Here is a 72089-nt window from a genome sequence, read left to right on the forward strand (position 1 = left end):
ATTATGGATGTCAGAAAAAGTTCTAGAAAATAGGACTAACGTGAGAGTAGACAGTAGCAGATGGTAGAACTACTGGTCCACTTCTGAAGAAAGCTGCTTCTATATGGTGATACAGCCAGTTCTCCAAGATATTCCGCTGGACGATACTCAATGAATTGGCCCCACAACACTTTTCATTGGAGGAGCTAGTCTATATACAGTTCCGTGCAATGAATGCCAGTATGCCTTGGCTAATAATTTTGAAATGCCATCCCAAAAACGAAATTATGCCTCCCTGAATTGTGATTATTTTTCTCTCAACTCTCCCTACAATTACGGTCACTTCCGACACTCCATAGTCATAATTCCCTCCGCTACTTCCTTATATATGAACGTTGGTCCCACCGTCCTGTCCTTAATAGGTGGCAATAAAGCTCTTGTTCTTTTTTATTCCTTTCTTCCTTTCTATTATATGGCATGCTCTGTAGCTATGAAAGCATTTCGCAAACAAATGTGCTACCATAAACCCCTTAAAATTTTTTTTTGTTTCGAATCAACCCCACCATTCTCGCAGGCCACACACCATATATCCGGAGGAAAAATTGCATTTTCGTGAGATGCTTGCATGTATTGTTGCCACTATAGCTGTTACTTTATTATAGTTTAGCGGGATTTATTAAAAGTATTCTATATTTTTCTAGCCCGTATTACGGCTGAGAGTATTGCGGTAGTTGGGATGGCGTTTCGTTGTTGCACAGCACAAAGCAAGATGACGTGTCAGTTTTCGTTGAGTATCCTAGACAATGCTGTTTCACTGCAAGGATAGTATGTGCACTTTGGGATGCGAGTGTGGGTCATACGGTGGATGAATGGGAACAGTTTCATACCGAACAATGGGATATTGCTAATAAAAAGGTGGTAAAAGCTATTAGAGGGATAAACGACAGTGTGAATAGCATTCAGGACAGCTTGAATGTGCATACGGAGATCGGGAGAAGTATTATCTCCAGGTCAAGGAATGGGATAAAAGATTCTCGGGAAGAAAGCAGGGATTGACACAGTTTCATTCTTAGCTGTAACTGCCGTTGGCAAACTAGGACCGAGTTGAGACGACAGAATATGTATTAAAAATTGGGTATGACACAAAACTCTATCCAAAATTATGTTGATCCAAAACCTTATCGTGCCAGATGACCTTGGCTTTTGTAAAACGATTTCTCATTAGTATCACTGGTAGATATTCTCCATCGTGTCCTCGAGAAACTCAACCGGGCACACAGAAACATCCGGTTCACCATGGAGAACATGGAGAACATGGAGATCGAAAAGGAAGGAGAGATATCGTTCCTAGACTTAAAAATAATACGGAAAAGTGGGGATTTTAAATTCGATATCTACAGGAAACCGATCCAGACAAAACGAACCATCCCATACAGCTCAAACCACAATTTCCACCATAAGATGTCGGCATACAACTTTATGATTCACAGGATGGTCACAACACCGCTCAATGAGGAGAGAAGAAATAAAAAAATGAAATACATCCTCGAAACAGCCACGAAAAACGGATATAACAGGAACCTCATCGAAAATCGGATCAAAAAGAAACTACGTCAGGCTTCAAGACAGCACTCTTCCATTAGGTGAACACAGAACCTAGGCAATGGATGACATTAATCTACTCGAGTCGGACGAAGAACATCGAAAGGCCATGGTCATCTCGACCAGTAGGCGATATCTACTTAGGACCCGGTTACAATCAGTCATGGACAAAAGAGAGTGTATGGGAAAAAAGCATTATAAGATTTCCTATCCAGACTGCACCAAGATTTACGTAGGGTAAACCCACACATAAGGTCCACGGGTGCCAGACATATAATAGAGCAGAAATACCATCTGTGATTAGACAACGCCAATATTTTGAAGGAAGTGAACGACGTTAGCAGACTAGATTCCTAGAAGAGTCCCAACATCTCGAGAGTCTATCCTGAAACTGCTAGGTATATTTGATACAAACCCAACAAAGTTTGTTTCGGATGCAATGTCGCTCCCAAAGGGGCGAATTGTTTTCAATCTAAGCTATTGGTCTGAAATATTCGGCCCCGTCGTCAGACCTACTATCTACGAAATACTACAAATAGTCTCCTAGGATGAAATGCTGAAATGATCTCTTGAAATCTTGGGCAGCCGTTTTTCCTAATTGACAAATATAAGTCTAATGAAGCAGCCTGTCCGACGGGGAAGTAACCAATTTACCCGCCCTTTTACTCTGGAACTACTACTCTTGTCTTCCAAAGGTTGCATCATGATAGTCTCAATGGACTAACCAAACTGTCTCTGGTCTCTTTACCTCACAAATATCATGTTTTCCTGGCACCCCAGGCTGGCTCCGCTTTTCGCTATTTTTTTGTGACAAACTTCCGATGAGCCCACGCCATGGAGCAGGCTTATGTAGAAAATCTTTGTCACCCTAAGAATTTGGCTAACGCCACTAACGTTCAAAATGCTCTTCAATACTTTGTGGTCCGTGAGAGCCTCTCTCGTTGTTATGTCAATACTCAAAGCTCTCATTCGGTAGAGTGGCTTTTCATTGCTAGGTTCACCATCCGACTCGCTCACTCCACTGAACGCCTCTTTTGCTCCAGAAAAGCACCCAGAGCTAAACTTGTTACCAAAATACAATTACGTTGATCAAATCTGCTTACACTTCCATAGAGTGAGAGCCTTAAGCTAATGGCTCTGGAATTTGAGAAGAAGCCAAATAGAGTCAAATCAAAGATGAATACAAACAATACAAAACCAAATCTGTCAATTGAATGGGTCAGCAGATTCTTCCTATTGACATGGGCGGAATATGGAGAGTGACAAATAGCTGATCGCGGATCTAGATAAACCTTTGCTGCCATACGGCCAACACCCTTCTACCTTAAATTTCGCGAAGAATGCTGTCACTCATAGCTCCCACGTTCCTACCAAATTTGGAGTCAATTGGTGTAACCGTTTCTGAGAAAATTTGTGTGACAGATAAACAGGCAGACCTGCGAAGAATTGCCACATTCTCTCCCACCCCACGGAATGTTCCGCAGATGCGTATGAATATGCACATGTACACATTCGGAAGTGCGCTTGCATGTGCATGTTTGGGTGGATGGGAGAAAAACGCCCACCCGTCGTCAAATAGGGCTATGGGAAGATCACCCAGAATAATAAACCAAAATGGACGAAGAGAATGTGTGTAAACCTTAAACCTCGGTAACCGGGAAAATAGTGCCTAGAACACTCGCGCCGCACGGGAGCCGATATCTGATCAAAGGGTGAAAGCTGACCCCGATCTCATAGGCTTGAGAGAAATGTAAGCAGGATCCAGAGGAATCAAAAGGGAGATTTCTTGCTGGAACTGAAAAGTTCGAAGAGAAGAGCGAAGGTTTCCGCAGCAAGGATCTATATGAAGTAACTTCTAAAACAGAAATTTGCGCTGCTTTGGCGGAGCAGTTCAGCTGTACGAATTGCAGGAGAGCTTAGCAAAGCGTACACAGACGGCAACCATCTCGATACCAGCAGAAACAACGCGCAGCAGATGCCTCAAGTATCTTTTGTATGGACCTCTGGAACAGCTTGTACAAGTGCGGTTGATTGGTCTGGCCAATGCAGACGTTGTGGGGTACCGAGTCACATTTCTCGAGAACGTAACAAGGATCCCAAGTGCATGTTGTGGGATCAAAAGGAAGGGCATATTTCCGATATTGACAAGTGTCCCGAGGTCAAAAAGGCGCTAAATGCAGTCATGCAATGATTCAAATTAATTAATCACTGTAGGGTCGCGCAAGACCTGCTCTCGCAGACCAATCAGGAAATAGAGGTGCAAGAGGCTTTAATAAGCCAACCCGATAGAAACCCTTTGAATAATGTGTGGGCAGCCGATCTTACAGGTGGAGCAGCTTTGCAAGCATACTGGATCCGAGCCATTCAAGAATGTAGAAGGCAGTCCCTAAGCGGCTGCGTTTGGGCAAAAAACGATATACACGTTCATAGTCGCTATGTTCACCATACCTGACGATGGCTGAATTCGAGGACATGTTGGACAGATCGATCTTCAACGCTAAAGGGTGGATACCAAAAGTCATCGCCGGTGACGTCAATGCATGGGCCGCAAAATGGGGAAGTTCATTGACAAATGCAAGAGGACGTTGTCTCTTTGAAACTTTCTCCTAGTTAGATATCATATTGGCTTCGGCGGATGATTTAACTTTCCTTAGTCCTTCACTACCTTGCGATATATCCTGGAAAATCAGTGATTCTACACCCACAGTTATCACCAGGCAATAGCCTTTGACCTGGAGGGCAATTCAAGCGATTGGATACATGTTGTCCAAGAATGAGGTGAGCGTCAGGTTGGTCTGCCAAATCAATTGACGAGTCATCATTTATAGATTCTTGGTTGAATGAGGACACTATATTAGCCCACCCTCGGACAGAACCCTCCATATCACGAAGTGTATCGCGATGACATGTGACTCATCCATGTCGAGACGTTATATTTTCCCCAGTAGAGTGCCCATCTGCTGGTGGAATAGTGTTTTGTCTGATCTTCCATGGGCGGGTCATCGGGTCAGTGGTCACTGGGTAGGGTCAAAATCTGTAGCTAGCTATACAGCAAGAGGGATCGCTTCAAACGAATCTGCGCAGAGGTGGATATATACCGCTGGGCAAGCGTCTACGGGCTTGTAATGGGAAGATTTAAAGGTCAAGCAACTCCGCAAATTACATATCTCGATTTCCAATGAAAATTGTTCAGGGTTTGTTTCCTCAGGAGACCATGAGCAGTTATAGTCCGCAGACACCTTTAAATGTGGCTGTAATACCCCCGGTAACGTCGAAAGAGGTGCTGGAGGTTACCGGTAGGCTAGGAGACAATAAAGTGCTGGCCCTTAAGCTGGCTGTTTAGTCAAAACAGACATATTGTATTTTTATAGTTGTTTATTGCATGCTTGGTGGATGGTAGCACCCGAAAGTGAAAATTCTGATATAATATATTGCGCATAATGTCACACAGGACATCCAACGTTCAGCGCCCAGAGAAGTGTGTACTCTATGCGGTTGCCTGACGTAGTACGATCTGAGACTCAATCTATTTTTGACAACCGACACTATCGAAATAAACTCTGACATTCAAAATCTGCCGCACTGTCGTTCGCGCAAATGCTCGGTATGATTCTGTGTGCTGGCCGACTTGGCATCGGTAATGGAGTCAAAGATCCAGCGTCGAACAGTACGAACTCATTAACTAAGACTGGCCTAGTCTCGAAGTATATGAGAAAAAACTGATTAATTGAACGATAGCTTGATACGCTAGAAAATTATTAGAGAGCATTTCTACTCCACCCAGATCAGGTCTATATATGGTTGCCCTTCACCCGTTGGTGAATACAATCCATCAACCAGACCTAAGCGCCATCGTTTGCGGTTACCTGAAACACGCTTAAGCACCCTGACGACATTGTGGCGGTTTTGCGCTGAGGTCCACCAATTCGATATCCCTAAAAGCGTTTTTCTAAGATACATATGGTTTTATAAACTTTTCGGGGTGAATTATCCACATCCACATGGATTAGGTAACCTGCCCACCGCAACCTGTTGAGCCGGATTCTATCCACAATCGGACGGTCATGGTATCGCTCATAGATTTCGTCGTCATGTAGGCCATCGTCCATCTTCATGTAGGCGACCAAAAATTCTTCGGAGGATTGTATTATCGAACGTGGTCAAGAGTTCGCAATTTTTCTTGCTAAGAACCCAGGTCTCTGAGATCTGGATGAAGGGAGACTGTCATCTCGGGTTTTCTTCCCATAATGTCAATATCGTCAGCGTAGGCGAGTAGTTGGGTGAAATTCAAGAGTATGAGGCCTCTTGCATCAACATCTGCATCATGGATCGCTTTTTCTTGGGCCGGGTTAAAAAGGACGCATTATAAGGCATCCTTTTGTCTTAGGTCGTTGTTGATATTGAATGATCTCAGGAGTGATCCTGCTGCTTTAATTTAACCTCGCAGATCAGCCTGGATGATAAGACTAGTTTCCTTGGGATACCGAATTCTCTCATGACCCTGTACTAAAGTCGATGAAAATTGATGCAACTGATGGTCATTATGTAAACTATGGGAATCAACACATCGCCTAAATATGGGGTCCATCCCTACTTGCTAAAATCTCCAAGTATGATTTTTATATCATACTTGGACTAGTCTTCGAGGATCCGCTCAATTCGTTGAAGGTGTCCTTCTCCGACTCCGTAGTCCCCTTTGTAGTGGCGCGAACGCTAATAAGACTTATATTTCTAAATTTGCCTCCCAAACACACAGCGCATAAGCTTTCGATTATATTTTCAAAGCCGAAAACAGCAGGATTAATTTCTTGCCTGACTAGGAAACTGGTCCCTATCTAACGCATCTCTGGCAACGCTGTTACATCAGCCTTATATTGGGATAGGGTATCGGCTAGCGGCTGAGCAGTATTCGGTCTATACAGAGAGCGCATGGAGAGAATGTGTAAATGGTTATTCCGTTGACGCGTCGAATTGTCAGCCCTACCCAACCCCCAACCTGGAGGATTAGTTGGTACAATTTGTCCCACTTTTAGGCTCGGGAGACCTGCCGTCATCCTTTTCCGTCTGCAGGTTTTCATTAAGAAAGAGCTCGTAGCGATCACTACATGAAGATGGAAATAGCGTTTGGTAGTATAACTGTTAGTCTACGGCTCTACCACGATCAGGAGAGTAAAGTTCAAAGTATTTACCGAAGAAACGCTCTCTTGCCACTATTCCACTCCACTTACGATGGATGCTATCACATGGGACTTCCGGGGTACCTCACAGAGCCGTGCGTAATCTGTACGGATAGGTGACGAAGTATGGCATGTGATTAAATTTGAACAAAGCAGAGTTTTAACCGGCATTATTGCGAGAATTGAGCAATTTAAAAATCAGGATAAGATGTTTCAGATTGACACATCAATAAACGTTTGACCTTTCGTTAGCGCTGTTGTCCTGTATGGTTCTGAGTGCTGGCCAAACCCTATCTCAAAGACAACGAACCGTGCCCCTTAACAATGAAGGCAATGACCTACCGTCCACTGACGAGACCTCTTTAGTTAAGTGCATATGAGAAACTACCAAAAGACTGATCGAAACTGGCCTGACATGCTAGATGGTGATTAGAAGGCCCCTCGACTCCACTCAGGCAATCCATGTGGCTGAGAAAAACGTCTAAAGGAAAAGAAGGAAAGGAAGAAGATTGTCGTCACGCTATGGTAGTAAGGGGAGATATATCTTTAAATAAGAAATACGTCGACTAATGCCGTGATTTTCCATGTGGAAAACCGATTAGAGATCGTAACCGTCCTAAGATCCGGTTTTAACCCCATGAACATATTTTCAACCAACTTTTACAAAGATCGAACCAGTATCGTAAGGTTTCTTCCAATCCCTAATAAATTGTCACTGGATAGTGAAAGGAAGACCAGTTCCAACTAGTTTCCTTGCTAATCCCCTGACATACGCAAAAGTCCTATGGAAAATCAAAAACTTCCTTAAAACTGAGTTGCATCCAAAGAAACCATCTTCATTCAAAAATGCTTCACAAATTTAGATCCTCCAAGTCAAACTTAAAACTTTTCACAATTTCTTCATAAATTTCCAGGCATCCTTGCGTGAATCCTTTCCGTTGAAAAATGAAATAAAAAAAAAAAGAAAATTCATGGAAATCCGAACAGAACTATCTACAATTTCATATCAAAGGGATGAAAGTATGAAAATCGAAAATCTATTTTCAAGTTTGACTTTCCAGCACCGAAAAGAACTTGAAAATCAAAAATAGAAAAGAACTTTTATCGACGATTTATGATTTTTCCAATACTTTTCCCCCGACTTTCCTTATTTGCGTCGCTTCAGTTTCAATCGAGAGGGTGTTCTGTCCGAGGAGATTATTTTTAAATGTTTGATTGATGGCTCTCCTGAACCCCTCGAAATATCATTTGTTATCCAAGTCGTTTTACTTTGACTTTGGCACCCTTACCTTTTCCTCGTTCTCGCCATATGAGTGGTGTCCATATGAGGGAACTTCAGGGTGAGAATCGCTTGGTATTCAGTAGTCCTCGGGAGTCGGAGCAGACAGAGTCGAAAGAAACTCCTTACAAGCGGGGGCGGCATGTGTGATCCATCGATTCGGGACCTGCTCGCAGGATAAATACGGCAAAGCGTTACTTTGAGTAATGGCTTGAAATGGTGATGGTTTGTAAACAGTTTGAAAAATGACAATTTTTTGGGGATTATGTTTGAATTCACTTTGACTCTATTTCAATATTGACAGTTGGAGGGCAGGACGACGTGCATAGTGTTATGTATTCGACGATTCTCTAGAAATCCCTTGGGGGTGGGTGCTCATGATTGCGGATATGTTCGTTTATTGATTATGTGGTTCCCTGAATTGATTTTTGATTTATGCGCTTATTTACGTGACCCAATTTCAGGAGCATTGTTCTAATTTATCACTCATGCGACAGAAGGATTAATTTGAGCTGGGAATGCAGAACGGTTCTACAGGCTTGTGGGATGGGTAGCTCATTAGCTCTGTATCCCCAGTACGAGCGAATATTGCAGTGTGGATGGCTCGTCATTTCATTCTATTTGGCCGCTTAATGTATTCGCTTTGATCCCATTTTCCACATCGCCTCATCCCATTTGTTCCCTAAATGGTCTATAAATTAATTGGTTTGCCTCACTGAGTGGTCCATAAGCAACTTGTGATTAGTCCGCACTCATTTTCCGATAATTGTTAATAAATAAGTTACATAGCCGATTAGCTGGTTCTGCGCTTAATCCCATTTGTTCTGGTTGATAGTCCTTAGTGATTTCCGAGAAAATTGCCAACTTATTCACTACTAGGCTTCTCCGGATCCCCGCTTCAATTCCGGATCTCTCCCTCCTTCTTTTTTTCCTCCCATTTGTCGATATTATTTTGCATTCTCTTTGCAAACACAAAGGCCGACAGCGTCATAATTCGTCGACAGAAATGTCTATCTGCTCATGAATAATCTATTGGAAAGTATTCACACATCCAGACAACTCTATAGGATATTGACGTCACTGAGAAAGCGAAAGAAAGGGTAGAAAATTGTGGGGGCGGGGGGAGGCGCACATGCATCGAACCAGCTGTGTTCAAATACCTTTAAAATTGTGTTCGGGCTTAATGAGCTGAACATCAAGTGGCAGAGGATACACAGGAACCGGGAGATACAGGGGCCAGGATGTGACTAACTTGTGGAGAAAGGACCTTTTAAAGTTTACAGCAGAAGAGCAACGTCGATAATAAGCCTTGAGTGGTTTCATCGAGGAGTGGATGTCGGAACGTATGTTTAGTGAAGTGGTAACGGATGAAAGGGGAAAACGAGAGTCGATTCCAAGAAGGGATTGAAGTGATGCGGCGGCTGGGTCGTGAAATGGGAAAATTGTTTTTAACAAGATTGGATTTTGTTTTGTCGAAAAGACCTTTTAATGTCTGTTTGCTATGGAATAGGCAATTAATTAGTAACATACACACACGCCAAGAGTGCTGGGTAATCACAAAAGAGTATTATATTCCGGAGTGTAGGCGGAGTTAATTGTTCAAAATCCAAGTTATCGTGGAGGCTTAGGTTTTTCTTAAAGAGCCAAATGCATTAGAGAGTAATTGTGTAAAATACTTGAAGTTGGTGAAAGAGCTTTAGGAGAATCTGAAGATAGGTTATGTGGGCGCATTTTGAAAAAGGACGTCTTCATCTGACACCATGTTTACGGAGAGTGGTCCATATTTTTTGGGAGAGGAAACCGAAGTCATAAAACGACGCCGTTGCACTAGGAGACAGCAATTTTCGGGATTCAAACGCATGGAAATATCCTCCACTTTCCAGGTGTCTCTGTCGCCTTTGACGTTTAGACCCGTACGTCAATGCTAGCAGTTCGCCTTGGTCGGACCCTGTGAGTTGGGGCTTAAGAATAAACTCAAAGCCTTCCCTGCATATCTGCTAAAAGGTATAAAAATTGAAGGGCTATCAACCTACTAATATTCAAGCTCCACTGCTATCGAAACATCAGCAACGCCTCGGATAGGGTCTGATCTCACGGCAACGACCTTTGCTCGCACCCATATTTAATCATACATATGATTACCAATCAAACAAGTGGATCTAGTGCTGTTAAGGCATCGCGAAACATCTGGTTAGGAGTCACTGCCTGCTGAAACCACACTTCCAAGATATACAAATTGATCGATGCTTTCGATGCTCTTCCCATTAAAACAGATAAGGAGAGTACTCAAAACCTTTCTGTTGGTGTTTATCTTAAGTCCAATTTTTTTCAACCACAGATCCATTTGGTCAACGCGCGTGATCTGGTGAGAGAGTGAACAGATGTCACAGATGTTTGAAGAAAGACGTCATCATCTGTTCAAGTCCTCCACATCCTCCGGGCGGGGCACCATGAAGAACGTCACCGATAACAAGAAGAAATAATACCGGTGATAAGATAGGATAGGAACTCTGGCGGACCTAAAAAATTTTCGAGATTTTACCTTGGTTCAGCGCGAGACATTTTGCGCAATCACATGTCGCTCTGACAATACTTATTAGTATTTTTCGGAATGCCGCTCCTACGTAGAGCACTCTTGATACAGTCTTCGTTCGCGATATCGAAAGCTTCCACGAAATCGATGAAGAGCGGGTGCAGCGATAATGATGAACTCCGCACACTGTTCCAAAATAATCCGTAGGGTGTTCATGTGGTAAACGCAGGAGCATCTGCAGCGGAAACTAGCCTATTCTCTGTAGGTAAAGCATTCGAGATGTCTAGGATTATTTGAGCTACTATTTTTACGATGGCAGAGGGCAATGCAAATATCCCTCCAATTGTCACACCCGAAACAGGTCCCTTTCTATGGGATTTTGACGATCTTCTCCTTCTTCCACTATCGGTAGAAAGCTTCGCTTTTTCACGATTTTCGTACGAACGGAAGTAGCAAACCTGCAATGACTGCAAATTCAGTGATAAATAACTCTGCGTGGAAACCGTCATGCTCAGTGGCTTCACTTCGTTTGAGTGCAATGATTTCTCTGCTGTTTGGTGGAACAGTCCATACCAGCAACATGCTGGTATGGACTAGGTTACTAGTCATTTCATTTAGAATAGGAGAAACTTCACCGGATGTGATATGGATAAGAACCGAGGCAAAATGTTCTTTCCATCTCATCAGTTCTTCATCATCGCGGATGAGAAATCGACCATTAATATCCTCCATACGACGATCGAAAGATTTGCGGCCACATGTAAGCTGATTCATGGTCGGTATACATTTCTGAAATCATTGCGATCTGCGGCATCTTTTGTTTCCTTCTCAATGAGCACAATACCCTGAACTTCTTGGGGTTGTGCTCGCTATCCGAGTTCCAGCGCGTCACGTCTGTCATCACTCGCTGCACTCAATACAGCCTTCAACCCCCGTTCATCCATCGGCTTCCATGATTCTGCAGTCAACCAAATCTTAAAACGTCCCTTCGAGATGTGGATGTGACCGACGACCAGTGTAGCACTCGAAGAAAAAGTATTTTTGATGGCAGTCTAATACTCATCAATATTTTCAGGCGGTTTACTAAGTATACCTGCTGTCCGAGCAGCAACATAGCTCACCCACTGTCGAGCGACAGCTGAATCATACAACCGGTCGATATTGTACTTGAGGGGGGGGGGGGTCGCCAATTTCCAATCGAGAAGTGGCAGACGCAACACACAAACGAGCGTAAACGACAATCAGTCGATGATACCGTCCGAGGCCGATGTCAGTGCTTCTCTGTTACGCACTTCCAGGAGGCAACTCCTGAATCTACAGCTGATCGCTTAGTGGTCGATCAGATTGTTAGTACGGTGTCGTTCAGTTGAAACCCAACCGACCTTATTGCAGGCTCTGTGTTCGAATAATGTTGGAGACGAACCTCTGACCACTACCGTTACGGTCGTCCAGACCATGCTTCCCCATCCCTTGCCTGAGTAAGGTATTGTCAGAATCCACCTTGGCATTGAGATAGCTCATCCCGATAGCAATTCTATCTTTAGAAAGCTTTCTTTCAACTTGTTTTAATTGCTCTTAGAAAGCATCTTTCTCCGCTATATCGGAAGCCTCCCTTGTTGTGTAGCATTGTACAATTATGACGCTCCATAACGTAGGTCGACAGAAACTGGCAGCCGGTTAGTAAAGAGAGCACACCTTGCGGTAGCTGCCAGAAGCAACCCGTTTTTTGCTTTCCAAGGCGCAAAAGCACATGGTTATGGCTAGAGGGAGCGGAGCACTATCCAGAGTGCCACCATTGTTTTTCATTTAGGCTCAGGATGTCCCGCTTATACCGTTTGATTTTCTGCTTAAGCATTTTGAAACCATTAGATAGCTAATCCCTATCCGGGGCGTTGTAGCTATTTCGTCTGTAACTCCATTGACTCCTGGCGGTTTATGATTTTTAAGCTGATGGATTGCACGTGATGGTTGATGGCAGCAGCATATGTCCGTCTTCCATTGACTCTTCTTGAGTTCACACACCTGTTGGTTAAGTCAGTCTTATATTTTATGCTTGTGAAGTCACTTTTCCGCTCGGCGAAGTTCGTGGTAGTATGGTGGTCAAAGGGTAGTATAAGTCCCAGGACGAAATGTGGATTGGTAGCCATGATGGAGCATAAAACGTAGGAAACGCCTGCTGAACCAACACTAACAGTTCTACTACCAAACCCTATCAACGACAACGGAATAGCGAATTGCGCGATTTCTCGTGGAATGTGCGCTCCCTGTACAGAGATGAAGCTGCCAAGAAGCTTGCTGATACCCTGTCCCAATATAGGGCTGATGTGACAGCGTTAAAGGAGATGCGTTGGACAGGGACCGGTTTCCTGGAGAGGAGTCGCTACACCATGTATTATAGTGGCCATCCAGTAAACCATGCGCTCGGAGTAAGCTTCTTAGTCAGTCAAATATAAGGATCCCTCGAATCCTGTCCCAGATATGATATCAAAATCATACTTGGGGATTTCAACAGCCAAGTAGGGACGTAGCCCGTATTCAGGCGACACGTTGGCTTCCATAGCTTACACGAAAATACAAATGATAACGGACTATGGATTATTCAATTAGCAGGGTCACACGAAATGGTTGTTGGAAGTACCTGGTTTGCGCGGAAAGCGGTCCACAAACATACGTGGGCCTTTCCGGATGGGACCACTTTCAACCAAATTGACAACGTATTGATCGAACGCCGCCACCTCTCAGCCTTGATAAATGTTAGAATATATTGGGGGACCAATATAGACTCGGATCATCGTCTCTCGTTGGCATGGTTCTCCGAGTTCGAATAACAACACCACCCAGAATCCCTCTCTGACAATCAGGTGAGAGTTAACACTGAAGCCATCCGCAGCACAGTCCTCCGCAACACCTATAAGAGGGAAATGGATGCCGCTATAACCACAGTCAACAGAGATCCTGGAGATGAAACATCAACAAATGATTGGCGCCAACCGCAAGAAAAGTCGGGACGCCTGGTTCGACAATGATTGAAAGCTGGCAATGTGACTGAAGAACGCCGCATGCCGAACAATGCTGCATGCTCGTGACGCGGTCATGCAGGGAGACTTATCACCAACTCCGTTGAACGGAAAAGCGACTTCACGGACGGAAAAAGGAAGCAAGCCTGAGAGAATAAAAATATCCGTGAACTTGAAAATTACAGGAAGCAACCGCACCAGGGGCGCAAGTTTTACCAACAAGTCAGCAGGATGAAGCCTTATGCACCTCGATGCTCATCCTGCCGAGACCAAGAGGGAAATCTGATTTACCACAGAATGGGCATATTGGGGCGATGGGTTGAGTACTTTGATGAACTACTGAACAACCAGAACAGTTGGAGGTCTCGCCAATCGAAGATGACGGACAAATACTGCCACCACCAAGTATGGAAGAAGCAGTCCGTGCAATTCATCGGCTTAAAAATCTCAAGTCGCCAGAATCGATGGAATTAAAGCCGAATCGGTTACATATGGAGGCGACCAATTACACCAAGTGATTCATCAACTTGTGTTCAAGGTGTAGGGCAGCGAATCAAAGCCTGACAACTGGTAAAGAAGCATTATCTGGCTCATACATAAAAAGGGAGACATCACACAGTGCAGCAATTAAAGAGGTAACACATTCCTGAGATCTTTAAGATATTCTCCGCTATCTTGCTAGGCCGGATAGCCCCAGATGCCCAGAACATAATTTGCCCATACGAAAGAGGCTTCACTCCAGGCAAATCAACAGCAGATCAAATTTTCTCTCTATGCCAAGCGATGGAAAAGCTGTTGGAATATGGACATCAGTTGCACCATCTGTTCATCGACTTTAAAAGCCGCCTATGATAGCATAGCCAGGGTAAAACTGTAGACGGCCATGAGAGAATTCGATATCCCGACGAAATTGATAAGACTAACTAGGCGAACCCTGGCCAATGTGCGAGGCCAGATAAAAGCAGCAGGATCACTCTCGACACCATTCAACATCAACCACAGTCTAAGACAAGGGGATGCTCTATCATGCGTCCTCTTTAACCTGGCCCTCGAGAAAGTGATTCGCGACGCAGATGTCAATGCAAGAGGTGCTACTGTCTTCAATTCTACCAAACTACTGGCCTACACTGACGATATTAACATCATGGGAAGAACAACCCGAGATGTATAGTCTACCTTCATCCAGATAGAGCGGTCGGCGCAAGATTTTGGGCTGCATATTGATGCTGCCAACTTCAGCACCAAAAATGAAATAATGGACAACATCGAATCGCACTCGTCAAACGAAAGCAATGGAGATGGGAGACTGCAGCTTTGAGACCGTTGAAAATTTCTCCAATGTAGGGTCGAAAATCACAACTGATAACAGCTACGACGATGAAATGCGAACTCTTGGCCGCGTTCGAGAGAAGAATCCTCCCAAGAATTTTTGGCCCCCTATATGAGGATGGACGTTTCCGCGGCCTACATAACTACAAAATCAATGAGCGATACCACAACCGTCTGATTGTGGATCAAATCCTGCTGAACAAGTTGCGGTGAGCGGGGCACCTAATCCGTATGGATGAGGATGATTCCACCCGGAAAGTGTATAAGGGCAATATCTATGGTAGAAAAAGAAGACGAGGCAGACCCTGCCTAAGATGGAGCAATGGCGTAGGCCAGGACGCCAGACAGCTTTAAGGGATATCGAATTGGTGGACCTCGGCGCAAAACCGTTAGTCTGGACTTCCTTATTAAGGTTCGCCTAGACCAGACACCAGCCCCGTTGATGATCATAAAAAACCGAAGAATACATAAAGACTAACAAGATCGTTGCCTTGTAAAATAAGAGCTTTGACCCTATGTGTTCTCTTTGATATGGGCCGCTGATGTTCTGGGTGTATGAGCCTAGCAAGAAGCGGAGAATATCTTATAAGTACTCAGCAACTTGATACTTTTATAATTACTGCATTGTGTGATATCCGCCATTTTATATATGGGGCAGATTCTGCCTTTTTGCAGGTCATCAGGTATTGATTCGTTGCCACCTTGACCATACCTCAATCTCTATCCTCTGAAAGTATATGAGGTTCCAACGTTCACGAGTACCACGTCTATTCCCGTGAACGTTTCCAGCAAAACACGTCCCCTTATATTATAAGAGCCCACGCATTGAAATTCTCGACGATGATTTTCGGCGAACGTCCTCTCGTGTCCAGAACCAGGACGCTGAGCATATTTTCATATGCGGCAAATGTAATGATTGGTGTTTACACATGCGGGTTCCTTTCACTTTTGCCCTGACTGGAAGGCTTGTTTTCCGCAAGCTTATAGCAATGCTTGGTCCGTTTGTTCTTTGACTCAAATGTCACCAATATCATTTCGATTTGGCTGAGTAATTGCTTCATTGATATCGTTCTCGTAGATGGTTTGCGCGAGTAGGTCCTACAGCGCTTAAAAGTGGTTAAGTTTGTTTTGAATCAACATCATCTGCGATTTGCACTGAAGGCTTTGCTTTATTCCACACCCTCAATCTCTTTCCACTGTAAGAAATTCGAGTCCGTTCCACAGTCCTTGCTGATATGACCTTCCACTAGACATCTTCTGCCGAAGTTCGACCTTTCATTCGGAGTGGTGCATGCCTCCATACTATAATCGAAGCTAAGGCAACTAAATCATTGCTTCAGTTTCACTTGTTCCCTAACTCGACAGTAACTTAGCCTATTCTATGTGTGATGCCTCCACTGGTAGACTTATGACGGCTTGTGTTCCACCATAGGCTTCTGATGAAGTCGAGTTACCATCTAAGGCACTAGCATCCTCATCTATTGCCTTGCAAACTGTATTGATCTCTAGCATGCTAACCCTTATTTCGGCCTCTTTTCTTGAAGACTTTCCACTCTGGCTTGAGCAATTGTCCGCTGTTACATCCTTAGATTTCTTAAGCTCCATTATAAGACCTCTTTTCTAGGACTGTCTAATTCGGCTAATATGGTCTTCCGAATTGCTGAGTTCGGGTTCTGCCGCCACTCTCCTAAGAATTTCAGCGTATGACGCTTTATCTCATTTGGGGATGACGCCAACTTAAAATTTCATCTTCCTCCGATCTCCACTTTTATGACGAGCAGCCTTTCTCTAGGCTGCCATCTCCTCCTTGTTAGACCTCCTCGCTTTCTCCATAATTCCGGCTTTCAATTTGTCGCTGCATCTTACATCGAATCGTGGAAATGGATCGATGGACAGAAGGGGTTGGAAGCTCTATTGATCACTATGAGTGATGGTGAGCGTGACGCGCTCGAACTTTGATACCGAGGGAGATCCCGACAAGTTCCCCATGGTCTGTACCGTGATAAGGGAGAATTTTCTACTGCACTGACCAGGGAGGATACAACAGAACACGCTGATTCCAGAAGTGTATACCGCATCACAAAAGAACTTGGATGTGGCCGCAAATTTTTCGATGGTCCTGAGAAGGATGTTAATGGTTGACATTTCATCCACGATGACAAACAACTGCAGAGGTGGAAAGACCACTTCACCATGGTTCTTAGCTGTATTACATCCGGTGAAGTTCCTCCTCTTGTAGATTAAATGACTGGTCACCGTAATATGGGCGAAATGTACTGTTCCTCCAAGCGGAAGAGAAACTATTTCGGCCATCAATGCCCTCAAGTGGAGTAAAGGCGCTGGGTTTGACAGTCTCCCCGCAGAGTTCTTCATCGCTGGACCGCTGCAGCCATTTGTGTGGAAATCTTAGGAATCACAGAGAATGAAAGAAGGCGACGATCTTCAAGATTCCAAACAAGGGAAACAGATTTGAGGCGTATCTGCTTGCTCCCTGTCACCGCGAAGATAAGAGATAAAATAATCCTGCACCGCATCAAAGAACATCTCAAAAGTTTGATCGAACGAGAGCAGGCTGGTCTACGCTCTGGGTCCTGGTGGCACAGCGGAGGCAACAACCAGCGACTGCATTGCCGACAGTGAGAACACCTCCTCCGACGTATCTGGCGGCCTGGCACGAGGTCGGCGCGTTGCACTTCTTCTTTCATCCTGTTCCAACCAGCCACGACGTCAACTAGGAGCCCGTCTCGAGCATACACAAAAGCAATCGGTATAGCCAAATTGGGGCTCGTAAGCCGGACCCCTTGTTTGCCAAATGTCACTTCGCAGTCATTGATATTGATTGCAATCCGTGCTCGTCGCGAACAGTCTCTAGCCGCAATTGACAATTGCAAATTGGAAGTGGGCCGAGGCCAATGGAGTATTTCGTTGCTGATTGAGGCGAAGGGTTTTACATTGGCGCATAAGTCCGCCTCCAAGTGCATCGCCGCTAACTTCAACTGAATTATTTCTGAAGGAGCGTCAACGTCTGCGGCAGCGATTTTACAAGCAAGGATTTTTTTTTGGCAAACGGAATTCCCCCGCTTATTTCGATGGCTACGGTAAATTAGTCGCAGCTTCGTATTATCTGTAAGTTGTCGACGTCGTGGCTTCGTTGTTGGCGACTCCGCCATCGATACCCCCGTTCCAGTCAAACCTTTGTGCGTCGAATTGTTCCAGGTGTTCCCTCCATCTGGTCGTTTCGCTATTCGTGATACAAAACAAATTATTCCTGTTGACGGTCCATCGCAAGAAATTTCCTATCCATTTATTCCGGAGTCTCCTTCAAGCTCAACGTCCGGGGCAAACCCAAATCGGTCTCTTTGCCGAAGCTGAAGACCTTCACCGAACCTGGGGACGCTCCAAAAAAAAGCGTTCGCAAAGCAGTAAGGTTCGCTCGGTAACACTATTTGCAGGGTCACGTTCTGCATCCTCACGGTTTCAGCTGAGGGCGGGGTGATATGGCGGCACAGCGGAGGCAAGAACCACCGACTACATAGCCACCGGTGAGAACACCTCCGCCAACGCGCTAGACTGCCGCCGACGCATCTGGCGGTCTGGCACGAGGCCGGCGCGTTGCACCTCCTCTTTCTTCTTGTTTCGACCGCAGAAGAGTGAGGATGTGGGCCGCAACATAAGGCGTGTTTAAATAAAATTCGACCTGTCAGAGAGATTGGCACCGTCAGAAACGAGAAGAAAAATCTGGGAAGAATGGAAAGGAAAAGCGCAGAAAACGGGAAAATTTTCTAAATGGCCGACAATAAAGTGAATGTGTTGAAACCACATCAACTCCCTAGGCATCAGTTTGGAATTCTTCATCGATTTCGGGAGGTCTACATGAAGTGCTCTATGCAGGAGGGTGATTTTGGAGAGGCTAATAGCTATCATCAGGATGACATACGATGACGTAAAGTGTCACGTGCTACTTCGAGGTAAAATCTCGGAGAATTTTGACGTTAAAGGCTGAGTTCGCCAGGGGTGCACCCTGTCATCGTTATTATTTCTTTTTCTTATCGGTGACGTTCACCATGCTGTCTTGTTCCGAGGACTTGGGCGAATTCAATGGACTATAATATCTTTCTTCAAACACCTCCACTACTCTGATGACATCTGCTTGCTTCCTCACTGGCTCATGGACCTTGGCCAAATGACTCTGGATTTGGAAAAAGAGGCAAGTAGAGTTAGGCTAAAGATAAGCGCCAACAAAATCAAGGTTCTCTGTCAGACAAGCCATCGCACGCTTCCTATATGCTTTAATGGCCACAGCATCGAAGGCATCGACCTATCTGTATATCTAGGGAGAGTTTTTTCCGCCGATGATGGCATCGAAGTAAATGTTGCCGGAAGCATTAACAGCCCTAGATCCGCTTTCGCTGCCATATCTAAAATCTGGATCAAGTTGAGACTGTTCTGGGATAGTGCTTTTTCTGTGCTGCTATATGGAATTAGCACATGGAAAGTGAACTCCAATGTTACCCAAATGCTTCAAGCCTTCGTGAACACCTGTCTGCGTCGTATCATCGGAATGCGGTGTCCTGATAATATCTGAAATGTAGAACTTGGTGGGTGTACAGGCCTGACGTACGCACTATAATCGGAGGAGCGGAAGTGGCAATGGATAAGCCACACATTAAGGAGAGAAGACAATTGAATTGTTGACTACGCCATACAGTGGAATTCACCCTTGCTGGATGGCCAATGAGTGGGTCGTCCCAAAGGGGCTTAGCGAAGAACAGAAGAGAGGGAGTGCAGAAATCTCAGGAAATCATGGAGGGAGCTGATGCGCATTTTTTTCTTATGCTTCATTTTTTCCTTCAACACTAATTTTTCGCCTTGTTGGAGTTAGGATCATAAACATTTGCTCCATCGCCAAAATAAAGCAATGAAAGTTTTCTTTCCAATTACAATTCACCAAGTAATTCAAGGAGGAATTTTCTTGAATGCAAATATAATTGAAAATTTCGGCACTAGCAGAAACCTGACTTCCAAAGAGTGGTGCTATCCAGAAAGTGAAAATGAAAATAAGATTTTATTTGGTTCAATGTGGTCGTCCGTGGAGAAAAGTTTATGCCTTTTACCAAAGGAATATGTGAAGAATGGGAAACAAGACAAAAAAGTCCCCGTCCCTTCGCACGTTAGTGTTCAAGACGTTAATTGGGTTTCGTCTAGACAGCCATAACAATTCAATTTTATATTCGGTCGTTTTCCTATTGACATGTCAAGTGCGACTCTAATGGTTTGTTGACTTCAAAAATTTATACGAAGGCTTTGATAGCCATCTTGCCATGAAATTCAAGTTTGATGACTTCAAAATTCCATCCGATTTATATGAAAATTTGATTTGGTCGTGGTAAGACGATGATTGTTTCTGAATCCCATCAAAGTTATTAGAAGCAAAACAGGCACTTCAAGTACGAATTCATTTTATTGAAAAATCATGATGGAGAGAGTGTTATGATGGAGATATTTCTATTAGAGGTAGCTTAACCCATTGGTCCAGCCGGTCCAGCTGGTCCTGCAGGACCTGGGGCTCCAGTAGGTCCGGGAAGACCTGGTCGTCCTGGAATACCGCGGGGTCCTGGAAATCCTCTCGGTCCTGGGGCTCCTGGCTGCCCGGCTGCTCCTGCATCTCCTTTCGGTCCCGGCGAGCCTGCTGCTCCGTCCCTTCCTGGTAAACCTGGCGGCCCTTGAGGACCTTGTTGACCCGCTGCACCGACAGGACCCGGAGGTCCACGTTCACCATCAGCACCTTGCCGTCCGGGATGGCCATATTTTCCTGCTGGACCAGGTTCACCTGGACGTCCCGTCTCTCCAGGCCTTCCAGATGGTCCTTCAGGTCCTGAATTGCCTGGTAGCCCTGGTGGTCCAGGTGGGCCTGGTGGTCCGGGAGGGCCAGCAAAATCACGGAAAAATTGCCGAGCCACACGCCGTAGTGCCTCAAATCTCGGATTCCCTGATTTTTCCACTTTCTCAGGAACAGAGACGCCGTGAATTGCAAGGACAAGCAATGCTATAAGTCATAATAAAGTACCAATTCATTAGAAACCTGCTTCTATTAGGTCCTTTAAGCAATCTTACCGAATACGAATACTCTTGCTAGAAGAGCCATTTTGACTGAATGCTGAAAAATGGTTCTGTCAGCCAACTTTTATACCAAAATTTGAGCTGAAACTTCTCCCAATGTCGCGAATACTTCCACCAAATCACCGTTAGATTAAATTTGCAATTTAACTGTAAACTCAATAAAATGATAAATTTTAGAATCTTCATAGGCATTTCAGTTAAATTCGCGACCCTTCAATCAAAACCCACGAGAAAATTCGCCTGTAGCTCGTACGTATCTATTTCTTTTCTCCATCTACATTCAACTATCTTCTTTAAATCTTGAGTAAAAAAAGTTGTAAAAACACCTAAATTTCAAATCAATAAATTCTTTCTCTGAGTTGTTGTGATCAAGACGAAATAGATACGATTGATTGCGTGCACGTGGGAAAGTATCTTAATACTTTACGAGGTTTATAACGTGATAAAATGCTGTTTATCAATTAGAAATTGTTATAGTCGTCGTCTTCACGAGACTCAGTTTAATCTTATTTGATAGATTTCGGTATTGTGATTTTATTGCCAGTGAATCAGGCTAGGTTCTTTTTTGTAGGCCTGATTTTCGCTAAATTTGGCTAATGGCTAGAAAATATCGGAAATTCGACAAAAAAGATTTTATGTCTTTATGGCATTAAGGAAAGGCTAGACGTCGCGGTTTCGGGGTTTCTTTTCTTCCCATTAACGCATTTCTTCAAATTCGAGGGAAAAGATAATTTAAGCAATAAAAGTGTAAGCAGACTTGCATCTGATACTCAGCTTTTTGTGGGACGATCTTTTCCATTTCTTAGCGACCTTGCGCTCCATTTTAGTTTATTAACCTGCTTTGGACGTCAGTAAAAATCTTAGAAAAAATTAATGGAATTGACTTCACAAATCCAGTTGGGTATATCCTTTAGAGTCGCAGAGTAGTGGCCATTGATTGTAACTATAAGACTATGGATGTGAAACCCTGCAGTTTGTGATAGCTGCATGTCCTAACTACAAAATTTCTCGAGTAAATTTTGCGACTCGGCTGCATTAACACCGAGGAATATGTATTCTCCTCGGAGCTGCAAGGATATTCTGTTAATCAGTTCTACTGCGCCAAACGTGTGCCCTTTATCATATCCTGTGTATATTTTGTTTTGCCTCCGACTTCCTTCTCTGTACGAGGATTTCTTCGACATATTCTCAGAACTCCTAATCGTTTTGTTCCCCTCACTTGCTTTCATCCTCTGTGGCGACTTTAATCTTCCTATGTTCTTCTGACCCATTACTCCTGGTCTCCCCACCCTCCCTACTAACTCCACCCACCCTTCCTGTTATCAACTTTCATGTTCTGCCCTCCAGTTTAATCGTTCTTGAAACCCTAAGTGGTTTCACTCTTGATCTTATCCTCTCTAACCTCCCTGTGCATTGCCTTCCCCAGTTCCCTTATGCTCTCTCTGACGTTGCCCCTGATGCCCATCATCCTACTCTCGCGTTCTTTGCTCAGATATCCCGACATCATTCCCGTGTTGCGCGCAAGCCTACCAAGTTCAACTTACGTAACGCGAACTTCGAAGGTCTGAACTCACTCCTGGCGGCAAACAACTTCGTTCCCCTCCGCTCTTAATTAACGTGTGATCAAGAAGTCAACACCTTGTATACCATTTTATCTGATTTTATTCCCTGTTACATTCCCTTCTCTCCTAAGTGCTTACAATCTTCACTGCCTGGTTCACCACTGAAGCCGACAAAAAACTTCATAAAAAACACACTGCGATGAAGAAGTCTCCATCTCCTAGTACCTTTGCTGACTTTTTTTTCAAAACTCTGCGTTCCTCGGCCAAATCCTTAATACTTAAATCCAAAAATTAGCATCTGACCAGTCGTGAAGACTCACTAAAGCGAGGAAACTTCAAACCTTTTTGGTGCCACATTATTATTATTATTATTCTGTTAAGGGAAAATCGCACTGCGTCCTTAAAGAACTATTGTGCCTCTTTTACCGGTTAAAGTGTACCTATTGATCATACCATCTCAAGGAGGCCTATAACCGTCAGGAACTTTAGTGTGTTCCCTACTTGCAGATCTTTCATCTGGTATTAAGTGTTGTCTCAGATGCCTCGACCTACTTTGCACAAGTGCCGGACACTGTCCCAGGACGTGTATAGAGGTTTCGTCATACTCCTTACAAAACCTGCAGGCAGTGTGTGTAGATATCCCTAGCTTCCCACTATGATTCGGAGGTTCTTTTTGGTGAGGTTTAAGCAATCCTTTGTGCGAATGGGTTCATATCCCCCAATAAGCACCCTCGACTGCTCCATTCCTCCTCACCTTTCTTAGAGTTATAGTCATGAAATCGTTTCCGATTCCACAGAAGGGTTCTGGCCCGTGTAGAGGTGTCCCTGCTCTCTTCTTGGCTAGTTCATCCGCTGCCTCGTTGCCTTCCAACCCAATATGGCCAGGAACCCAAAGTATTCAGACCTTATTGGAAGAGCCGAGTGTATTCAGTCTCTCAAGGTATTCCCACACCAGTTTAGAGTTCCCCTGGTTGGACCTCAATGCCTTGATCGCTGCTTGGCTATCGGTGAGCTAGCTATAGTTCCCTTGCAGATTAAAGGAGGTACATTTGTCTATGGTTTATATTTCCGCCTAGAATATGCCAGTGTACCTACCCATTGGCTCAAAGTACGTTTTTCTGGCACCAATGACACCGGCATCCGCTCCCACTGCTGTGAGGGATCCGCCAGTATACCAAGTAATCAGTTGCAGGTTTAAGCCGTATGTCGCAGCCACGCTCTCCCAGTTTGCCTTGTTACACCAACGTGTTTCAAACTTCTTATCAAAGTGAAACCTCTTTGTCATGATATCATATCCCCGGTTAAGAACTCTCAAAGACATATGTATTTGAAATTACGTTTAAGAATTATGTAAGCTCTTGGTTTTTTACAAGAGGGGTCCCGAATTACTTGCATGCTTCCTCCTTGTAGACCCCGAACCTGCCCCCGGTACACCTAGGGCTACTGAGCCAGCACTATTCCAATGTTCTGCTTGGAACTTGCCGTTGCAATTACCGCAGATGCAGCTTTCACATGGTGGAGGTTTACGTGGGCTATCTTAGTGCTGGCCATTGGCTCCGTTATTGTTTGGAGCTCTTCTCTACTGTCGGTGTATCGCCCTCCTCCTCCGACATGGCGCTTTCCTACGCATCGCTGTCCACCTGAGCCCTAGGAGTCCTAGGTTTAGGTCTTCCAGCTCTTCTCTTCATTGGGCAGCAGGTCTACTTTCCTGGTTGATCCAGTCCTCTCCGCCTTCATGGGTTTCGAGGCTTCTTCGGGGTAAGTTTTTCACCCGGTGTCTCCTCCGAGGTATCTTTCCTCGGCTTTTGTGGCAAATTAACAACTCCGGCAGTCCTGCTTAACTATCCCCTCCATCTATTAAATTCTCTGGCTCCTCAGATAACTCCCCCAACTATCTTCTGATTTACTCTGCCGCTACTTTTCCTCAGTCTATGCTCCCTCTTTTTCCTCCTCTTCCCTCCCGCTAGTGGAAGTAGCTTGCCCCGCATCGATTATCATTCCCCTTTTTACGCTTCTCATTGTAGAGTACCTTATTGGCAAACTTGATACCAATTTCGGCTTTACCTACAATGGTCTTCCAAACCTCTTTTTGCTTAAAATTGATCAGTCCATCTCTCTTCCCCTATTCCTTATTTTCAACAAAAGCTTCGAAGCGAATCATTCCGAATTGTGGAAAAGGCCAATTCACAAAGGTGGTGGTCTTGCGCTTGTTGAGGATTACCGTCCCATTTCCCTCCTCTCCTCCTGTTCTAAAATCTTGGAAAGATATGTCAGCGACTGGTCAGCCACCACATAGTAAACGAGGAAAACATGACTTTACCAGCTTTGTCAGTAAATGTCTAAATTCACGACACTGTAAATCACGAGATACTTCTATCCAAATTCTTATACCACTTGTTTTATGGCTTGCTTCTTACCTTCCCCACTGATCCTCTGTTTTCCGCAATATCATCGCCTTGGACTGTGTTTCGCTTCAATCTAACCTAGACACTCTGGTTCGTTGGTGCTCTGCTAATGGTTTAGCGCCAAACGTCAGAAAGTGTGACTTTGTGTGGTACTCCCTAAAATCCTCATCCACTCCCTTCTCCTACTCTCTTAATGGCCATTCCTTTTGATACCTAAATTCCACTCATGACCTCGAATTCACTTTCGACAATCAGCTCCACTTCGACAATCATTGCCTCGAAGTTACCGATGAAGCAGCAAAATTATCAGGCTTTACACTTTGCCCCTCCTCTGATTTTGATTCCATCCAACCCTCCATAGGGCGCTTCAATTCCCTCGTGAGGAATACCCTCGAGTACTGCTCCGTGCTCTGGTCTCCTTCCCATAACTGTCTTTCCCTTGAAAATGTGCAACATAATTTCACCCATTGCCTTTTCTTTGAGAAAAACTTCCCTCGCGTGGACTGCCTTTCCGGCCTCCGCTTTATGAACCTGTCCTTCCTACAACATCCTAACTATCCTCGCATCTGATTGACTGCAGAACCTACTGTTCTGCGTCTTATAACCTATGTAACGTAAACATTTTCATCCTGCCCTTCACAGAGGTTTATTTCCATTCCCCTATTCCTAGACTTTGCCTTCGGGCAAACCACCCTCTGGCAAACCTATACCTCCGGGTGTGCTAAGGTCCAGGGGCATCTGTTTCCGGGGTATTTGCATCTAAGAGCAAGCTAAAGCGGTTGCGGTCTTCTGGCGATCCCTACTCTTCAGCCCAGCAACATGCAAAGATGGCTCGGCCAGCAACGGCTAACTCCTCATTTGCAACCAAGACTATCCGAGCCGATAGGTGTTGAATGACGACGTAAATCTATCTGATTACGACACATAACTTAAAAGAAAACTCCTCCTAGCTCTAAGTCTTACACAAGGCATTAAGTTTCGCTTTGAACCAGTAGGCGTATAACTTAAAAAGTGACCGCTAAATTTTGCCAACGAAATCACGAAAGATTGACTCAGACAGTATTAGCTACCCTTCAACGACGGTTGGGAGGCTGCACGACTAACCGAGGAGAGGGTCTCTGAGCTGCAATCTTTTAAAAAATGTTTTCTCTGGCTTCCAGAAGAAGAGCATAATAGTGCTAAGATCCTGGAAGAACTCGCACTTCTCAGACATTTATATACTTCATACAGTCACGGGTTGTTTCCAAAGCGACATTGATGGTGCAAAATGTAAAATCTGGGAATATTTTGAGGTCCAAAGTGGTGTCCGCCAGGGTTGCTTGTCACCGATATAATTTCTTTTTGTCATGGGTGACGTTCTTCATGCTGCCTTGTCCGGAGCACGTGGAGGAATTCAGTGGACTATGACAAATTTTCTCGAAAACCTCGACTACGCTGACAACATCCTTATCCTTTTGCCGGGTCATGGACCTAGGCCCAATGGCCCTAGATTTGGAAAGGAAGGAGTTGAATTGAAAATAAACTACAAATCAAGGTTCTCAGTCTGACGGGTCATCGTAACCTTTCTATCTGGGTTAATGGGGAATATTTAGGAAGTGTAGTTTCTACCGCCTATGGTACCGAACCGTGCCCGTCGCGTTGTGGCGCGGCAGGATTCGCAGCATTCGAAATTTATTTCGAATGTTGCGAGCGAATAGATGGCGCGGATCTATCCACTTTGCGTGGCACGCCAAGGGAGTGGAAGATCGCAGTAATTATGTTTTTCAGACCTGTCACTGAATTTTAATTATTAAGTTGAAAATTGCTAAAGAATACGGAAGTCCTTTTTGAATTATGTAAAATAGAATTTGAGTTGAGTTTGGTGTTTAGCATCGCGAGTCCTCCATTCTCATTGGTGGTGTTTTTGGTCTGCGCTGGATAGCGTCCGCTTCGTTTTTTCTCGTTTCTTGCGTGCATTTGTGGGTGCGACCTGCCGTGTCGGTGTAAAGTTCACCGCGTTTCAGTATAAACTCACCGCGTTTACATCTCAATCTCGTACTTCTCTGTAAGAAAAATGTCTTTTGACAATAAAGACACGGCAGGCCCATCGGACCCGCAAGTGACCGCCCTCACCGTACGCGTTCCTCCGTTTTGGCGGCGGAACCCCGAGCTGTGGTTCGTGCATTTGGAAGCACAATTCCAAATGTCCGGCATCACATCGGACGCGACCCGTTTCAACTACGCGGTGGTCGGCCTGGACGAAGAGTCCATACTTCTGGTGTCCGACGTGGTGAAGTCGACATCGTATGTGCAGCTCAAGAGCGAGTTGATCAGGCGCCTGTCGGCAAGCGAGTCGGCAAAATTAGACCACTTGCTGGCAGGTTTAACCTTAGGTGATCGAACTCCCAGCCAATTGCTTCGTGAAATGAGGCAATTGATCGAAGAAGACCTGATCAAGTCGCTCTGGCTGCGTCGGCTCCCGGAGGGCACCCAGGCGATCCTCGCTTGCGTCTCCGGTTCCTTGGAGGAACTGGCAGCGACGGCCGACCAGGTTCAGGAGGTGTACGTACGCCCAACCTTGGCGGCCGTTCAACCACCGTCGGATGAGGTGGGTGAATTGAGGCGCGAGATTGCTGCATTAACAGCCAGTATGGCCGAGATGCGGGCGACGTTGGACGCTCAGCGTTCGGGCGCCAGATCGCGAGCACGCTCGCGGTCTGCCATCCGAAAAGGGCGATCAGGTAGCAGGTCGTCAAGACAGTCCACGGACCCAGGGATTTGCTGGTACCACCGCAGATTCGGGGATAAAGCGACAAGATGTACGCTACCGTGTAGATTCTCTTCTACCGCAAAAAACTAGGTCCGCGGGGGGTCTTGGCGGCGGCCACCCAGAACGCAGCACCACGTCGCCTAACTATTTTCGACCCCCTCAGCAGGCGCAACTACCTCGTCGACACGGGTGCGGAGGTTTCGGTTCTTCCCGTACCCCAGCATCATCAACTTTTCCCTCAACCGCTCAAACTTGCGGCAGCAAATTCCTCCCGCATCAATACTTACGGATATAGGCAAGTGGACGTGAGTCTTGGCTTGCGTAGGACGTTTTCGTGGCGTTTCATCCTGGCGGATGTCAGCTTCCCCATACTAGGCGCAGACTTCCTGTGTCACTATGGATTGCTGGTGGACTTGCAAAACAAGTCTCTTATAGATTCCACGACCAACCTTAATTCGTCGGGACATATGGTATCTCACCCAGGCAATAATCTTTCCGTTCTTTTAGAAGACATTACCGACTCTCGTGTTCGGGCACTTCTCCAAAAGTTCAGCCAGATTACTACCAACTGTAGTCTCTCCAAACCAGTGAAGCACAATGTGCAGCACCACATTATCACTACTGGTTCCCCGATCTTCTCGAAGGTGCGTCCTCTACCATCTCAGAAACTGGCAATTGCACGGAAAGAGTTTGAACAACTCGTTCAACAGGGTATCTGCAGGCCCTCAAACAGCTGTTGGTCTTCCCCACTGCATATGGTCCCTAAGCCAAACGGCGAATGGCGCCCATGTGGGGATTACAGAAGGCTAAATGCACAGACTGTTCCTGACCGATATCCAATTCCACTCATCCACGACTTTGCGCATCACCTCGCGAATTGCCGCATCTTTTCGACCTTGGACTTAACCAAGGCTTATCACCAAATCCCAGTAGCTCCTGAAGACATTCCAAAGACGGCAATATGCACACCCTTTGGACTCTTCGAGTTCACCCGAATGACTTTCGGATTGTGCAATGCGGCGCAAACCTTTCAAAGGTTCATTCACTCAGTCCTGCGAAACCTCGAATTCTGTTTCGTATATTTGGATGATGTTTTGGTCGCTTCTTCCACTGAGTCTGAGCACTTAGCCCATCTCGAGTGCATTTTTCAACGTCTCCTTGAGGCCGGTTTAGTCCTAAACGTTGAGAAATGCAAATTCCTTCAACAACAGGTGAGATTCCTCGGCCATTTCATTTCCCCTGAAGGAATACAGCCCGACCCAGACAAGGTGCAAGCGATAACAAGCTTCCCGCGTCCAAAGACAGTGAGGGAGTTGAGGAGGTTCTTGGGCATGCTAAACTTCTACCGTCGTTTCCTGCCCAAGGCCGCCCATCTCCAGTCCATTTTGAACGCGTACTTGTCTGGCCCCAAAACTAAGGACACACGAGAGATCGTGTGGTCTGAAGAGGCTATCTGCGCGTTTGACAAATCTCGTCAACAACTGGCTGACGCTACACTCTTGGCATTCCCTCTGCAAGATGCACCCCTAGCCGTTTTTGTTGATGCCTCTGACATCGCAGTAGGTGCTGCCCTTCACCAAAAGGTGGACCAAGTTTGGCAGCCGTTGAGCTTCTTCTCGAAGCAGTTGAATCCCGCTCAACGGAACTACAGCACCTACGATCGCGAACTGCTCGCCGCATACCTGTCCATCAAATACTTCCGTTTCTCCCTAGAAGGCAGGCCGTTCACAGTGTTCACGGACCATAAGCCTCTCACGTTCGCTTTGAAACAGAAGCCCGACAAAGCGTCCCCTCGTCAGCTTCGACACCTGAGCTTCATAAGCCAGTTTACGTCGGACATCCAGCACGTGTCCGGGAAGGACAACATTGTTGCTGACGCTTTGTCTCGTGTCTCCGAAGTTAACATCCCCGCCTCACTCGATTTCTCGGCTATTGCCAAGGCGCAAGTGGATGACGCAGCACTTCAGAGCCTCAAGTCCAACCCCAAATACAAATTTCGGGAGTTGCCCATCTTCGGCTCAAACCTCTCGCTCTGCTGCGAAGACTCGGAAAAGGGACCTCGGCCATACATTCCGGCCACATTTCGCAAGGAAGTGTTCCACGCAGTTCATGACTTGGCGCACCCCGGCATCAGGACAACAAACCGGTTAGTCACCGGAAAATACTTCTGGCCCTCCATGAACAAGGATATTAATTCCTGGGCCAGAGAGTGCATCGCATGCCAAAAATGTAAAGTCTCCAGGCATGTTAGGAAAGAAGTGGGCTCATTCCCCCGCACTACCAAGCGTTTCCACACCATACACCTCGACATTATAGGGCCTTTGCGAGACTCGCACGGTTTTAAGTATTGCCTCACAATCATCGACAGGTTCACGCGGTGGCCTGAGGCAATACCTCTGAAAGACATTACGGCGCAATCATGTGCTGAAGCCCTCTGTCGAGAGTGGATACCTCGCTTTGGCGTCCCTGCAGTGGTCATCACTGACCAGGGAATGCAATTTGAGTCCACCCTTTTCTCCGAGTTAGGCAAACTCCTTGGTTTTAAACGCCAGCGGACTACGGCATACCACCCACAATCCAATGGGATGTTGGAACGTTGGCACCGGACGCTGAAAGCCGCCATTATGGCACGCGACGACCCGTCCTGGACGCAAGTCTTGCCTCTCGTCCTACTCGGCCTTCGTACAACCCGCCGAGAGGAATTTGCTGCCAGCCCCGCGGAGCTGGTTTACGGGGAGAACCCAAGACTCCCAAGCGATCCGGTCTTCGACAAGAGATCGGGTCTCACGGAGTCGGGGTTGGTGCGTCTGCTGAGGGACAATCTCCGGCGCATCAAGGCGCCACCACCCACTCGACACTCGTCCATACCTGCTTGTTCGCCCAAGGAACTGGACACATGCACGCATGTGCTGATCAGAACGGATGCCGTCCGGAAGCCGCTGCAGCCTCCATATGAGGGCCCGTACCGCGTTCTCGAGCGGGGAGAACATTTCTTCCAGCTCGAGATCGGTGGTCACAAAAAGGCGGTCTCTTTGTCCAGGCTGAAACCCGCGTGCGCCCCGAAGCAACGTCGTGTCCGCTTTGTGGATTAACGGCGAACGAAGTTCGGGGATCAGTCGCTGAAACCCCCTAGGTTTCATCTGGGGGCGGAGTGATGTGGCGCGGCAGGATTCGCAGCATTCGAAATTTATTTCGAATGTTGCGAGCGAATAGATGGCGCGGATCTATCCACTTTGCGTGGCACGCCAAGGGAGTGGAAGATCGCAGTAATTATGTTTTTCAGACTTGTCACTGAATTTTAATTATTAAGTTGAAAATTGCTAAAGAATACGGAAGTCCTTTTTGAATTATGTAAAATAGAATTTGAGTTGAGTTTGATGTATAGAATTCGCGTTGAGTTTGCTGTATAGAATTCGCATTGAATTCGCTTAAATATATTAATAAAAATAATAAGTAATCTTAATTACTTAAGCGTCAACGGCGGTAGATCCGCGCTTTCGTTGAGTTGTCTAAAATTCGGAAATGCAGTTATCTCAACACCAATATCAATTTGAGAATGTTCTGTGCTAATGTTATTTGTTTGTCGCTATATGAGGGTAGCACATGGAAGGTAAACCATGTGCTGCTGTGTTACTGTTACTGTCACTCAAAATCTCCGAGGCTTAAACAGCCATTTGCACCATACCATCAGGATACGCTGGTTTGATATTATTATTGACGAAAAACTCGGTGGGTGTACAAGCCTCGCAACCGTATGTGTTGTGATCATAAGTCGAAAGTGACAGTGGGTAGGTCACACATTAAGAAGGGGCGCATTTGTATTGCTGGGCAGGCATGCAGTGGAAACTACTCTCCCAGCAAATACCGACGACTAGACCATCTCAAGAGCACTTTGTGCAAATCAGTAGTGGTGAAGTGCGGGAGGGAAGTCATGCGGGGAGATGAAGGGCGTTGCAGGAAGCCACGAATGATGGCGTGTAGGTGTGGTTGACTTCAAAGTGTCACCCACTAAGTGATAAATAGCAACCATATATATACCCCTAAAGTCGGTCTTATATCCTTCCCCTTTCTTTCGCTGTGGAACTACTATGATGGATGCTTCATAGCGAAAACAGTAGTTGAAAAAATTTAGTATATTCATGTTAACCGCTTGTATCGCTCCGTGGGTGCGTTGCGTTTACCTCGCTCCTGTTCTCTTTTGATTTAAAGATCGCATATTCAGGTGTTCACATTCGTAGCTATGTTCAGCTTCAGCCTCCCTTCCACCAACTCCAAAAAAAAGATAAAAGGTGGAAGATCTTTTCGATTCAATTCTGTGGTTCAATCGGTAGATCAGTTTCTTGCTGAACAGCACAAGCTATCTCCTTACAGCAGCATTGCAAAACGGTCGGATTCGAAGCACCCAACCCAGCTACGTCTTCCCAGAGCTTGAATACCGCTCAATTTATACTCACCTTGCCTTCAGTATCCAGTTTGGGGGCCGATTTTTCAGCAAGCTAGTGCGGCACTTTTTGTCAATCAGCACTTTTTTTCAAAGCGTTGTGCTGTAACTTGGTGAGATTTACCGGAGCTGCATCTCTTTAGGATACGTACCACAGTCCTAGGGGCGCGCACGAGTGGTTTTCATACCGAAAGCGGGCAGGCGCGGTCATGAGTCCACGAAGGACTTTCGACCAATCAGACTGACCTCCTTCGTGCTGAAGATCCTAGAGCGCGTCCTGGACATTCATGATTATGGAAAGAACGCCTTTCTCTAAGTCACACACATGCCTACCTCAAAGGAAAATCCACAGAAACCGCCATTCACGAGGTAATTGGCATGGTTGAGTGGTCGCTGCAGTACAAGCAGTACACCATAGCTGCCTTCTTGGATATAGAGGGAGCTTTTAACAACGTTAGTACCAACCAAACCATCAAGGAAGCCTTGACCAGTATTGGATTGAAGGGTTATCTCGCGCATTAGGTTATATCCATGCTAGGTACCAGGATAATCCAGTCGGATCTGGGAGGCTACTGAACTACTTGACCAGAGCTGTGAACAAAGGCACGCCCCAGGGTGGCACCATCTCACCGATGCTCTGGTTGATAGTAATTTACAAAATTTTACGTACATTGGACAGCAGCGAGATGAAGCTGGTGGCGTCTGCCGACGACTTGGTGATATTATTATCAAGTATGTTTCTGTCCATTATGAGCGACATCATGGAAGGAGCGTTGCGAAAGGTGTGCCTGTGGACCGCAAGATGCTTACTCAGCATAGACCCAACCAAAACGCAACTGATGCTATTCACCACGAAGACAAGGATAACTGAATTCCATCTACCAAGGCCGAATGGACAAGATTGGTTCTTATCTTTAATGTAAAGTATCTGGATGTAATCCTGGATGCAAAGGTAAATAGGAGATTGAACATGGAACTGAGGGTTAAGAAGGCCGTTATATCCTTCTATGCCTGCACGAGAACCTTTGCAAAGAAATGGGGTCTCCGGCCGAGGATGGTTCTCTGGATGTACACTGCTGTAGTGCGTCCGATCCGAACGTGCGACTCTATTGTATGGTAGCAGGCTTTGAGGAAAAAATACAATAGGATGAAGCTCAATAGGATTCAAAAACCCCGTGTGCAGGTGCTACTAGAGCTCTGCAATCCTGTCCGGGAGATGCTCTCAATATACTCCTGCATCTCCTCGCCCTAGAAATCTACATTAAATACGTTGCAGGGTGCAGTGCCGTCAGACTACGTGAGTCCGGATGCTGAGCAGCGAAATCCTCTGACCACAGTAACATCCTAGATGATATACCTCGGGAAATCTGGACATTCCCCACGGACTATGCCAGACGCAAGCTGAACTTCACGAGAAACTTTGCTGTGGACTTTCCAACCAGGTCAAACTGGAAGACTGAGGGCGTGTTGCAAGGTTATGACTCAGTATTCTTTACCAACGGATCAAAGATGGACTTTGGAGTTTGCGCGGGGGTTTTATCGAACATACACTGTGTATCCGAGTCGTATGGTCTCCCAGGTTTCGCCAGTGTATTCCGAGCGGAAGTACTGGCGATATTGGAAGTCTGTCGATGGCTAGAGCGAGATTCGAGCCCCAAGCGTAATATAGCCATTCTGACCGACAGCCAAGCGGCCATCAAGGCCTTGAACTCAGTGACGACATCTTCCAAGGTGATGGGGCAGTGCAGAGACGCGCTGAACCATCTGGGCGGCACGCTCGAGGTCACCCTCCTTTGGGTTCCCGGGCATAGGAACATAGCCGGCTGACGGATTGCCCAGGTGAGGCTCTGCTCTTGGCAGTCCCTCGGCCAATACAGTCGGTGCTCCGCTGGCGGCTGTCGGGGGCCGAGTCTACTCGCACTACCTAGCAGCCACGAGCCTAGGATGGCGAAGGCTTACGAGCTGTGCCAAGTCATAGAGAATTTGACCCGCTTATAATATAACCCGAGACATAACACGAGAGCTTCTGTGCAAGACACGCGGAACTGCATACAAGATTACGATGGTCTGCATGGGACACTGGCCCATAGGGGATCATGTCGCTACGCTCGGCATACCCTACAATTCGCATTGCCGAAGCTGCGGTGAAGGAAGGGAAACCCTCATGCACTTTCTCTGCGATTGCGTAGCTCTAGCTACGGACATTGGGTAAACTATTCTTGGGGGACCTCAGAGAGAGATCTCTAGCTGCAGGGTGGGAGAGCTGCTTTCTTTCGTGAATGCTACGGGCTGGCTCTGAAGATCCGAGCCGGCTGGACTCTGCCTCGCTGCTCCCATAATAGCAGTCTTAGGAGTTTATACCATCAAAACGGTGCTAATTGGGCCCCTCAGAGCGATCACTGATACCTACCTACCATGGTCGGAAGCTGGTAGTTTTTATTCGTTTTTCGTCACTTGGAAAGGGGGTGCAAATTTAATAACTTAATGAATAAGGGAAAGGGAATTTGGAACGTCCGAAAAACAACGTAAACAGCTTCAAAGAAGCTTTTCAGCTCAAGTTATGCTACATTCCGACTTCTGCGAAATTCGCCCGTTCGACCTTGAACCTATTTCACTTCCAAGTAACGGCAATAATAAGAAAAACCAAAGTTTTCTCATCAATTACAATTCGGCAAGTGACTTGAGGAGGAAAATTTTTGAATACGAAAATAATTGAGAATTTCACCATTAGACGTAGTAGTACCAACCACAACCTTTGAAGACACAAAAGGAAAATGTTTTCCACTTTGTTGGATAGAGTTCTTAACTGAGAAAAGTTTTTCTCCATTTCTGCAGACATAAAAGGAAAATAGTTAACAAAAATTAATTCCCAGATCGTTTCCAATGCTAATATACGCGAAATTTATTGGTTCACGTCTAGACAGTCATAAGAATTCAGTTTCATTTTTCTCGTTTTCCCTATTGATATGGTGAGTGGTGCCTTAATGGGTTCGCTTGCAGAAAATATCCTTACGGATACCTTCTTGGCTGCTTTACCAGAAAATTTCATATTGATGTTAACGCGGGAGACGATTGTTAATGCTTTACATTGCGAGTATGATTGCCCTCTTAAATCTGACCAAAGTTATTAGCAGAGAAAGATATACTTTAGATACAAAATTTCTTTATTCGAATTTATCTGTTTTTGTAGCTGATCTTATTGTATAGTAAACAAGAATAAAATAGAGGCGTTGGTAATGAGTTCTTTTGCATTATTCCGCTTAACCTGAGGGTCCAATTGGTCCCGGAGCTCCAACTGGACCAGTGGCTCCTACTGGGCCGGGGAATCCTGGCCGGCCCGGTACACCACGTGATCCTGGGGATCCCCTCGATCCTGGTGTTCCATTCTGCCCAGGTGCTCCTGTCTCGCCTTTTGGTCCCGGAGGTCCTGCTGCTCCATCTCGTCCTGGCAGACCAGGAGGTCCTTGTGGTCCTTGCTGACCTGGTGCTCCAGGAGCACCTGCCTGTCCGCGTTCACCGTCAGGACCCGGACGACCATTATTGCCATCTTTTCCAGGTCTACCTCGTTCACCGGGACGCCCAGTTTCTCCAGGCCTGCCAGCCGGTCCTTCCTGACCCGGAACACCTGGTGGGCCTGGTAATCCAGGCGCCCCTGGTGGTCCTGGAGGTCCTACGTAATCGCGAAGAAGTTGCCGTGCCACTCGACTGAATTCCTCTGCTTTGGGACCAATCAAATTTTTATCCTTTTCTGAAATAGTGAAGCCTTGGGCCGCAAGAGCAAGTAGTCCTGGAAATAACAATTTTGGAACGATTTGTAACAAATCCTTTCTTTGTTAAGACCTTAGGGATTCTTACCAAAGACCAATACTGTTGATAGACGAATCATTTCGATTGAATGCTCACCAAAAACTTCTCAGTTGCCTTTTATGTCATTTCGATTTCAGTTCAGAGATTTAGTGAAAACAGCTCCAACGGAACACCATTAAAAGAAATTTGCAATCTAACTGTGAACTCACTAAAATAATAATTGACTCTAAGCCTCTTATGGGCGTTCTTTTTAAATTTGCAATCCTTGATTGGAATTTCTTGTAAAGCGCACACCTAAAGATTTCATCTATTTCGATCTTTCTTCAATAAAATGAGTTATAAAATGCCCCTGAATTTAGAATCAATAAATTTTTTTCTGAGTTCAGAACTCCCAATTGTGATGACCAAGTAGCAAACTTGACTGATAGCATATACGTGGGCAGGTATCTTGATACTTTAAGAAATTTATGACGCAGTAAAATGTCGCTTATCAATTAAAAATCTTGTAATGATGTCGCCGACTTGACCGAGCCTAATAAAATATTTTTTTATGAAAAGTGTGGCGATTTTATTGCTAGTCAATGGGGCCAACTTTTTTTGACGACCTGCGTTGTTTTCTTCTGAATGTTTACTGATTCTTTTTCACAGTTAGCAATAAAGTAATTCCATCCGTGAAAAAGCTGAAATGTGAAATTCAAAATATTTACCTTGTCAACAGATCCAATACTCCAGTGGGTCCAATGGTCCAATGGTTTTCTACTGCGAGACACCTAAAACAAGCCAATCTACTCTTGGAGACAACTTTGTCGTGATGGGGTGACCTGCAGTAGTTCACTATCATACTCAGATTCTCCCAAGAACCTCACCAGATGCATATCAAATCACGGAAAAATCTGTGGAAGACATGCCCTCCAATGCAATGAAAAGTCTGGACTTATTGCGCGTCGTAGGGTTAGTCATAAAAGAAAATACAACAATCCCCATAGTGGGAAAAGCCTGAAGCCTGACTACTGTCAGTCTGTTTACGGTATGGTTGCTTGAATCTTCCGAAAGTGGAAAAGGGAGGCTCGGCAGAGGGAAACTTAAGCTACAAAAGGAAGGGGACTACATGCTGAATCTTGCCTGTCAGAATTTTCTTTTCCTTCTCGACCAGGGAAAACGGGAGAAATGATGTAATTGATCCGATACTAGAATATGCAAACAGATCCAAGGAGCCCCGGACACTGTAAACCTGGGAAAGCTTTCTACCGGCGTCAATGGAAGACACTCTACTAGAAGGCGCAGATCCTCTGCAATGGCGGCGGCTTCTACTGTATCTACTGTATCTTCAGCTGTGTCTACTTCTCCTTCTGCTAAGGATGACCATACCAAGCCCACAAATTCAGCACAATCACTGAATTCCGCCGAAAAAGTGAATCGCGAAAACGTGCCAAAAATGTAGCAATCGACGTCATTATCTACGTGCTCCCGGTGGCTAAGGAATTCGTTAGACAAGACTGTGACTTCCGAAAAGGGGCTTCCTACTGTGCCTAATAGTGCAGCCTCAATATCATGTCAGGAGCCTCTCAACCTGTGTTCCGCTGGTTCTACATCCGTGATCTAGAGGCCCCTATGCGACGAGTTACGGTCCACCGAGCCTCCGATCATGTCTCACTCCATCGCGCCTACAACGGGACAATATCCACAGCCTTCTCAGCAAGTCTCGAATCCACCCATACCAGTGGCCCAAGCTAAAGGTGGCGTCCCCACCTAAAGAGCACTTTATCTCCAGGCTAGCGTTCACAACTTCTACGGACGATGTTCTGGAATATATAAAGAGCAAAGTTGGACTACTTTCTCCTCTATTCTGCATTAAACTGACAAAAGACAACAACACCGACCGAGTAATTGCATCTTTCAAGGTGACTTGTCCACACGAAGTTGACGTCCTCGGCAACCCTTCTTTCTGGCCTGAAGGTGTATTCATCAAGCCATACAAGCGCTCCAATTCACGGGTAAATTTCAGGGCAACCTGCCTGCCTCGACAAGCTATATAACTGGATCCATGTTTACTGTCCATCTGTTTAATCAGAACGTTAGGGGTTTAAGAACCAAGCTGGGGGCCTTCAATTTATATGCGCTGACCCAGCAACACCGAAGCCTGGCTGGACGGTGCCACATTAAACTTCGAGCTCCCCGTAAGGGTACTCCACATTCCGCTGTGACAGGGACCGGGATGCATCTCGTAAGTCCACCGGCGGCGGGGTCATAATTGCAGTAAAAGATACACTCCCCGCCGAACTCGTCTTGTCCTCCTCTGGCTTTCCTTTTGATTGTGTTGTTCTTCGTGTCTTCCCGCCCAACTTCTTCTCATTTATTGTACCTTGTGTATATTTCCTCTGTGCTTGCCCTTCTCAATTGCATGGAGAATTGTTTGACAGTTTGTCTGAACTCCTTACTGTTAGATTCCTTTCCCTCCCTTTCTTCATTTGCGGAGATTTCAACCTCACCATGCTCCACTGGCCTAATCATCCTAGCCTTCCAATTCCTTCCAACAACCTCTCCCATTCTTCCCGTCCACTTTCTTCCTTTATGAACACTTGCTCTGCCCTGAATTTCAATACCACCAAAACTCCTTGGACCGCCCTCACGATCTCTTCCTTTCCAACCTCCCCGACCGCCACCTCTCTTTATTTTCTCGCATATCCCCGTATGTCAAAACTAACGCACACCACCCCTCCCACTTGAATTTGAAGCGGAGCTCCCTCGTTCAAAACCCAAAACCACTAAGCACAACTTCCGCGAAGCCAATTTTGACGGTCTGAAATCAGCTTTAGCGTCCCTCGACTGGGTAAATATATTAAGCAACTCATCATGTGATCAAGCTCTAAACATCTTGTACAATATCCTGTGCGGTCTTTCCACAACAATCCTGCAACCTTCTCTGCACTTACTTCGCTTCAGTGTTTTCTCCCTCGAGCCCCCTACCCTCAACACCCTACACCTCTCATAACTGCAGACTGCTCCGAATCTTTAGCGATTCCTCTTCTTACGCCTTCCTTGGTTGAGTTCCTCAGTGCTAATCTTGACCCCAATGTCGGGCCTGGCTCCGATGCGCTTCCTAACCTCTTCCTTCTTAACTGTAGAAAACACATTGAGTATAATCTACAACAAAAGCCTAGATGAATCCTACTTTCCCCCGTCTCTGGAAAGAGGCCCTTATCATTCTTATCCTCAAGAGTGGAGACCCTACCCTTGCTGTGAACTACCGCTCCATTTCTCTTCTCTCCTTTTGCCCCAAAATCTTCGAAAGATACGTCAACGACTGGTTTACCGCGCACTTCGGTCACCTCATTGTCAAAGAGCAGCATGGTCTCGTGAAACATAGATCTATGGCTTCAAACCTTCTGGTCTTTACCAACTTTGTTGCTAAATGCTTGAATTCAGGACAGGAGGTACATTACTATTTATACAGATTTCTCCAAAGCTTGGCTTTTCTCATATCTCTCATACCGTTCCTGCAAAGTTTCTTTTCATGGTTACTCATCTCGTTCTTTCTCTCCTTCATCTGGTGTTCCCCAAGGCTCTATATTTGGCCCGCTTTTCTTCCTGTTTTTAATCAATGACCTCGCCTCCATCCTCACCTGTCCGTATTTGCTTTACGCAGACGATCTTAAATTGTTTACCTCTATTTCGTCTCCGTTGGACTGTGCTCTCTTACAGTTCAACCTTCATAATTTAGTCCGTTGGTGTTCAGTCAACAAGCTAACACTGAATGTCAAAAAATGCCACTGGATGCGCTATTCCCTTAAACCTTCCCCAACATCCTTTTCCTATTCTCTCAGTGGACAACCCCTTTCACTACTAACCTTCGTCAAAGACGTGGGTGTAATATTCGACCAAAAATTTCGTTTCAATTCTCACTTCTCTGACACCATCAATAGAGCTTCCAAAATGTCTGGTTTTATCCTACGATCCTCCTCCGACTTTACCTCAATCCAGCCCTGCTTAACACTCTTCAATTCCCTTGTCAGAAACATCCTTGAATATTGCTGTGTATTCTCAATCTCAATCTCCCCTCCCTACAGCAACGCCGTATCTTCCTTGGTATGTGTACTCCTTTCAAACTCTGCAATTGTCTAATGGGCTGCTCCGCCAACTCGGATATTATAATACTTTCCGTATCGCCTCGTCTCATAACACACGTAGTGCGGACATTTTTGATGTACCCTTCGCGGAGCTCGAAATTTACTTGCGCTCTCCGATCCCGAGGCTATGCCGGTCCTACAATGCCCTACAGCTTGGACCCTTTGACTCTATTTTCTCCTCTAGTTTTAAGCATAAAATAAGCCATTCACTTGCTCCTCCCTCTGAGGACAATATGTAATAAGGAATTTGTTTTCTGTTGTCCTCATTAAATAAATAAATAAACACTAGACCACCAGGTGTGGTAATATCCAGAGAAATCAAATGAAAAAAAAACGGAATCTTCGATGGCAGGTGAGCACAAGCTGATAGCCCGTTGAGACCCACCATAGACTGCGGCCTGGTGTGATTATGCTTCAGGTTAAGGTTGCTTAATTTGGCAAGTCTCTCACATGACCTTCTCGCCGCCACTAGAAAAAGTGTTCGGATTGGCCAAGAGTCTAAGCGGCTAAGTGTAGGCTCATCCAACTAATAAGGATCCGGTTGTTCGTTAATCATGTATTAGAAGCAAGCGGGTTTGGTGGGGGGATGAGCCAAAGCAACAATCCTCCCTGCACTGAAAAAGGTGTTTACAGGACCCGAATGGTTGGGAAGCATACATCAAGGGCTACCTAGCGAATGGGATCTTTAGTACGTGGACCCTGAATACATTGGTCACCTTCAGTCCCAATTAAGGAACTTACCCTTAATAGTTGAACCAATTATGAACATGTTTGTCGGACTTCTCATGGTAGGAAGACATGAATTCCAGTTTACCAAAAATGAAAAACCGAGGATAGAAAAAGAAAATATGGTGGTGCCAGCCGTATCAACGGAGAATGATCTGCTGACGTCGAGCCAGGAGACAGTAGTCATCGAGGTCGTACAATCGGTGCCAGCTGTAGCACCACTATGTTGAAACTAACAACAAGGACTTCCAGGAGCGAAGCGGCAGACTGACTTGTGATTTTCGGTTTGGAAACCGCTGTTGTCCGACTAGATGTAATGATTATCAGTCATAGTATGCCTAACCCGAAATCCTCAACATAAGGGGTCCCCCAAATGCAAGGGTTAACAATAATATCGGTTACCGGAAACCAGCAAAGAAACAGAGGTCCGCTGAAATCTTGCTCAGTAGCCAGTACTAATAGTACACCATACATATTCTAAGCAAAAGCACAAAGAATAAGGAGGCCGGTATTCTCGACGTGCGGAATGAAAAGAACCTCGCTAAATACTAGGCGATTGTCGAAGAATATAACTACAAACGAATGATAAACCAGCGGAAGACGAATTCCACCGCCTTCAAACGCAATCGATCTCAGGATCAGGTTCAACAAACAAACAATAGGAGCAGGGTGTGGAAGGGCTTGGACATTTAGCAACCTCTGCAGTGACCGTCCGACGACCTACGGACTGCGAAACACTTCAACGAGGTGGTCTGAAGTCAATTAGGTGTGGTGTTGGCGCCGAAAGTATGAACGAAAGTTAAGACCAGGCTCTTGGAGATGGTCATTGAGAATCTCTCATCCCCTGCTTTGATTCCTCTCAGGAGGTCCGCAGGTTTAATGTTATAGCATGCGGGGATCAATTATCCAACGACTTTCTCGGTTAGTGGGACGCTAAAATTAATGACGTCCGGGAAGGCATTAAACGGAAAGTCATCCCATACGATCTCCAGGACACCGATCACTCTCATTTGATTAAAAAAGAACCACTTGAATAAGGACATGCTGGTCCAAATCTTGCGCCTTCAAACACGGAGAATTCCAATGGTAGACTAGGAAGTTATCAAGGAGAAGGCACCCCTGGCGAACAGCCAATCTTTTCTGAATCATATAAATGAAAAGTGCCTAGAGGCACTGCAAAAAGACGATTACAAAGTGCGGTTCGGAGTCAGAAACAACGACATGGATCTAATCGACGCCGTGAATGAGCTGTTGAAGGAGGTATGGACTAACCGTCCGACGGGGGCTGATAAACCCGCTACGCAAGCAAATTATGCATCTGAAGCACTCGAAGCGAACCTAAGCTAATCTTCTTGTGCTCCTTCTATGGGAGACATTAAGTTCTTACTAATACAGAAGCCCTAGATCGGAGAAGAAGAACTGGAATATTTGACGTTCACCATAATAACAAAGAAGACAAATCAATGGGTAGGCTGCAACGTCAACGCAAAGCTTTTTGAGGCAGCTCAGAAATTAACGAAAGAGGTGAGGTATACTTTGATTTTATTATAAACACCAATATATCGGTGACAGGGGCCTCACACTAACCTTTCCTTTTTCCAGCTCGAAGAACTGTGACCGTTGGAAGGAGGTCCTTGATATCGTGCTGTTAACCGACAGTGAGATTCTTACGGTAGAGAGCTGGAGAGTGTCTGACCACGCATCCTTCGAAAATCACAAATGAATACTTTTCAGTCTAGTTCCCGCTAGCGATTGGAAGATCACTGGCATACTGGCTTTCAATTCTGCGCCCTTGCAAATATTTTGTGGTGGTGGACAACAGGAACAACGAAAGGCTTCCCTAAGACCTCTCTGCTCTGCTAGCCATAACACTGCTGTCTGTTTGCGTGTTACCAATGTCTTGCTCATGGTATCCAGCGTAGCTCTGGACACATAGTGGTCAATATCTCCTAAACGGAGCGCACTACGCACCGTTCCTAATTCCACGAATGCGTTTTAGCGCTTTCCAATTCCAAGTTCCTGAGAAGCCTACACTATGCTTCTACTGCTCTGTACCAAGTGAATTTAAGGCGCCCCCCCCCCCCCCCGACAGCGAAGAAGGCTGGTTGGATTTCGAAATCGGAGGACGCGATTGATGGATCTAGATGTCTGGAGAAGGAGAAAGAGCCCACAATGGACTGTAGAGCCCCAACTACAACGACGAAGGGGAATTTCACCGGATGTTAAACGGATCATTGAATATTTTGCGAAAACCTGCAATCGTAATACGGATGCCGGAATCATCACCAGCTGTAACAGCTTCCTTCCCAACTCTCTCTGGGCACGGTGTAAGCGGGATTTTCCGTGACATCACAACGAACAGGCGAAATCCTATGGTATCAATTTGGGCTGTGGCCACCAAATTCACTGACACCAGAGGAGGGAACATATTTGATGGCAGCTGAGTATTTTTCGGTGTTCGAAATCTTTATTGTCTGGTCAGCAAAACAGCGTTAACCTTCACAGGTTGAGGCTCTTCACCCGCGCCCTGTTATTGCACACATCCAAAAAATAACTTTTAAATTTGCTTTCTAAATATACTGCCATAAGATCAGCTGGGTTTCAACTGACCGACAGCTTTGGAGCAATTAAGTTAACCATGCTGATTGTAGAGCAGTAGAGTTAGTAGTTATTTTGGACCTATGCCCAACAGGAGACGGTTGTAGCTGGACCAAGGGAGAACCGTATTGCTAGTCGGATCGAAGCTGGCCTCCCCTCTCAAGCTACTACTTCCACTTATAAGGAAATCATGGGAATCCAAAAACCTTTCCCAAGAGGATGGAAGAAGGGATGATCGACAAGTTTTCCTGAAAGGGAACCGATTCTGAATGCCAAAAACCTGAGCGGTGTTTACGCGTCTGGCTTTGCCAAGAATCTAGCCAAAATAATACTGGAATGCATCTCGCTTAAGAACGGCTGTTTTCGGTCGGAATTCAATTCAGCTGCTCCTCATTGATTTAAACAAAGTAAAAAAGTACGAACAAGTAGTGCATCTTTAGATAAAATAGTATTCGCAGGAGAGGCATTCCGAAGAAACTAATGGCTATTATCAAAGTGACATCGAGATAAAATTCCAGGGGAATTATAATAGAAGCCCAAAAGCCGTCCGCAAGACCTACTGCTTGTATTGTATCATCGTGGTACCCTGTTTGGACACAATTTCCAAGAACTTCACCAGGTCATCAGTCAGATATGCGTATATATGTTGATCAGAAAGCAGAAATGCTTGTGTTTAAGTGATATTTTAAGGAACCGCGTAACTGGTTACGGCAGGCAATGGAATGCACTACTACAAGTTGCCGGCGAGTGAGTTGCCTCAAAAATACATGTCACCTAACAGTGGAGGACAAGTTTAAGCTTCTCGGGAAGTCTTGGTGGCAGTTGAAGTATATTTCGGCAAACCGTCAACGATGGTATATTGGTGCCATTGACGCACTATGCTTTCTTTAGGGGTGAATAGAAATCAAATGATGATCTAGATTGACTCTTCACGGGAAGCTATTCTCACTTCTTTCGAGGAGCAGTTCGGCGTAAGTAATGGAGTAAAGGATCGCAAAGTGTATAACTAAAGTTCATCGTTCAGAATCTTCCCCTAAACTAATAACTGCAGAAAGACAAATGACATTTAGGTCGTGTAGAAGCTTGTGGAATGCCCCTTTTTAAAAAATAGTATTGTAGGTTCCTAGCAGTTTAAATGAGAGCAAAAAAGTGCTGTTATACTCCTTCTAGCGGGAAGTTAGTAGAATAAGAGAAGACATTGGACAGATTGGTGTTGGACCCTAGAGGTCACCATTTGGAAATCATGGCTGGGATTTTAATACAATTCTTCGAAGACCTGAGAGGCCGATTATTGAGCACCAAACGGAAAACCGTCCTTGAATTTTTTTCAGAACTGAAGGCTGGATCAAAGCGTTACGACGAAGAATATGAGGGAGTTCGATTGTCAACTGTCAACATAACCTAGGTCAGGACATTTTTAGTTTAGGGGATAGTTTGACAGGAAAGAGAAAGAGAGCACCGTACTCGCAGTCACGAAGGAAACTTCCTATAAACTAAGGACAGAAAAACTATTAACGCCAGATGTTCAATAAACAATACAATAAAAGCACTGTTTCGGAGGGGCTTTTGAGAGAATGCATTTTCTGTCACTTTACATTTTTAAATGCTCTGAAAGGAGTAATGATGGGGAAATCTCTATTAGTAGTCGAGGCATCAATGGTTTTACACTATCGGGACGGCGTTTGACCCCCGACAATAATCAAAATTGGTGACGAATGAGCAAATTCAAACCATGAGGCTGTGTTGTCAAAAGGAAAGGAAGGATAGGAGGAAGGTCATATTACCAGAAGGCTGACCAAAATCCCTGGGATTTTTGAATAATGTTAAAGGGATATATGGATATGTGAGAAAACATCCTCTCAATTGGCATGTTACAAGAAACAACCTTTCTCAACAAGACGTTAAACCTCAAGGGGAAATTTATATACTCCCAATTCGATTCTACAGAAGGAATATGGTCTTCAGAGCCGGGTTGCTGTACCTCTCTTTGTTAGCTGGTTTATTGTTTGTTATTTTCTATGTCAATGTGATGGCAAACCTAAGGTATGGCTGCATTTCATTTGTGAAGACACTTCCATACCGCCTCGAAGATTATCTGTTTGGATTTGATTCCCATGAGAGAATTCGGTATCCCGACGAAATTGATAAGACTGACTAGGGTGACCCTGACCAATGTGGGAGACCAGATAAAAGCAGCAGGATCACTCTCTACACCATTCGACATCAACGTCCTCTTTAACTTGGCCCTCGAGAAAGTGATCCGTGATGCTGAGGTAAATGGAAGAGGTACGATCCTCTTTAAGTCCACCCAACTACTGGCCTATGCTGACAATATCGACATCATGAGAAGAACCACCCGAGACGTACAAACTGACTTTATCCAGATCGAGCAGGCGGTGATTGGCGCGAGAGCTTGGGTTGCACATCAATGAAGGCAAAACAAAATATATGGTTGCAACGTCAGCACCGAAAACCAACCAACCAACAACATCAAACCGCACTGGTCAAACGGGAAGAGTAAGGATAGGAGAATACAACTTTGAGACCGTTGATAATTTCTTCTATCTAGAGTCGAAAATCACAACCGATAAGAGCTACGTTGATGAAATCCGCGCACGGTTGTTTTCAGCCAACAGAGCCTATTTCAGCTTACAAAAAGTGTTCAGCTCGAAACGTCTCACCATAGTTCTCATGTATTTCTCGGAAACTTGGGTTCTTAGCAAGAAGAATTGCTAACTCTTAGCCGCGTTCGAGAGAAGAATCCTCTGAACAATTTTTGGCCCCCTACATGAGAATGGACGATTCCGTAGCCTACATAACGACGAAATCTATGAGCGATACCATGACCGTCCGGTTGTGAATAAAATCCGGCTCAATAGGTTACGGTGGGCGGATCACTTAATCCGTATGGATGAGGATGATCCAGCTCGGAAAGGCTATAAGGGCAATATCTATGGTAGGAAAAGAAGACGAGGCAAACACTGTCTGAGATGGAGCGATATCGTAGGTCAGGACGCCAGACAGCTTTTAAGGATATCGAATTGGTGGACCTCGGCGCAAAGCCGGGATGTCTTGAGTTCCTTATTAAGGCAGGCCTGGACCGAATACCGGTTGTTACGCCGTTGATGATGATGATGATTTGATTCTCTAGATGGTAGCCTTGCTGTGGGTCCACCAGTTTATGTTGTATATTTCCCCTTGGAATATGCTAACAGTTTTTTTTGAGAGATGAAAATCTTCAGAAGACCCTTGCCTGGACAGTATCTAGGATTTTTGCCCACGAAAACCACACCCGATTCTCCCCCAGCCCCGTGGAACCACCACGAGGTATTATATTATGGGGCGGAGTAGGTTTGGTCGTGCCCTTTCTTTAATTCGCGGCGTACATAACCGCGCTTTTATCTTCTTCTCTAACTTTCGTAATTTACTCTGATTAGATCCGACCATAGAGTTGATCGCAACCAATCCACTTGACATGCTAGAATTCTCTGCACCAGATTTTTCAGTGCCAGCAACTCTCCTTGAGTGTTCTCACTGTTTCTCTTTTCTTCCACGAAACTTGGACAGTCGAGGAATACGTGCTCTGCATCCTCTGGGACCCCATTGAAGTTTAGACCATCGGGCGAAGTGTCCAGCTTAAAGCTTAAATAGATGCTGGCGATATCCTCCATACGGTGTAAGAAGCTGGGTAAGATTATAATTGATCTTACAACTCCTTGATGACAGGGGGTCGGCTTGTTTATCCACCGTCGTTCCACGAGCGTTACCAATGCTCTTGCCATCTATCTATATCTATTATCCATTTAGGATTTCTTTTTCTCTGATAAAGGAGTGATACACCTGATACCTAAATATATAAGGTTCGTCATCTCATCTGCTATCGGCATCTTTCCCGAGATGACGAACGCAGCATCATCTGAGACAGCCCTGATGGCAGAGCAGACCTTTATAATTTTTCTTCAGTAGACTACAATTACTTTATTAGCGTTGAATGAGCCCAATACCTATCCCCAAATTGGAGCCGCATAGAGCGAGATCGAACTTACTACCCTGGCTATAAGCAACCTTGAAGCATTCTTACATCCGGCCTCATTCTGGCCAGAACCATACTTGCCTGCCTTGGATGCTTTGCCGGAAAAATAGTGCACATATTATTAACAACTGAGCTTCGCTTTATGGCCAACTTGGAATAGATGATATGATTCCCGATTCGAATAAGGGCATAATTTCTTTTATGACACTTGGTGATGAGGAACGCTTCAAGTTTTTTCTAAGCAAATGCCAAACCAGAACTTTCTAGCCAACCAACTTCGAGATCTTTTGCGACTACAACCAGTGCTATATCGTCGGCCTAACCCACCACTCTAGCACCCACCGGGACCGGAAAATTAAGTTCGTAATTTTACATGATGTGTTACAGCCGTTAGCCCAGTATGAAGTCCTGTGGAAAATCCCCGGTGGCGAAATACCCCCTTTCTGCAACTAGATGTTGATATTAGCTGCGAGATAGGGGCTTCCAATTTGCCGAACTGAATGCATTTCTTACGTCCAGGGTCACCACCACGCAATGTTTGCTGGTACTACTTTTTTGGTAAATTACATTCTCGGCCAAGCCAGTAACCAAGTTGATGGCATCAAAGATTGATCTAACTTTAAGGAACCCATACTGTCAATCAGAGGGGTCCCCTTGGCCCTCAGCAACAAACAGTTCACCAAATGTGCCCGATCCGGACTTCACGGTAGGCTTAAGAATCCTATTGGTATGCCATGCACACTCGCGGCTTTGCGGTCTCCTATTCCGTCACAGATCTTCAGAAGATGACTAGTCGAATTGCCGTCCCATTCATAGACCGGTAGAAACTATCAGTGCCTTCTTCTTGCTGTTTGGAATAACCCCTCGATGACAGGGCAGTGCACGTGATCTGCGAAGATTAGCCGCTTCTGGACTGTCCCATCGCGATTCTCTGGCCGATCTCTCAAGAGCTTACGTCCACTCCCAAGCAATTCCGCTCAAAGCATTTCTCTTGTCCATTGGATAGGGAGCTTGACAATTTTGCGCGCTTTGATACAGGCATGCTCCTTTTTTCTCCAATCGGTTTGAACTGGCACAGTCTTAGTCATTCCTTTGGCTCTATAGCAAGCTGATCGAAGGCTAGTAAGTTCTATATTCCACCAGCAGTTGAGACTTCTACTGGGAATTGACGCATCACATGCTTTGGCGATCATTGTGTCACATGGACAGCTCTTTCCGTTGAGACACTTCAACCTTCCATACCTGCTCTCTCGTCTGTAAGGGACAGTTATAACATTACTGGTGGTTTGATTACCCCCTGACCTCAGGTTTTGCCTTTTTTCACGGAATATTTTGAATTTCTTTCCACAAAGACAGGAGGAGTGTGAAACAATTATCTCAGATAACTTCTGAGTAAATTAGAATTCGAGCAATGTCCTTTTAATGTGGGTAAATCACTGATGTTGTACCCAGACAATTTTAATCAATTGGGATTTGAACACTACTTCATAACATACATTGCAAGGGCGTCAATCGTTTTGTAAGCGTCCTCACACCTTAACCTTTCGGGGCTCGTTTGATGGAACTGAACCGATCGAACGAATCCGGACGACTTTGCCAGCATGTCTTTGTTCCTTGCACTCCCTTTTGTGAAAACATCATCTTTCTTCCCTCAAAGTCTGGTCAATTTCTGCAAAGCATTTCTACCTGCCTTTTAACTCGGCATTATATGAACAACATCAACATCGCCATTAATTCACCAGGAAATACTGGCGGTCCCCACTCACACTCTCACTTTATCCCCATCCTTTCCTAATGAAACAAACTTTCTCGAAAAACATGTTGTTCGTTGACGGTCAACTCTGACCATATTGTTTCTAGCTTTATCAATAACCATTCCCCTTCCACCGCCATTGTCTGACCTCACACCCTTGTTGCACACCGGAGAAATGAACACAACGCACATATGTGATGGATGCCATCGATTGGTCCTTTCCTCAATCTTCGAACAAACAATTTCAATTTTCAAGGACTTTCAATTAGAGCTGGTTTGATTTCCTGGAATGGGATTCTCTCATGCATGCTCTAAAGGACGCTGAGCACACAAGTGGATGGATGGGGAGAGTATTTGCACGGCTGTAATTGGCTCGTTGAGTCTGAAGGCAATGGGGGTGAGTGAACTCCTGGGATTGTTGCGCCTTTTTAGATAAGTGGATATCACAGCATGTGTTCGGATGAAGCTTGTCCCGGACTGTGAGAGGTGTTGATTTTTAAATGGATTTAATTCGCAGCGACGATTAAATTCTAAGTGCTCAAGCGACATTCAATCGGAACGACTACTGATCAATTCGTATCGCGATTCAAATCGGCCCCCCGTAGTGCTATCAAATCGATTTTGCATTCAATTCAATGCTTTCATCCCCACCATTGATTTAGATAAGTCCGACACTATGCATTCATTGGCAAGAACGACACCGTCCTCCGCCAAATCGCCAAACAAAACTCAATTCAATTTGCTGGACCAGAAAGGACGAGATTTGCATGTCCTTTCGTTTCCAGATATCCTGGAACAAATACATGCTCTACATGTGTGCGGTTTCGATGTCGTTTTACGTCCCGACGGTGCTGAGTGCGAGTTTGGCAGGACTTTAAGTTCAAAGCCATTCTAATTTTTCAGACACTGACTGACTTCAGTGCTCCTTTTGTATGGGGGTCAAGGGTCAGGACAAACAGATGCCTGAATTCATTCACTGCTTCATGAAGTATATTTACTTGGTCAATGCGGCTACTCTACGTTATGTGGGGTCGGAGGTCGCTGTGAGTACAACAGATCAAACCATGAGGGGATGAAGTGTTTTGTTGAGTTACAAGTAAAGTGAAGGATCTCGAAATTGATCCGGTGTTACTCCTTGGGTTTGATTAAATTAACTTCAGTTTTACCGTAGATTGGAAGTTGTTTATCAATAAAAGTGAATTTTGACAAGGTAAGGTAGTGACAGTAAGCAGGGAGAGAAACGTGTAGTGGTTGGTGGTTAGTATAGGGACGCCTCTGCAACGGTTAATTAGTCTAATTTCGGTCGAGGAAAAACCTTTATTGTGACATTGGGTACCACTTGCTAAGAATTACAAGTAAGGATAATCTGATTAGCTTATAAGAGGTACATAGTTTACAGACTTATTGCTCCTTACTCCAGATATGCTAGCAAATGAACCCTCGATAACTTTGTGGGCAGCATTCTCAGTATGATTTCTACCTGTGGTAAGCTGTGGAGAAAATATAGCGGCTTTCTCGAAACCTTGACCGGTTTCCTTGATCCAGCTTTTATATAATCTGTGGAAACTACGCTCTCCACTTCAGCGAAAAGCCTGTTTACGTCTCGGTTAGCCAGAGGGGAGAGTGCGGCAATTCTCATTATAACAGGAACTGGAAACCAGCGGGTCCGCCGCTAGCACTGTTATCTAACTCTTCCAGAAAATGGGATAGGAAGACTCGGCAAAAACTTCAACACTAAGGGGAGAGAACTATTTAAGTTTAGTGTGATCTCGCTTCCCAGGACGTTCTCATTCGTCTCCACCAGAAAACTCGGAAGAAAGGGAAGCTAGTGATGCGAACACAACTGGTCTGCATGAACCTTAAACGATGACAACGGCAATGGAAGATATTAAAAAATAAGACGAAGTTTGTTGGGAATGAGAACATTGTCCCTGCTATATCACCAAGTGTGGGCAATATCCAGTGTGCATCTCCTTCAGCGTTTAAAGACTCCTTTGCCTTTGGCGGCTCATCTTTGAATAGCACAACTTCAGAGTACTTTGAAGAGGTTTTCCATATTATCCGAAGCACGTTTGGTAAAATGGTGTCCTGATGAAGCCGATAACTGCAAAAACTCAGAAATCAGGCAGACCACATCTGAGTTTGCCTTTAAGAGCAGTTAAGCCCATGGTGTTTAACGTAGGTACCTGTCGTGGAGACTTAATCCCACGGTCCTCTTCAGACACGGATTGATTTTATGACCACAATCAGAGCCCCGCTGAGACAAGCAACAACGGTACCAGTATACACCAAGAGCATGGCTTGGCATTCATACTGGTGGATGCAAGAACTACCTAAACCTCTACCGAACTATGGAGTACGGCACCCGTGTTGAGACGCAACACCAGGCCGAGGCCCGAAGGTCTCTTCTCGCTTGAGCACAACCACCATGAAACTCCCACTAGGGGGGCCAACCGCAAAAAACCGAGCTGTACTCACATACAGCGGGAATTCACCCGAAGTATGAGAGTCCAGGGGCTTTCCCGGTTCCCATGGTACCAGTATACCCCTGGTAAGGTTTGGTGACCAATTTGCCACTCGGGTCTGATCGCCCTAATTAGGCCTTTGGAGCATTCAAATCAAAGTGAATACAGCGTCTCCCGGTGCCACCACTACGGAGGTTCTCCTCGGCCACTTGGTTTTGGTTTGGCCGACAGGGTTGCCGCCCCGTCTTCCTCACCGCCACCTCTGAGCATCTGCCTTTAAGAGCAGTGAAGTCCTCGGTGAATAACGTAGGTACCTGTCTTGAGACTTAATCCTACGGCCCTCTTCAGGCGCGGATTGATTTTGTGACACAGCCCCGCAGAGACAAGCGCAACGGTACCAGTCTATACCAAGTGCATGGCTTAGCATTCATACTGGTGGATGGAAGAATTACCTAAATTTCTACCGAACTATGGAGTACGGCACCCGTGTTGATACGCAACACCACGTCGAGGCCCGAAGGTCTCTTCTCGCTCGAGCACAACCACAGCCCCCATGAAGCTCCCACAGGGGGGCCAACCGCAACCAACCGAGCTGTACTCAGATACGACAGGAATTCTCCCGAAGTATAAGAGTCCAGGGGCTACCTCGGTTCCCATGGTGCCAGTATACCTCTGGTAAGGTTTCGTGACCCAAGCCACTTCAGATGAGTCCCCGTGCAGACTCGGGTCTGATCGCCCTTGCTAGGCCTTGGGGCATTCGCCTACTGCATCATGGCCGGCAAGCCAATGCGATACAGCGGTTCCCGGTACCACCACGTGGAGGTTCTCCCCGGCCACTTGGTTTTGGTTCAGCCGACAGGGTTGCCGCCCCGTCTTCCTCCCCGCCACCTCAGAGTACCTGCCTTTAAGAGCAGAAGAATAAAAACTGATTAACTTGTAAATATAAGAGACTCCACAGAAGTTTGAAGCGAAACTTCTTTTGAATGTACTCTAAGCCGGCCAAGGTAAGCTCTCTTAAAAACTAGATTATACTTTCACGAACTCCAGATTTGAATCAGTGCAGACTCTCTTCAAAGAACATCAACCATCTGCATCTGCAAAGCTCGCGCAAATCTGACCTTGCCGCATTCCCCATCGCTCATTTCTTTCACCAGAATGTCGATTGAGATTATGCCCGCCACGGCTAGTACTGCTTCATCTATTTCTATAATCTCTGCAAGCCTCAGAGCCATCAGCCGGTAAACCTAATTGACTCGCTTCGTGCTCTGAGAACGTCCTCATAGGCGACGCGTTAAGCAGAATGGGTCGCTACGGCTAGAAGCAATCTCTGACAATGTCTTGGCCAGCCAATAATCGACAACGTTTTCGTAAGTGATAGGGTGGCACTAGCTGCCTTTTGACAAGCATACTTTTTATGCTCCCCAAACCGCAGTTTGGCGTCAATTATCAACCCCAGGTACCGACTTCCACCTCCACGGTGTCTCTCTTTTTACGGTTCGTTATTCAGATCGCTTCTGTTTTCTCATCTGTCAGAGTCAGCTCACTTAAGTCTTTGCCGCCCTTCTTCGCCGTGTGAAACTCCTCATGAAGTACAAGCACTCCATTATTCATGAAATTCCACCGCAGACCCAGTAACAAGCCCTGTGGTGTAAGTGGTGATGACGTAGCAGTAAGCTCTCTCTGCCAGTCATACATCTTTATTTCGATCCCAATTGGCGGCATTGCGTTTTTGGCACTAAGCCCAACACAGCATAGCAGCTACCAGAATCCAGCGCTCACTTTGTAAAGCTCACCGGCATTGCAAGGTAACACCAACTTTTGCTTTTCAAACTGAGTTGAAAATAATAATTTCTTTAGTCCGGCTTCGAAGGGGTTGGCTAAATGGTCGGATCTATTCTGCACTGCTAGTCTCGAAGTTCTGTTGCTATCCAAACCTGTGGACTTACTGTGCCACATATTCTCCTCGGTAACTGTAGGTATTACGCGCTCGTTGATCTGGACCACTGTTTGCTTACGCTGTTTTGGTCGGGGAACAATTTCCTTCAGAAAACTGTGGCGACTCGCCTACTTTAAGTGGTCCCGCAATTGTCTGTACTCTTTCTGTCGACCGTCCTCACCAGGTTTTCCCCTGAGGCTCTAATAAAGCCTCCTTGCCTGAAAACATACGGCTTACAGAATTTCGACTCCATGATTGCATCCGTAGTTGTGGAGCAATCGCCTTCTAGGTATAGTAGCATTGTATAGAATCGTCGTTTATTGGGTAATCTGACTACCTTTTTCTGGGACCTTACTATTCAAGGATAAATCGAGCTTGAATGCCCGGAGTGCGTATTCACTTCAAAAACCTTCTTCGTTTACCTTGGAAACCTACCTAACACATTGTGAGAGCTATTTTGATTCATTTTTTATCTCTATGTACATTGTCTGGTAGTTACTACGAGTATAGTCTTTACTGGCTTGTCAAGCAACTCGCCAGATAGCGCTACTTGACGCGTTTGATCTTTCACCCAAATGCCACCACTGCCAGTGCCATAGTCCCTGCTGATATGGCCTTCTGCTCGTAATCTCCTGCATTATTTCGACCTGTCATCCGCACTGGTACAAGCATTTTCAATGTGACTGAAGCCAAGTCATCAAAAGTACCATTTTACTGCCACCAGCTTCTTAAGCCGACACATCACCTGGCCTATTCTTCCTCTCCGTGCTACCAACAGTTTGAGGGTTGAGTAAATTAAGGTGGTTTGTATTCTTCCGTGGGTTTCCCTAACATTCGTAATATGTTTCCCAAGTCCTCGCAAACCTTCTCCTTTGTGCAGGCCTCATCTATATCCTTGCAGTGTGTAGTAACATCCGGCAGACTAACCCTAATGTCGGCTTTCTATCAGAAGAGCTTTCCAAGATCCTTGAGATCCTTGAGATTCTCTCTCTTGAACCGTCTAAAATGACATTTATCTTCTTGCATTACCTCCCAAAGTGGCGATTTCTGGTTATGACTTCACCCTAATGAGGATATGAGCTTTTAGGAGTTTTGTATTCTTTTATAATTCGAAATAGGTTTCTGACATGTTTTCCGCATTTAACAAAGTTCTCGTATTTACCAAAGTTCAATACACAATTTCAAAAAAGTAACTCCGAGATATTAGAAATTATACTGATTTCCGTCCGTAACTATTTTCTTTCTGCACAAAACTCGTTCTTCTCACAATGACTGCCAACTGTCCTTTCTCTTATTATCATTATTTTTTTCATCTGACGTTTCTCGTCACTTACTCTGTTCTTCACTCTTGTAGCGAGGTCTGAACTGAGTGGAGAGCGCCGGTGACGTCATCTGTCCGCTGGTATTTGCGACATTCGAAATAAATTTCGAATGCCGCGAATCCTGCCGCGCCACAGGCTCCACCCTTCTCTAACCTGTCCTTTTACGGGTATCATATTTTTCGAGGCTTCTACATCCTCTTTGTCACTCTTACTCTATTTTTCCGTAATTTTGACTACGAAAGTTCCGCCGCCAGCTTCGATCACCCTTCTGACCTGCCCTTCTTCCTTGGGAATTGGGTTCTATTTTCGTTTCGGGTTTGCTGGCCCGTTACTTCGTACAACCTTTCGCACTGCGTCTTTCTCGGTTTCTCATTTAATGTCTTTTGAATTTACGTTACTTTAGTTGCCTGGTGGCTTCTTTCTTCACGCAACATCATCACCCCCTTTCTTCCTGGGCCTTATCGTAAGCCGAACTTATGTCTCTTATCATGGACCTTATATACTGGTAAATATCGCGGCTTTCCTTGATAAATTCCCTCCAAGATTTTGTTAACCAAGGCGATAAAGGCAGATCCCAATCGGTCGCTGCATCTGCCGTGGTTTGGGTAGTTAGTGTAATAGTTTCTTCCTTTCCGTATCCTCCTGCATAATTTTCCTGGAGGTAACGCTTCCAAACGCGAAACCTCGCGTAAGACTCAGAATCAACGAGGAATCGTGCTTCATATGAACTCTTCTGTAGTGAAACTAGTTCTACTCCTTCCTGTGCGCTTGTTACATTTGATGCCACAGTAGTCGAAGTTCCCACCACTGGGGCATTGATGATCTTTGGATATCGTCGGCGGTTTTAATTTCCAGTATCTTCTCATAGCCAATAATTATCCACGTTCCCACCTACCCGGCTTGCGCATAAGTATTTCCAGACATGATCATCTCCTGATCTGTGCATATGCACGAGTTAACGTTAATGATAAACTTTGTTATTTGGTAACGTTTATTTTGTTACTCGTTGCAGAGGGCCAGACTATACAGACTGGAGGTACTCAAACAACTGACCTTGTTCCTTACATTCTAATCTCCTAAATAGGATTGTCTATGTCTAATGAGTAGATAGGGAAAAATACATAACACATTTCCCTATGACCCATGATCCTAATTATTTTATTATTAGTATGGAAAATACACAACCTCTCATCACGTGATGACTTACAACATAAGATACACAAGATAACGTTTATCTCTAATGTGTTGTCGCTAACATGTGTTTCGGCATCCTTCTTGGAAGAAGGGTCGTTTGTGATCATGTTCTCATCACGTGATGACTCACGCCCATAATATATCCGCCGAGCATTCTCTCATCCGCATGGAGGGACTCACCTAATGGAAGCTTGGCAACTTCGTAAAGGGATGGCATCTATCCCGCGATGCAAAAGGAGGGAATCTTTATATAGAAACTTTGGCCTTTCGGGCGAGCCTTCCTCTGCGTGCTTACTTCATGGCAAAAAGTTTGGGTAGTCATCGCAACCAATGCCTGGAATGGATGATTATTCAAACTGAAAGAACGTCTGACAAACTAGGTTAATATGACTTTCGCCGAAATGTCTGAAGGAGGATTCTCTAGAAGACGCTAGAGTCACATCCGCAAAATGGAAACCAACATGTTAACCATGCTTTCCTCTGCCAAAATACGCCTTAAACCCCTTTGACAAAGGAAGAGAGACGAATCACTACGGTTTGAACGGGTGCGTAACATGCAGCTTTCTCAGAGTGGGAAGGATTCTAAACAAGGGCACTCTTGGTGAATGCGACGGTTGCAAGGGCTATTTGTGTGCTCGATGCTGTCGCAAAAATAATAGCTAAAATAATGCATCAAGGAGTATTTTGAAAGCTTAATCGACAGAGGGTAGGCTGGTTTTCACCGTGATTCTGCACTAACCCATCAAAACCCTTTTCAAGCAACGCACACAATTCAGATCTGGACTTTACCTGCTATTTATAAACTTCGAGATAATTTTGGCTGCGGAAATTGGAATGTGTCTGGAAACATTTGAAAACTCAAAATGTAAGTGCTGCATTGAAGTAAAATCCCAGAAGCGTTTGAAATCCAATGAGGGCTCGACCAAGGTTGCATCATATAACCAATACCTGTGCTGAACGTTCCCCATAGACAGTATCGACTTTCTTCAAATACCTCGATAGCACCTAGACATCTGTTTGGCCAGTCACAGATCTTTGCCAAATGAGTTTGGATTTGGAGGAGGAAACAGACAGAGCCGGCCTAAAGATAAATATAAAAAAGAAACAAAGTTCGAAATCTAATTGGTCATTACGCTCTTCCCATCTGTATTCACGGGCAGAATATCGTGTCCTGGACGTCAATCAATTTATCGGCGGCACCGAGCTTGATGTTTCCCACCGCACCGCATCAGCCCTGAAGCAAAGAGCTACGCCGGCGTCCGGACCAGCCTATATTCATGAGAAGGCGGAAGTGACAGTGAATAGGTCACACGTTAAGAAAGGGCATCCCATTTGTACGTAGCCCGTTATGTATATGCATTTAGCATGTCTGACTACCCACTTTAGTGTGAAATTGACATTTAGTTGCAGTAAATTTACCCGGCAAAGTAAATTTTGAGCCACTGTACCTTTGTTACTAATAGTATGATTTTGATCAAACTTGGGGATAATATGCTTCATATTATATTTTATACTACTACCAACTTTTATAACTCTGGGATAAACTTAAAGGGAATTTCCTCAAAAATATGATAATATACTATTATTAACTTAATTTGAACAGATATCGATATGGAGAATATTTTGAGGCCTCGGCACCATATAGAGGCAGCTCCATGAATTTTTCAGATTTTTCGGTTGGGTAGTTTCTGAAAATGGGCCCGTTAAAGAAATCATCAATTTGCACCCCTCCCATTCACCGCCTTTATAACAAATCTCAAAACTAAGACCGGTTTCGAAAAGTACTACTCGTGGAAGGATATCACTCACTGCATGTCTGGGCGTTCACAGTTCCCACCTTTTCACAAAATTTCGTGTCAACCGGTATAGCCGTTTGTAATAAAAGTGCATGTGATAGAAAGACAGACAGACAGACTTGCAAGCATGATGCTGAACGTAGGAGGACCGCGGCATAATTGCAGGCCGCTCATAGCCAGGGTGGTGAGTTCTATCATGCTGCATGCAGCCCCAGTTTGGGGAAACGCGCTGCAGGTTTTAGGCAATGCATATAAACTGAGTATGGTTTACAGAAGAACAGCCTTAAGGGTATGTTCTGCCTTCAGGGCCATCTCAGACGATGTAGCGTTCGTCAACGATGCCGATTGACATCCTGGCAACCGAAATAATGAACATTTATAACACCAGGTCCATCTCTCTCTTATCGCAGGTGATACAAACCGAAAGGGAGAGATCCATAAGCAGATGAGAACAGCGATGGGACTAGTCAGGAAAGGGTCGTTGGACTTACAGGTTGATTCCTTCCATCAGGGATTGGCTGGAGAGAAAGCATGGCGAGATCAATTGTAATCTCACCCAGTTTCTCACCGGCCATGGAGGATATCGTCAATACCTATACAGGTATAAATTGGACACCTCACCTAATTGTCCAAACTACGACGGAGTCCCAGAGGACCCAGCGCACGTATTCTTCCAATGTCCTAGGTTCAAGGAAGAAAGAAGGAGAGGAAACTCTAGGTGAAGTGATATCACCGGAAAGTTTTGTCCGAAGAATGTAAGCTTACCAGGAAGACTGGGATGCCATCAATTCCATGAACGCAGTAATCCAGGAGAAACTGTAAAAGCGGAAGAAGTGAGAAAGGCGTGGTTACGAGCCCTGCGGGAAGACGAAGGAGACCTAGCTAAAGTAAGCTAACCTCGCCCCGTGATGTAATACCTAAAGGTGGTTCCACGGGGTAGGGGGAAGTCGGGGGTGGATTTAGCCGGTAAAAATCCAACACTCTGGCGTGCCCAGGCCTGTGTCTTTTGAAGATTTCCATCTCCTCAAAAAAAAAGGGCAGACAGACTCCCAAGAGTCGCTTAAATATTTGGGAATAATGATTGACAAAAGGCTCAACTTTAAAAAACACATTGAGTGCGCTGCAACTAAAGCGTCTTTCATCACTGTAACGATCTCGAGGGTACTACCGAACATTGGTGGACCAAGACAAAGCCGACGTGATCTTATTTCAAGGGTAGTTAGTTCCGTGCTACTCTACGCAGCTCAAGTTTGGGCAACCGTTCTGGAGAACAAATCAAACTGCGAAAAACTAGGAATGGCGTATCGACGAAGTGCACTCCGGGTATGCAGTGCTTATCGAACATCAGGAGAAGCAGCATATGTACTGGCAGGGACAATCCCCATAGACATTTTAACGGATGAAGGTCGGCGTCTCTACGTCAAAATGTATGCAATCGGGGAGTCTATTCTACTTGACATTGACATTGAGGTTATCGGGCTTATCTACATCGATTTGGACACGACGAGTCACCATGCTGCCCAAGATGTAGTAACGTGGCTGAGAATGCGTAGCATGTTGTATTTGAGTGGCACCAATCTAGGCTCGAGACGATAGCAGGCAGGCGGTTAACGCCTGAAAATATATTGGAATCAACGGAGGCTTGGAATCAAGTGGTAATTGAGCTGAAAATGATTCATCAACAGCTAAGGCGTGAAGAACTGCGAAGAAAGCAAGAAAGAGAGCGAACAATAATGAGCAGCGGTTAAAAACTGATCCAGTCCCGCGATGCAATTCTTATTGCAGTCCCGTGGGGAGAGTGGAAGAAGAAGGAGGTGGTTTTAGTGAGTAGGAGTCTCACATAATTGCATGGCAAGAGCCAGCAGTAGGTTTTGAACCTTTCCAGCAATGAAATGAAAAAGACAGATAGACAGACAGACATTGAACCGATTTTAATAAGGTTTTGTTTTGCAAACGCATAGAATAACATTAATTTTCTACCTTGAGGTTAAAAGAGCTGCCATTTCAGATCTGGATTGGTTGATCTAGGTGAGTATTCCATATAATAAATAGATATTATGACTAGAGAAGATCGAAGGACGAAGGGACACAGTTCTTCAGGTGGAATAGGAGAGAAATAGAGGTATCGCAGTTCTGAAACGGGCATTCCAAATACCTAGTTCTTTGATAGTTATAATGCACTACGCTTCCGTACCTTTATTATCTTCTTTTTCTATGATAACGAAGACATATTCAATCTGCCATTTTATCAAATCAGTTTTATTATTTTGTAGATTGAAATTAATTTGCCTGAAATGAATATTTTATTTTCCACAAAATCCTGTATCTCAAAGTGCTGAATTAGATAAATCCGAATGACCGTAAAATGTAATTGCCACAGATTGAATTTAAATAAATTCTGCAAAACTATTAGTTGCAATGTTTGGATCGATAACGTAATAAAATGCATATATTGTGGTTTTCGCGGATTTTGAGTGCATGTAAATATCGTATACATATTTATATACGTTTATATGCGGTTCATGCATTCATAATACTTTTAGAAGTGGTTAATTCCAGGTGATTACTTTTTCGAAACTGCAGTCCTCAAATTTTATTGTTGATGATTTATTAAAATTAGGTCTACATGTGAAGCGATTAAGTTATTCGCTTGTAAATTTGAATAAAATTGTTTGGGGAATTTGAATTAAATTTAATGCATTTAAAGCATTTGTGATAAAGTAGCTAAGCGGATTATAATGCAAATACAGTAGGCGGGACCATCAAAACATGTACAAAACCATATTTATAAGGAAGCTCACGGAAGTCTATGGAGAGAAGCAAGGTAGATTGCCTTACGCAACAAGTGTCGAAAAACTTTGTCAGGGAGTTATCAACTCAGAAAGGCAGATGCAGGAATTAGGAAATTTGGACCAGGATCAGCCCAATGCCCTCGACGGTAGACAGAGCAAGGTCCTTATGGTGGTGGTTAAATTTAAACCCAATATAGTCTTGGCGTTGCTCGCGATATTCTTGATTGATAGGAACTTTCTTGCTAGTCCATAATCATCAGCGGCGCAACAATCGGTATCCGGTCTAGACCTGCCTCAATAAGGACCTCCTTACATCCCAGTTTTGCGCCGAAATCCACCAATTCGATATTCCTAAAAGTTGTCTGGCGTCTTGATCTACGCCATCGCTCCATCTCAAGCAGGGTCTGCCTCATCTTCTTTTTCTACCATAGATAATTGCCCTCATAGACTTTCCGGGCTGGATCATCCTCACCCAAATGGATTTAGTGACCCACCCACCATAACCTATTGAGCCGGATTTGTCATGGTATCGTTCACAGAGTTCATTGTTATGTAGGCTACGTAATCGTACATCCTCTTGTAGGGGGCAGAAAAATCGTCGAAGGAACCTCGCAATTCTTCTTTCTGGGAACCCAAGTCTTCGAGGAATACATTATCTTGTACAGTAAGAGCTTTGACCCTATGGTGAGACGTTTCAAACGGAACAGTTTTTGTAAGCTAAAATAGGCTCTATTAGCAGCCAATAGCCGTGTGCGGATTTCATCATCGTAGCTCTTATCGGTTGTGATTTTCGACCCTAGATAAGAGAAATTATCAACGATCTCAAAGTTGTAGTCTCCTATTTTTATTCTTCCCGTTTGACCAGTGCGGTTTCATGTTGTTGGTTGGTTGGTTTTCGGTGTTCACGTCGCCTCCATATATTCTGTCTTGCCTTCATTGTGCAGCCCAATATCTCGCGTCAATCACCGCCTGCTCGATCTGGATGAATTCAGTTTTTACGTTTCAGGTCGTTCTTCCCATGATGTCGATATTGTCCGAATAGGCCAATAGTTGGGTGGATTTCAAGTGGATAGTGTCTCTCGCATTTACATCGGCATCGCGAATCACTTTCTCCAAGTCCAGGTTAAAGGGGACGCATGATAGGGCATCCTCTTGTCTTTGACCGTTGTTGATGTTGAATGGTCTCAAGAGTGATCCTGTTGCTTTTATCTGGCCTCGCACATTGGTCAGGGTCAGCCTAGTCAGTCTTATCAATTTCGCCGGGATGCAGAATTCTCATGGCCGTGTACAGTTTTACCCTAGCTATGCTATCATAGGCGGCTTTAAAGTCGATGAAAACATAGTCCAACTGATGTCCATATTCCAACAGTTTTTCCATCGTTGTTGATGTTCTGAGCGTATGGGGCTATCTGGCCTAGCAAGATAGCGGAGAATATTTTATAGATGGTACTCAGTAACGTGATACCTCTTTAATTGCTGCACTGCGTGATATCTCCCTTCTTAGGGACAGATAATGCTTCGTTGCCAGTCGTCAGGCATTGACTCCCTGTTCCATACTGTGAGCATCAGTTGATGAAGCACTTGGGGTAATTGGTCGCCTCCATATTTAACCAATTCGGCTGTAATTCCATCGGCTCCTGACGACTTATGGTTATTAAGCCGATGAATTGCATGGACTGCATCTATGCAGCATTTGTCCTTCATCTTCAGTTGGCGGGACCTCCACCTCGCCGATATGTTGTTTGTTGAGCAGTTCTTCAAAATACTCAACCTATCGCTCCAATATCCCCATTCTGTCGGAAATCAGATTTCCCTCTTTGTCTCCTAATCCTCCTACTGACTGCAACTTCGGCCCCTGGTGCAGTTACTCCCGGTATTTTACAGACTTGTTGGTTCACCCAGGCTTCCCTTTTCCGTCTGTATGTGTGGACCGCTTTCCTTACAAACCAGGTACTTCCAACAACCATTTCGTGTGACACTGTTAATCGAATAATCCGCAGTTCTTTATCATTTCCATTTTGATGTAAGCTATGGGAGCTAACGTATCCCCTAAATAAGGGCTCCATCTCGACTTGGCTGTTAAAATCCCCAAGTATGATTTTGATATCATATATGTTACAGGCTTCGAGGGGTCGTTCTACTGCCTCGTAGAAGGTTTCCTTCTCCGACTCTGCAGTCTCCTCTATAGGGGCGTGAACGTTAATGAGCCTTATATTTCAAAATTTGTCTCGCAAGCGAAGAGTGCATAGCCGTTTGCTTATGTTTTAAAAGCCGATAATAGCAGGTTTCATTTTTTGGCTGACTAAGAAACCTACTCCGAGCACATGGTTTACTGAATGGCCGCTATAATATGTCGGGTAGCGACTCTTCTCCAGGAAATCGGTCCCTGTCCAACGCATCTTCGGTAACGCTGTTACATCAGCCCTATATTGGGACAAAGTATCGGCCACCTGCTAGAAATTATGAGGGCGTTGGGTAGGGCCCTCTTTGCAAGCCTTTGCTTCTTTTCAAACCAGGTTGGTTCGTCCAGTTTCTTGTTAATTTTGGCTCCAGCGGCGACTGGTGTTTTTCTTTTGGAGGCAGCTTTTCTGACAGTTTTTGAGGCACCTTGCTTCTTTTTTATTCGTTTTGCGGTGCTTTGATGTAAATTTATCATACTGAGGTCCTCTTTCTAACACATTATTCAGAAATTTCTCAAAAATGAGTTCCCCGTGGACCACAACTGCGGAGATATGTAGCTTTACACCTGCCCCGGTCCGCCATTCTAAACATAAATCTAGTTTAGCATCACCCGGCTTAGGCGTGGGGTGGGAGCATGCTCTGGAACAGTAGTATAAAGGGTCCCAGAATGTTTGCTTTTTCCAGCTTGAGTGAGAACCGGGCATTCTAGACTTACTCAAAGTGAAATGGTGATACTCTGGAGAGTACTTCTTTCCTTTTTGGTATACTATGACTTGTAAAGCGTAGTGGTAGCACACGCGGAATCCGGTGTTGAACTGCTGCTACCGGCTAATGCTCTTGTTACTTAGATGTCGGCTTTTGACAGAATCTTGACTAAGATTCCGGTAAAAGTGATTTCTGCGCACAGCTTAGGAGAGATTTGCTACAGGTAACATGATTGCCAATGATGTTGCCACTGGTCACGGCTAGAAAGGGGCAAGGAGGAGTACGATAGGAGATATGGACCAGGCGTTCAGTTGTGAGAAAGAAAAAGAGAGTAGAGAGGCAACATAGACTGAGGAAAAATAGCGGCAGAATAAATTGCAAAGTGGTTGGGGCGAATTACCCTAATGTAAAACCAGAAGCGCTTCAGTTTTCCGCGCTATAGTGGAGCTTCAACGCTCGCCAAATACACTTTGTGAGCATGGCTTCTAGAACACAGGAACTTTTTCCTAGCACGAAGTTTCTGTCGAAGTTTTTTTGTAGAATTGAGTGGTGAACCAGACGCTTGGTCGCATGTTAATGGAGGAAATGGAAAAAATATGGCCAGGACTTGTGACAATCATACAGTGATAGCGAAAGACAGAGTAACTTTCGATAAACTCAGAATCTTAAATCTTGTCATCCAGCCAGTAATACAAATGACGTGATATTGGTCAGGTGGACAGGTATGACCTGCGCCTCAACGGTCGTTGGCATCGATGAGGCACTAAAGGGTGCGAGTAGAGGCGCCGGTTCAGCGGCAACAGAACGGTGATTAAGGCTGCGGCGATGCCCAGTAAGATTCGTGTCTCTTATATGGAAGTGTATCTATAGTTGTACTGAAATATTGAATGGCTAGAAGAAGCTACATGAAATAGCAGATTGGATGAAACCGTTGCCACTGCATGTTGGATCGCCGTTAAAGTAGAATAGATACACGATGCAGCAGTTGAATCGCATCACAACCGTTACAACGATAGGTAAGGTTTGGGGAACTTTGCCCGAGTGTCTTGGAACCCAGAGAAAATTTTTAGGCATTTGGTGTGGAAAGTCATTCCACAGCACCTACCGGAGTAGTCCGTATCCCCATGTTTATATGACTAGTCATTTCATCCACCAAAATGGAACTTCACCAGATTGTAATTATCTGCTGCAACTTCTGCTTCCTTTACTAACTCAATAAATAATTCCCTTGTGCTAGGGTGCATGATATGCTTCACTTTTCGAGATTTTCCGCGGTATAGCAGATCCAGCGCATCACGTTCGCAATCTATTGCAGAGACGAGATAATCTTTCAGTTCAATGTTTCAGGCAGGTAGACTTTGTGGTGCTCATTCTACACGTCGCAAGCAAACTCATTTTGACTAGAGAGAAGAGTATGGTTGCCTAGTGCTCGTCAATATTCTCTGGCAAACTTTCATCATCATCAACGGCGCAACAACCGGTATCCGCTCTAGGCTTGCCTTAATAAAGAATCCCGGTTTTGCGCCGAGGTCCACCAATTCGATATCCCTAAAAGCTGTCTGGCGTCCATTCTCATGTATAGGGCCAAAAATTCTGCTCTCAAACGCGGCCAAGAGCTTTCTTGCTAAGAACCCAAGTCTCTGAAAAATACATAAGGACTGGCAAGATCATTGTCTTGTACAGTAAGAGCTTTGACCCTCGACCTTTCGAGCGGAACAGTTTTTGTAAGCTGAAGTAGGCTCTGTTGGCAACCAACAACCGTCCGCGAATTTCATCATCGTAGCTGTTATCGGTTGCGTTTTTTGACCCTGGCGAACTGTACTACTGTAAAAATGAAGACCGGTGATCATCTCGCACCTTTGTTATTCCAGACATACGGACATGGTGGTGTATGTTGCTGGTCAGTAGAGACCCACTTCTCCTTATTGCAAACTCTGTGCTCAAAAAATATTCTACGAATGACGAACCATCGGGGCCACAGAAAGTCGTAAACCTTTTACAGTTGTTGTTACAGTTGCCGGTGTTATCAGAGCCCACATTTGGATTCAAATCACCTATCATGATCGCAATGTCTCCTTAGGAAGCTTCTCCATGACTGCATTCAGTTGGAGAGCCTTGATCACCTCTGCATCAGAAATCCGTGTGGAACATAACACTGTACTTAAGATCTTCCTCATTCTGGACTGAAATGTGGCTGTACCCTACCTGACAACGGTGTCTAGGACGGGAGGGCACTCAGCGGATGTGGTAACCAAAATTTCGATATCAGATTCGCTTACTTTCCAACATTTTAGCCGAATATAACAGGGCCTCCTGCGATGCAGGAGGGAAAGTACTACCCACAGTCCCACACTTAACCCGAAAATATTCTGACTGCATTGTTGAAATTCTTCTTGAAGCTGAAGCAAGCAAGCATTTTTGGAGCCCCGATATCGTTATGGAGAAACGCTCCAAAACCCAATCGTAAATCATAGCCGAGAGATCAGTTCGATTCAGAAGGAGGGTAGCGGTTTCTGAAGGATAATTGATTTCGGTAGTCGCAGGTTGCTAGCGTACAAATCTCCATGCGTTTTAGTCGCCTTTTACGATAAGCTGGCGATGCTTTCTTTGAATTTTACAACCAACCCACACCTCCTTCCTAAGGTGCCAAAGTGGTACACTGCCATTTATACTGTAGTGATTTTTCCCTTCTCCTGTCTCAAATGGGCTTGGGACCGTCCGTGGTTCAATTGACAATCCTGGCTGACTGCGAAAACGCGGAAACAGATCGATGAACGTAAAAAGAGAGAACCTTTTTTCTCATGGCTGCAAGATGGGGTGATCACAACCCGCTGTAGGTCCGCTTTCATGAGGAAAGCAGAATTTACTGCAAATTGCAACTTTTTGCTCATGGGAGTGGGCAGCGCACCGACGAGTGGGTTGTGCTGGAAACATATGGCGTGGATGAGGAATGAGGCTTCTCGAGAAACCTCGAGAGTACTGAAACACATTTTTTCTCACCGCTAACTTGCGACACTTTTGAATTCGCTAATACTTGTATGTTTGTATTATGTATTTCCCAGAAAGGCTATACTCACTCTACTCCAGTGTTTGAGGAAGTATCATGCGGTTTTCTCAGGAGTCCAGTTTAGTCGGCTCATCTTTTTAAGGACTGCACAGCCTTGAAGTCATTCTTCCAGTCCCTTATATAATATATCTAACTTTTTATAGGTATCTAATACTTACGCTAGGAGGAGGAGTGCCTGAAAATCAACTAGTGTTCCTTCTTATTGCTTTTATATAACTGATTTTTATTTCCACCACGACCACCACGAAATGGGCAATGTAGAGTTTGCGGTTGTACTTTTATCGCCAAAAAAGTTCTCAGTCCTCTAGGGAGGTCTACTTTACTGTCAAGTAGTTTACTGAAATTTGTCCAATCGGTGATATCTTGGATGTTCCAACCGTGAAACTTTATCTAACACCGCCGGCCAACTGCAACATCTATGAAGTATGAATTGTTTGGTTAATTGGTTCTCTATGGCTTGACGTTCGCAATAACGAAACCAGTTAAAGTCTCGAAATCATGTAGATTCTTCCCTCTAGAATTTAATTTGCCCAACGTATATATGTTGGACGTTCGCATCACAACCTATTAGCAGCATTCGCTATCAGGTCGCGTAGCTCTTGCGTCCGTAGAAGAGGAGCTGCTGCCTTTCTCCTCATTATAGATAATGTCCGGTCGAATCCATCTGAATCGTTGTCAATCTAGCTGCCAGTAGAAAACAAGAAGAATTTCATGCACTATATTGGTTTGACGAGTTTGTATGTTTTTGACAAAAGTGTTATCTTATATCTGATGGGTAACAGAAGGATACACTGCGGCTGGTTTCGATCCCGTTGGTATCCCGCACACTCTACCATCGGAGACATAGTCCCCCTGGCATTGAGCCAGTTTTGTTCACATCACTAACTACCTTTTCCTCCGTTCCTTCAATCGAAGCTTTGGGTGAAAGAGGTAGGGTTTGGTCCGCGGTCCCTTTATCAGTGCGGTCATCATGTGGGTGCCTGTCAATGAATGTTCTATCCTTTGCGCGCAGATCCGGAGTTTTATATGATAACTATCCCTAACCACCCTGGGACTCTTTTGATCCAGTTTCATTTCTTGCTACTCACGAACTTTACCAGTCAGTGTCCGAAATCATCCAAAGTTCTGTTTCCCTATCATGCGGTCCCTAGTTTTCCTTACTTTCTTTTAGAACCGGGTATGCAACATTCGATCTGTGCAATTCTGCTCGCCTCAGTGTATACGATTGTGAATTTACGCCGGCCTCCAAACTGCCTCCATAGCACCCTCAAAATGTCTGTTAGTCTACTTCATCCCTCTTTCGTGTTCGTATTGCAATGGACGACTAAGCATTGGCCAGAATAGATATGTTGGTCCTAAGTTTTTTGTGCGGACTGCTGCTGATGTCCTGTCTGGGTCCTACCAGGGTTACTAGCCAGTCTCTTACTCCGGCAAGGGTTCTACTTCCTTTCATTCGATTACACTGGATATTGCCACACCTGGTGGTGCAGCAATTCCCAAGGAGAGACGCCTTCTTTCATAGCGCCTTCGACTGCTGTCAGTTGGACATCTTCTTAGGTTCACAGTACACAATCAAGGCAGGTCCTTTTCCAAATACCGATGTTATACCAGTTGTGTCTTTACCGTCATTTCTTCCATTTTTTCTGCTGAAGGCAGAATAGAAGTTTCTGACCACAGAATGGCGCCAACATGGGAGTCAGACAACTTTTTTTCAAAAGACTCCTGCTTTTTTGAAAGGCTCGTATTTGCTTTGGACCGATGCTGCTAGACAAATCTTCCACTTTCCATCTTAGTAGTCAAATTCATTAAAGATTATTCCATTCTGAGCTTTTAAGTATGAGTTTCTTTAAGGTGTTGAAAAGTTATGCATCATGCTGTCATCTGCTCTATTCAATTTTGACGCCCCCTTGGCTACAAGAGTCAACACTTACATAAGTTCCTTTGACTACTCCCAGAAAATGATTGTTTGATTTTACCTCGTAGTCTCGTGTTTCTTTGGTAATGATTTGCTCACCATAGCTATTATCCACCCTACATACTTCCCATGCAAATTTCCTAAGGACCCAACAATTGACAACAAAAACTATTTTCCATGAAGGATTCTCATCCAAAACGTTTTCATTTAGCTCTCAAAACGAGCGACACTAACTGAAAGTCATTATCTAAGCAACAAAACATGCTCACTCTGAAACAATCTCCTGAAGCGGGTGTTCGTGCAATATCGTCCCTGCCCAGTTCGCCTTCGTCCTTTCGTCCTTTCGTCAACCGCCCTATCGTCAACGGAAAGATTTGTATTTGGTCTCACTTTTCCCGGAAATTGCATGCTACTCTTTCAAAGTTTTCCTTGCTATTGTTAAAAGTTTTAAACAATGGCCCTACGCTAACATATTATCCGTAAGCTGAAGGCACTGTGGAGCTAAACTTCTTCAGTGCAACGAACAAACAAGCGAACAAACAAACTAAGAGGGAGCTGACTGACTCAACAACTCAACGATTCACTACACAAAGTGAGTGTTGTAGACAGAAACTTCAAATGCGAACGGGAGTGTATTACACCTAAATGAAAGTTATAGAACGGAGAAAAAACGGAAAGCATGCCCGCATATGTACATATATACAATAATAGGATATTAAAGCACACATGGCAGCGGCAGTGTCGCTAGAAGGGGCGCGAGGCTGTGGGTCGACCAGCCCCAGAGAGAAACCCTCCGATAGACAATCTGACTGTCTGCTTCACTGTTGTCTACAGCACTTTGGGGTGGCTTCTACAATAGCAAACAAGAACATTACATGGGGTCGTAGAACTGTTGGATACGTGTTGAAAACAATGTTCCAAAACCACCCATGCCTTCTGTTCTTTGCAGCCGTTTGCGTCAAACTCCTCGCCATCTATGGATGCTTCCCGTTTAAGTAGAGATTGTAGAACACTTGTTTGTACGAGCATTTCGCTCGTTCACATGCTCAAAAGTGGAATGAACAGAAAAAGGTTTGGGGCTTTAAATTAAAGGTGGAGGAAAATTAAAGAGCGAGAAAAATCAAAGTCGGTTTTAATTTGTATATGAGATTGTTTGTTGCCCATTTGCAGTTGCTATAAAGGTCTGTGTATACTTCAATGAATGTTTACAAGGAAATGGAGAATGGCCTCCTAAGTAACTGCCCGAAGATACACAAGAATGAGTTATGCAGCCTTTGTTTTCTGAAACATGTCCCTATTTACATTGTAAAGCTAACGGCGTTCCCTTCTCCATTACCTGTCTTCCAGGACATTTCTTGTCCTCAAAGGGTCAAGGACATTCTGTTTCATTGTTACCGACAAGTTTGAGTCGTCCTTGTAAGTGCAAACTGACAACATATACATAGTTACCTGACATCTCACCCTAGTTGGTAAGGGTAAAAAATGACCCCTATTCACCCCTAATTAATAATCGTCCAAATGACCACAAGAAGGGTCTCCGGAGATGTTCCTGCTTTGCTATGTAAACTGTGACACGCAACTCTGGTGGCTAGCGGCATCACAACACGATTCCTCCCTTTTCCACCATTCCTTTCACCACCATTGGGCAACCCTCGACGCGTCTTACCTCCTTCTTGGATGGATAGCGAACAAGGATGACCATGCGACGGCCATCGACAACAACTTTCACACTTTCACAACAGAGGGAGACAACCACGGAAAACTGTCCAAGGATTCTTCTATGGACTGAACGCATGGACTTGGCCACCGAGAACCGCTGCTTCACACAGACTTGGTGCGAGCGTTCAACCAAATACCAATGGCAGAGGAAGACATTGAAAAAACAGCCATCACGACACAATTTGGCCTGTTCGAGTCACCGTACATCACTTTCGGATTGGGTAATCCAGCGCAGACACGGAAGACACCAAATAAAATAGACTTCACCTGGCACCGTCGAAGTACGTCCAGGGAGCACATTTGATCGGACGTGGACCTGGTCGACGAGATTACCCAGGAACTGGATTTTTGTCATCCGTTTATCTGTCTCATCATAGTCGAAGAGGAGCATCTGAAGCACCTCCGCATCCTGTTTCAACGCCTCATCGACTGTGTGTTTTCGGCATGCCTGAAATAAATTTTCATAGCCATCTGGTCAACATTGACGGTGTTCACCCACTACCCGGGAAGGTCGAAGCCGTCTGCAGCTATTCGAAACCGACCACCGCCAAGGAGTTACGTCAGTTTCTTGGCGTCATTAACTTTTACAGGAGCTATATGCCGGATTGTGCGAAAACACAAGCACCATTCAACGGACTTCTCGTGGGCAACATCAAACAAAAGGTCGAACTTCGTTAGACTTCTGAAGCTTAAGCGGCTTTTCAGAAAGAAAAAGTCGGCCTCGCAAAAGCCACCTTGATTAAGTATCCTCCGGCTGGAGTCGCGCTGCTGTTTACATTGTTGGCGCAGCCCTTAGCAGGAAGTTAGCGGAGTGTTGGAGCCACTAACATCCTTTTCAAAGAACTTTAGCCTTGCCCAGACTTACTACAGCGCCTTAGACTGAGAACTGCTATCTGCCTACCTGGCTGTCAAGCAGTTCAGACGCAGGCTCGAGGGACACGACTTCGTGATTTTCACAAATCACAAACCACTTGCCTTCACCCTCCATCAGAAACTCGACAAAGCTTCGCCAAGCTCGACACCTTCATCGCTCGGTTTTTCAGGAACATTTGACATGTCGCTGGGAAGAACAACATCTTGGCTAATGCGTTCTCTCAAATCGAGGAAATGTGAGGATCACTCAACAATGCGGTGATTGCACAGGCGGAACGAGATAATAAGCAACTGAAACAACAACTCGCTTCTCCATCTTCACTGTAGGAAATAAACGTGGATGCTCGAATTCACTGTGCTATTTCCACACAAACTGGTCTACCGTACATACCCTTCAGCTTTTAGATGAGAAGCGTTCGACTCATTCCATCGCCGATTTCATCCAGACATCTGGACGACTGCCAGCGTTCAAAAATCTTGAGACACACTTCCACACCGGTGAAGACCTTGTGAAGACCGCCTACATACTTGGGGAGAAACCAGATGATGAGCGATGAACTATTCCCACCGATAACACACGACCTCAACAAAAGCAGCAGCGCAGTTTTCCAGGACTACCAGCAGGGGACGAGACATCTGAGAAGATCTGCGAGACTTTTGCCGATCGCTACCGCACTCTAAATTTGTACCGGGGCATCATCACTAGCCGGGGGTGCTGTGGCGGATAGTCCTATCTGTTGGTACAACACTATTCCGCGCCACGCTTCGAAGTTTCGGAACACTCCCTCCTCCAACGGTCCTTTCACCACGATCGGGCAATCTTCGAGGCGTCCTTCGAGTGGAATGTGTCCCACGCTTCCTTCCTCCTTCTTGGACTAAGTGCGAAC

General features: G+C 45.1%; 2 protein-coding genes across 2 annotated transcripts; both read right to left on the minus strand.

Annotated features, from left to right (window-relative positions):
• Positions 1–20389: 20389 nt before the first annotated feature.
• On the minus strand, positions 20390–21184 carry LOC119651878 (collagen alpha-1(X) chain-like). The gene is made up of 2 exons (XM_038055693.1): positions 21031–21184; positions 20390–20962 (listed from the first exon to the last, which is right to left on the minus strand). The coding sequence occupies exons 1-2, from the start codon at positions 21059–21061 to the stop codon at positions 20436–20438; spliced, it is 558 nt and encodes a 185-aa protein (XP_037911621.1). The 5' UTR covers positions 21062–21184; the 3' UTR covers positions 20390–20435.
• Positions 21185–35339: 14155 nt separating this feature from the next.
• On the minus strand, positions 35340–36227 carry LOC119651679 (collagen alpha-1(I) chain-like). The gene is made up of 2 exons (XM_038055378.1): positions 36049–36227; positions 35340–35980 (listed from the first exon to the last, which is right to left on the minus strand). Exons 1-2 carry the CDS (start codon positions 36077–36079, stop codon positions 35454–35456), a joined length of 558 nt encoding a protein of 185 aa, XP_037911306.1. The 5' UTR covers positions 36080–36227; the 3' UTR covers positions 35340–35453.
• Between the last annotated feature and the right edge of the window lie 35862 nt (positions 36228–72089).

This window comes from Hermetia illucens, chromosome 3 (assembly GCF_905115235.1).
Source record: "Hermetia illucens chromosome 3, iHerIll2.2.curated.20191125, whole genome shotgun sequence".
NCBI classification, from domain to species: domain Eukaryota; kingdom Metazoa; phylum Arthropoda; class Insecta; order Diptera; family Stratiomyidae; genus Hermetia; species Hermetia illucens.

Excerpts from the sequence above, each read along its gene's own strand:
- LOC119651878 (XM_038055693.1), bottom strand. The coding sequence starts at position 21,061 with ATGGCTCTTCTAGCAAGAGTATTCGTATTCG. Across the intron at positions 20,963-21,030 it reads AGCAAGAGTATTCGTATTCG|CATTGCTTGTCCTTGCAATT; the intron begins GTAAGATTGCTT and ends TATGACTTATAG.
- LOC119651679 (XM_038055378.1), bottom strand. The coding sequence starts at position 36,079 with ATGATTCGTCTATCAACAGTATTGGTCTTTG. Across the intron at positions 35,981-36,048 it reads ATCAACAGTATTGGTCTTTG|GACTACTTGCTCTTGCGGCC; the intron begins GTAAGAATCCCT and ends TGTTATTTCCAG.